This window comes from Nelumbo nucifera, chromosome 2 (assembly GCF_055504915.1).
Source record: "Nelumbo nucifera cultivar China Antique chromosome 2, China Antique-T2T, whole genome shotgun sequence".
Lineage (NCBI taxonomy): Eukaryota > Viridiplantae > Streptophyta > Magnoliopsida > Proteales > Nelumbonaceae > Nelumbo > Nelumbo nucifera.
The window spans coordinates 82892987-82965075 of NC_142650.1; the positions used below are offsets into that span (position 1 = coordinate 82892987).

The following is a 72089-nucleotide window of genomic DNA, read 5'->3' on the forward strand; positions in this document are numbered from 1 at the left end:
AGTTTACTCCTGATCTTATCAGGAGGTTACCAGATTCAAATCTAATTTGAATTTGGTCTCCTGGAGTGGATAAGGTCAAAGGCCCAATCCTTTTACTAACATTAATCTCAGATTCGCCCCATAGATGGGTGATCATATCAGCCCAGCTCGAAATGGGCTTTTGGCCCATTAGATGTTCAGTGTTCAACTAGCTTCCAATCTGCTGCCCAGTTGGGCTTCATTGTATGGCGTGGGACCCAAGCATTGATCTACACACCAGCCACATGGGTTTGGCCCAGCCTTTAATACAAGGCCCAGCCGAATTCACTGAAAGACTCAGTAAACCCCTGAGCCCTTCATATGGACCCTATGGGCCAACACTTACATTAAGTGGTCCCTGGGCCAAGCCATCTTATAAAAACCTAGAGACTGTGGGCAGGTGCAAGATTAGCTCATCAGGCACTACCCTAAATGGTCTTACACTTAACCTCTCAGCCCTTAATGATCAAGCACTGCCCGACAAGAGAGGACCTCTCCCTCGGCTGCAAGGAACAGTGCCGCACTCTCCACTCACATGGATCCCGGGAATTAAAACCATGTGCAAACAATTTGAAACCGTACATATATATATAAATATATTAATTTTGCAAAACAAAAATTCCAACGATTGAAATCAACTGCCGGCAGTTTGGTTTCCATCAGAGAGAGTGCATTCCCGGTCATTACCCTTTGTCCGACAAAGGGGCTGATCCTGTCACTATGATCACCCAATCAGATGAATTCTCAGACTGTCCCAACATACCCAGGTTTTGATCCCGATCTAAGGATCTCACTGATTGGCATATCAAAGACAGTCCGATCCGACACCTAGTGAAATGTCATAATCGAGTCTAGGGGTCAGGTGTAACTTTTCAATTTTGCCCATCTGTCTCCATAGTCCCGGGCAACATTGGAAATCTGGTCCGGTTCAAGGATTCAAGTAATCCCATACTGCATGTGCCTCGAGTCTTACCCTGGTGGCTGAGACAGGCCATCCCAACACTTGGTGGCACACCAGTATCAGCCTTGGCAGGATAAATCTCCCCAGACTTATCCAACGGCTATGAATATTTAAAACTAACACGAGTCTCTATAAGTGTCCAGTTTTAGGGTCTTACACAGAATTAAACCAAACAACATGAATCAAACATGCACTTTATTTATTTCCACTAAATAACAAAAGTACATCAAATTGGATTGAAGCTAAGGGCATACAAGACTGTCTAAAGTGGACTACTGTGAAAAACATACTTAAGTACCTTCGAAGGACAAAAGAGTTTTGTCTGGTATTCGATGGTAGCTCACTACAGATCCAAGGGTATACTGATGTCGATTTTAGTCAGATCCAGATGATAGGAAGTCTACATCTGGGTATGTTTTCACGATAGGATCGTCTGCTGTTTGCTGAAAAAGCAGCAAACAGGGGTGAATGTTGAATTCAGTCATGTGTTGGCTAATTCCTAATTGTATGAGCAGCCTCTTTCGAGCACAACCCACTCTTTCTATGAGCAACAATTCTTATATTTCTATCAAGAATTTAATCGCCATAGAGGCATTAAGGACAAAGAATTCGAAGGAAATCAATTCTTGCTAAATGAATGTCAAACGAATCATGCATATTATCTCTAAGATACATTCAGTCCAATTTTTTGAGTTGATCTGATCACCTAAACCCTTTCTCAAGCAATTTAAATAATCCAAGAAACAAGAACAGTTCGGCCAAGACTACTCTTATAATCGAAAATCCTAATCAAGAAATCCCAAGACTAAATCACTATTAATCGGATTAGCTTAAAAGATTAATTACAAATCTGAATTAACATCCATCATAGTTTGCATAATAAAAAGAAAGAAAGAAAGATTCAACAAGAAAAACCCTAATTGAATCTAGGTTATCGAATTTGCAGAATCAAAGAAAGAAGACAACTTAGGAATTTTGCATCAATCTTCGATCTCCTCTCCAATTCGCCTTCAACAACCTTGTGATCCTTCTCCTAGCACTTCTCTTCGTTCTTGTGTCAAGGGGTCGAACCCTAATTTCCTCTCTTTCTTTTTCTTTTATACTTTTCTTTGCAGCCTTTGGATTAGAGTCCTCCTCCTTTCTAATTCTGCTAAAGTCAGCCGCCTTTTGGTGCCTCCCATAGGGCTGCGGTTGGACCTTTCTCCTTGGTGGGCTGAAGTCCTCCTCTTGGTGGGCCAAAGTCCTCCCCTTGGTGCCTTATCACCATGTATTATGTTCTCTTAACCCTAAATTGTCCCAAATTCCCAATTTCTTGAAATTCAGCTCAATTAGGGTAAAAACCATTAAGAATCATCATCAAAACCATGTATAAAGTAATAAAAATAATGTGTAGCATACGCACACATCAAAAACCACCACACTTAAACTTTTTCTTGTCCTCAAGCAAAGATAATACTCATAAACTCATCATTCCCCAGATTATGTCCATCTATCACATGAATTTTAGGATGAGAATGTGTTAAGTGATAGGAAATCCTACATAAGCATTCTGATTCATCCCCACGATTGGCCACTCTTACCACATACATAAGTGCAAAGGAAGGGGAGAACATGAGATTCTTCATGCTCTATCACTCAATTCTGTTCAATATATATAGCAACTCCTTGACCACCATAACTAGCCATCACCTCGAGCTTGGCCTCCAATCCTGTCAATGCACTAAATTACATATCAAACCATATTTTTGTCCCCTTGAGCCTTAGCCATCACCGACTTCTCTATTTTTTTTGGTGTGAGTGCATTTTATGCTCCATCTCACACAGGTTATAGGGTAGAGGCAGATGACAATACTCATATTCTAAGTTGCTAGTTTTACTATTCAACTTGGAATAGCGGAGTTGGGATTGAACTCATATCATAAACCGCTTGTTTTACTATTCAGTTGATGATAGCGGAGTAATTCGGACTTCGTCCTTTCTTCTTCTCTTTTCTTTTTTTTTTTTTTTGAATCAATTCTGAAGTTCATGATGTTCACTGATAGCTCAAATGTTCATTAAAACTTCAACCAAGTACACTATACACATGAATAGAGTTAGTGCTGGCCATAATGAAAGTCCTATTCGACTTCCTCATCCTCATGTATTGTGATAAAATTGGATAAATCACAGGAACAAATTCTAGCACTTCATCGTATTCTCTCTTGGAATTCACCTTATAGACATCAATAATATTTAGGAGATTACCAGTTTATGCAGCCTATCAATGCATTTATGTATTGGGGTGATTGAGGTGCATAGCTATAGCCTCCCCCACACTTATCATGAGCATTGCCCTCAATGTTCGTATGGATAAACTGCAAATATGATTTCAGCAATGTGGGTAGTGCGACTTCAAGCATCTGAGGGGATTTAGAGAACTTCCCTGAAGAGCATTCTGAAATCTGAAGTGGCTCCTTTGTTTGGACCCTCTAGCTGCTAAGGATCAAAAGAAACTAGGAGGAGAGAATGAGAAATACTAGGGGTGATCAGCAATCTACGAAATTAAGACCCTAAAGAAAACTTGAATGATATGAAAAAAAGGAAAGCATAAAAACAAACAAATAAAAAAACTACTTATCAACATTGGGTTGCCTCCCAATAAGCGCTTGTTTTCTGTTTGAAGCTCGACATTCCAGTGGGATCAATGCTCGTCTAGGTATACAGTTGATGGGGTAGGCAATGTTCCATCCGCTATATATGATTTTAGGCACTGACCATTGACCTTAAATGTGCCTTGTGTCGAGTGAGTGACCTCTACAGCTCCATGAGAGAAAACTTGTGATATGGTGAAAGGTCCAGACCACCGCGATTTTAGCTTACCCGGAAACAACCGGAGGCGTGAGTTATATAATAGTACTTGCTGTCCTACCTGAAAGTCACGCCTCAATAAATATTTGTCATGCCATCATTTGGTTCTTTGCTTATAGATCTTGGCATTCTCATAGGCTGCAAGTCTAAATTCATCCATCTCATTGAGTTGCATTCGTCTCTGTGCACCTGTGGCCTGCAAATCAAAATTTAAGAGTTTTAGGGACCAATACGCTTTATGCTTAAGTTCAACCGGTAAATGACATGGTTTGCCAAAGACCAACCTATATGGGGACATGCCAATAGGTGTTTTGTATGCAGTCCTTATGCCCACAATGCATCCTCCAACTTGACGGACCAGTCCTTTCTTGAAGAGTCTACCGTCTTCTCCAAAATTCTTTTTAATTCCCTGTTAGCTAATTCGACTTGGCCACTAGTTTGAGGGTGATATGGGGTTGCTGTTAGACAGTTTTGTATGCCCTTAGCTTCAATCATTTTGATGTACTTTTGTTATTTAGTGGAAATAAATAAAGTACATGTTTGATTCATGTTGTTTGGTTTAATTCTGTGTAAAACCCTAAAACTGGACATTTGTAGAGACTCATGTTAGTTTTAAATGTTCACAGCCGCTGGATAAGTCTAGGGAGATTTATCCTGCCAAGGCTGATACTGGTGTGCCACCAAGTGTTGGGATGGCCTGTCTCAGCCATCAGGGTAAGACCCGAGGCACATACAGCATGGGATTACTTGAATCCTTGAACCGGACCAGATTTCCAGTCTTGCCCTGGACCTTGGAGATAGATGGGCAAAACTGGAAAGTTACACCTGACCCCTAGACTCGATTATGACACTTCACTAGGTGTTGGATCAGGCTACCTTTGATATGCCAATCAGTGAGATCCTTAGTGGGGATCAAAACCTGGGTATGTTGGGGCAGTTTGAGAATTCATCTGAGTGGGTGGTCATAGTGACAGAATCAGCCACTTTGTCGGACAAAGGGTAATGATCGGGAATGCACTCTCTCTGATGGAAACCAAACTGCCGGCAATTGATTTCAATCGTTGGAATTTTGTTTTTGCAAAATTAATATATTTACATATATATGTACGGTTTCAAAATGTTTGCAAATGGTTTTAATTCCCGGGATCCATGTGAGAGGAGAGTGCGGCACTGTTCCTTGCAGCCGAGGGAGAGGTCCTCTCTTGTCGGGCAGTGCTTGATCATTAAGGGCTGAGAGGTTAAGTGTAAGACCATTTAGGATAATACCTGATGGGCTAATCTTGCACCTGCCCACAGTCCCTGGGTTTTTATAAGATGGCTTGGCCCAGGGACCACTTAATGTAAGTGTTGGGCCCATAGGGTTCATACGATGGACTCAAGGGGTTCATTGAGATTTTCAGTGAATTTGGCTGGGCCTTGTATTAAAGGCTGGGCCGAACCCATGTGGCTGGTGTGTAGATCAATGCTTGGGTCCCACGCCATACAAAGAAGCCCAACTGGGCAGCAGATTGGAAACTAATTAAACACTGAATACTTAATGGGCCAAAAGCCCATTTCGAGGTGGGCTGATATGATCACCCATCAATGGGGCGAATTTGAGATTGAAGTTAGCAAAAAGGATTGGGCTCTTAGCCTTATCCACTCTTAGAGACCAAATTCAAATCAGATTTGAATCTGGTAACCTCCTGATAAGATCAGGAGTAAGCTAACTCTATCTGGGAAAGGGATTAAGATTATCCCCTATCCAAATACTGATTTGGATTGGGATAACTCCTAATTAGGAGATTTCTTAATCAAGAAGAAAAGAGAGGAGATATCTTCGAATGAACCAAGAGAGGGAAATCAGATTTCGATCCAAGAGGTTCTGGTAAGCAAGAAAGGTTCCTGCGAATTGAGATTAGATCTCATTCTCTCCAGAAAAGAAAACAATTCAGCTTTTTCGTTTCTGGAAATCTCCTCCTGCCGCCGCCATCTGCATTGTTGCAAGATTTGATCTTTGCAGAAAAGAAAGTCAAGAAACCAGTTCTTGACATCAGTCTTGCAAGAAAGACTGAAAGAATTCAGTGTTCAGTACATCCAGGGGATTCTTGTGAAGGATCCAGTGTGTAGGACGCACCCTGCTGGTTCTGTTCCATCCACAGCTGTGTCATCTTCAGCAGGGACAGATCTTGGAGCATTCTTTGGGCGTGAACACCAACTTTGGGAGATACTGCTTCTCCGGATCAGGTATAATCCTCCCATTTATCTTTTGGTACAGATCTGGTTTGATTAGGGTTCAAGTAGATCCTTGAATATTGTATTCTAAATTCAGGGAATATGATTCCCAGTTGGGAGAAGGTAGGAAATTTTTGAAATTCGCCCCACCCATTCCGCAACCTTTATGGCGTCCATTAGATGGATCCTACCATTCTTTCAGTTGCTAATTTATGTGTAACACCATATTTTTGCATTAGCCGCTCAAATTGGGTGTTGCAGAAATGAGTTCCCCTATCACTAATTATGGCGCGGGGTGTGCCGAATCGGGTGAATAGTTTCTTAAGGAATTGGGCTACTCTCCTAGAGTCATTTGTGGGTAAAGCCATGGCTTCCACCCATTTGGACACATAGTCAACAACAACTAGGATGTATTTATTTCCAAAAGAATTTGGGAAAGGTCCCATAAAGTCAATACCCCATACGTCAAAGATTTCACATATTCATATGTTAGTGAGAGGCATTTCATTTTGTTGAGAGATGTTACATGTCCTTTGGCATTGGTCACATGTGGACACATACCTGTGAGTATCCTTGAACAAGGTAGGCCAATAGAAACCTGATTGTAACACCTTGGCTATTCCATGGTTGGCTCCAAAATGGCCTCCTGCTTCTCAGTCATGGCAGTATTGGAGTACCGACTCCATCTCCTCGTCGGGGACACACCTCCGAATGATCTGATCTGCACAAAGCTTATACAAAAAGGGGTCCTCCCACAAATACTATTTCACATCAGAGAAGAATTTCTTCCTCTGCTGATATGAAAAATTAGGAAGGAGGACGTTTCCTATGAGATAGTTTGCAAAATCAGCATACCAAGGGGATGTATCTACCTGAACTGAATAGAGTTGTTCGTCCGGAAACTCATCTCGGAGGGTGCTGGTCATCTTCCCTCCCAAATCTGAATCCTCTAACCAGGAGAGATGGTCCGCGGCCAGGTTCTCGGTGCTTTTCTTATCACGGATTTTGACATCAAATTCTTGCAACAACAGAGTTCACCTGATCAGCCTTGGCTTTGCATCCTTCTTTGCAAGTAGATGTCTGAGTGCCGAGTGATCTGTATACACAATAACCTTGGACAAGATTAGATATGAATGAAATTTATCAAAAGCAAAAATTACCGCTAGTAGTTCCTTTTCCGTCGTGGTGTAATTCTGTTGAGCTCCATTCAAGGTCCTGCTAGCATAGTAAATTGGTTGGAAATGTTTGTTCACTCTTTGTTCTAGAACGGATCCAACTACTGAATCACTCGCATCGCACATCAACTCAAAATGGAGTGTCCAATCCGATGCTATTATGATTGGGGCATTAATCAGTTTGTCCTTCAAGATGTTGTACGCTTCCAGGCATTCCTTTGTGAAAAAATCAAAGGGCACATCTTTCTGCAGCAAATTGGACAATGGCTTAGCTATCTTGTACAAATCCTTGATGAACCTTCTATAGAATCCTGCGTGTCCCAAGAAGATTCTCACAGACCAGACGGATGTTGGTGGTGGCAACTTCTCAATTGTCTCCACCTTGGCTCTATCAACCTCTATCCCTCTCTGTGAAACCTTGTGTCCAAGCACAATACCTTCTTGCACCATGAAGTGGCATTTTTCCCAGTTCAGCATTAAATGGGTCCTTGCAACACTTGAGTACCTTTTCCAAGTTATGTAGATATGCATCGAAGGAAGAGCCAAAGACCGAAAAGTCATCCATGAAAATCTCCATGAAGTTCTCCACCATATCAAAAAATATAGCCATCATGCACCTCTGAAATGTTGTTGGAGAATTGCATAAACTGAATGGCATCCTCCTGTAAGCAAAGGTGTCGTAAGGACATGTGAAGGTGGTCTTCTCCTGATCTTCGGGTGAAATTGGTATCTGATTGTACCCCGAGTACTCATCTAGGAAACAATAGAACTCATGACCAGCTAGCCTCTCTAGCATTTGATCGATGAAGGGTAGAGGGAAATGATCCTTGTGTGTGGCTTCGTTTAGTCTTTTGTAATCAATGCACACACACCACCCGGTAACCATCCTAGTCGGTATGAGTTTATTCTTCGCATTCGGTACCACAGTCATGCCTCCTTTCTTCAGCACTACTTGGACGGGGCTCACCCATGAACTGTCAGAGATCGGATAGATAATGCCTGCGTCTAACAGCTTGATGACTTCTGCCTTCACCACATCCTTCATGTTCAGGTTCAGGCGTCTTTGGGGATGAACCATGGGCTTGCTTCCATCCTCCATCAGAATTTTGTGAGTGCATATGGGCGGGTTGATACCCTTGATATCTACTACCTTCCAAGCTAGAGCTGTCTTGTGTTCCCGTAGCACCCGTAACAGTTTTTCCTTCTGCAAAGGGGTCAAGGCTGCTGATATGATCACTGGTAGGGCTGATGGTGCTTCTAAGAAGGCATACTCTAGAAGTGGTGAGAGTTGCTTCAGCTCAAGGGTGGGCGGCTCTTCGATTGAAGACTTGCTTTCTGGCATCGAGGGTCTGTCCAAGCTCTCCAACTTGATGAACCCCTTTCCTTGAAACTGAGGATTGGCATTCAGGTATGCCAACATGCTTTGAATTTCTTCCTTTTCTCCCATTAAGGCTTCTCCTTCTTGTATGCATAGCTCAAGGAGATCGGCCAACCTGTTAACCTGAAAACACCCACCAACCACATAATCAATGACATCTATCATATAACATGAATCATCACTAGAAGGTGCATGTTTCATAGCATCAGACATTTTAAAAATTACTTCCTCATCTTGAATCCTAAGGCTGAGTTGCCCTTGTTGGGCATCAATCATTGCCTTTCCTGTAGCTGGGAAGGGTCGCCCTAGGATAAGTGGGACGTCAACGTCCTCTTCCATGTCTAACACTATGAAGTTAACGGGAAAAATAAATTTGTCAACCTTAACAAGTGCATCTTCTTCTATGATTCCCCTAGGATGCTTGATGGACCTATCAACTAATTGCAATGCAATTCTAGTGGGTTAGGGTTCACCCAACCCTAATTTCTTAAAAATAGAATAGGGCATCAGATTTATACTAGCTCCTAAATCACACAATGCCTTATTAATCCTTAAACTACCTATAGTGCAAGGAATAGTGAAATTGCCTAAATCTTTCAGTTTCTGAGGCAGCTTGTTGAGGAGGATTGCTAAGCATTCTTCATTCAGTGCAACTATAGCCACGTCTCCCAATTTCCTTTTGTTCGCCAAGATTTCCTTAAGGAACTTTGCATAATGCGGCATCTGGGCTAAGGCATCTGCAAAAGGAATGTTAATATGCAAACTCTTGAAAATTTCAAGAAACTCATCGAATTCCTTTTCCATTTTGTGTTGCTTAAGCCTATTAGGAAATGGCAGTTGTGGCTTTTGGCTTGTCTCTTTCCTTGAATCAGCCTGCTCTTCCTCCTTTTCTCCAGTTTCTAGGGTTGCACCCGTCTTACCTTCTTCCTTTGTTTTCTTCTCCACCTCTTGCAGCTCCTTACCACTCCTCAAGGTAATGGCTTGCACTTGTTCCCTTGGATTTGCTTCTGTATTGCTGGGCAAGGTACCTTGGACTCTAGAAGATATCATCTGTGCCAACTGCCCCACTTGAGTCTCCAAATTCTTGATCGATGCCTCTTGATTTTGAAATCTTGTTTCTGCACATGATATGAACTTTGTCATTAGCTCCTCTAGATTAGATTTCTTTTCTGGCTGAGTGAAATTTTGAGGGAGGGGTTTCACCGCATTTTGATTTGACCAAGACAGATTGGGGTGATTCCTCCATCCGGGGTTAAAGGCACGAGGATAGTGATTGCCTTGTTGCCTTTGCAAATTCCCTACGAAATCTACTTGCTTGGGGGACTACATGAACTGATTTCCAACTTGGCATTTGGTGCTGATATGACCTCCCCCACACCATTGACAGGCTACGGCCTGAACATGTATGGCTGCCAACTACATTTCATCGATCTTCTTGCTGAGGGCACCGATTTGTGCAGATAGTGCTGTATAGGTGTCTACATTGTGATGGCCGGGTTGTCTCCTAACTTGGGCTCTCTCGGAATGCCACTGATAATTATTTGCAGCCATTTCCTCAATAAGTGCATGGGCAACTTCAGGGGTCTTGTTGTTAATGGATCCCCCAGCTGCAGCGTCCATAATGGTTTTGTTTGCTTTAGTCAATCCATTGTAGAACGTTTGAACTTGGAGCCATACGAGAAGTCCATGATGAGGGACCTTCCTCTGTAATTCTTTGTAATGCTCCCATGACTCATACAATGATTCCCCATCCTGCTGAGAGAAAGTGGTGATATCATCCCATTGTGCTTGAATGTGTCACATATCTCCAAGAAGTGGCGATGTGAGTGTTCAGATCTTCATTAGCCAAGCCGTAGAACTGAACTGTGTTCTGGATCATCTGAATGATTGTTGGTTTGATCTCAAAGTTGTTAGCAGCTATTGCTGGTCTCACAATGCTCGAGGCTGCCCCGGTGAGGGTTGGTTTGGCATAGTCCATCATAGTCCTTTGCTCGGCCATGTTTGTACTTTAAGCTTTCCCTTGCTTAGAAGCTCTAAGGCGACGGTGGAGAGTTTGTTCAATCTCTGAATCGTAGATGATGCTCTCCTTTTCACTTCTGCGTGTCATAAACTGAACAAGTCAAAGTCATAAAGATACTAATACACACATATCATGAACATATTGTACAAAATCATATTAACAACAGTAGATGGTTCCTAATATTGTTGTGATAATCCGCGGCAACGGCACCAAAAACTTGATGCGTTTAGATTACACTAGCAAGTGCACAAGCCGATCAAGTAATATACTGATGAGTAGAGTATCGTTCCCATAGGGATTAATCCAACAATTACTAGTACTGAATCAACCTTTTGTTCTCTGACAATCCGAAAGGTTAAACAAAGAAAAACTTAACTCCTAATTAGCAAATTATCCTAAGTATTCTTGGATCAAACCGCCTTAAATGATGAGAGGAAGTGCTTCATGAAAATAATAGCAGAACCGGTTCAGCAATTACACCATTAAGCTATCCAACTGAAGTTGAATTCAGTCATGGGTTGGCTAATTCCTAATTGTATGAGCAGCCTCTTTCGAGCACAGCCCACTCTATCTATGAGCAACAACTCTTATATTTCTATCAAGAATTTAATCGCCATAGATGCATTAAGGACAAATAATTCAAAGGAAATCAATTCTTGCTGAATGAATGCCAAATGAATCATGCATATTATCTCTAAGATACATTCAATCCGTTTTCTTGATCAGTTGATCTTATTACCTAAACCCATTCTCAAGAAATTTAAATAATCCAAGAAACAATAATAGTTCAGCCAAAACTACTCTTATAATCGAAAACCCTAATCAAGAAATCCCACGACTGAATTGCTCTAAATCGGATTAGCTTAAAATATTAATTACAAATCTGAATTAACACCCATCATAGTTCGCATAATAGAAAGAAAGAAAGAAATATTCAACAAGAAAAACCCTAATTGAATCTAGGTTACCAAATTCGTAGAATCAAAGAAGAAGACAACTTAGGAATTCTGCATCAATCTTCAATCTCCTCTCCAATTCGCCTTCAGCAACCTTGTGATCCTTCTCCCAGCACTTCTCCTCTTCATTCTTGTGTCAAGGGGTCAAACCCTAACTTCCTCTCTTTCTTTTTCTTTTATACTTTTCTTTGCAGCCTTTGGATTAGAGTCCTCCTCCTTTCTAATTCTGCTAAAGTCAGCCGCCTTTTGAAGCCTCCCATAGGGCTGCGGTTGGGCCTTTCTCCTTGGTGGCCGAAGTCCTCCTCTTGGTGGGTCGAAGTCCTCCCCTTGGTGCCATATCACCATGTATTATGTTCTCTTAATCCTAAATTGTCCCAAATTCCCAATTTTCTGAAATTCAGCTCAATTAGGGTAAAAATCATTAAGAATCATCATCAAAACCATGTATAAAGCAATAAAAATAATGTGTAGCATGCGCACACATCAAGTGCTCACCCATCATATTTGTGAACGCCAAGGTACCGTGAGAGAGTCTTCCATTTTATTATAGGCCTCTCCCACATCGGTCTATGATGCCCCTTTCATCTTATGAAACAATCCAACAGATCCAACAACAAATGGATAACCCAATTTTATGGTGCATTTCCTCATTACTGAATGCCAAGGTACCATGAGAGAGTCTTCCATTTTATATCATCATTCATGAACGCCAAGGTACCGTGAGAGAGTCTTCCATGTTAATGATTGAAAGCCTTTAGAGAGTTCATTATATGAATCTCCCTATCACATGCACTCATATTTCAGTGGAGGGAACGAAATATTACGCCCTAATTTTATTTAGGTTAAACCAAAGTGGCTCCACTGGCTTTTATAAAGCTAGATTTAGATGGGCTCTAAACGGCTTGGGTTCCGCACGGTTCCTCTTGGGGAGGAAGCTGGTGTGGGGCCCACCATGAAGGGAGACCATCCAATGATCTTAAGGACACCATGGCAATGATGTGCATTCAGCCATGGTGTGCGTAAGAGCCACTATCGAATCAGCATAGGCCAAGTACTTATGGCCCATGAACGTTGCACACCACACATCCATACATCACATGCATGAACAACATAATTGATCCAATCAATTAAATAACTGTAATGCCCATAAGTTTTTAAAATATTACTGATTAATATTATCTAGGTATATGGGCTGAATTGCAAAGAGCAGTTCGGCCCATATAGCTTTTATGCTGAAATGGGCTAAAGCAGTTTTAACGCTGAATTGCATCTTGCAATTAACCATCAACTCTTGGACCCATATGTAAAAAATTAGGGCTGAGAACAGCCCCCATCGAACCACAGATTCGGTCCAACCAGTTTGGTCCAATCTGGTTCGAATGGGTCTAGGGTTTGATTTTTAATTTGAGATTTAATTCAAGAATGATGATATAAAATTAAATAACTGATACAAGACAATCAAGAATCAATAGGAGGGCTGTTTGTAGGACTGCTACCCTGCAAAACAAAAATTATATCGCAACATGCAATTTCCAAAACTGCAAATCGCAGATGGCTGAACCCAAATCTGCCAAAATTTATCCTCTGCACAATCTGCTTCATCTTCGAATGAAATAAAATAGAAAACCTATTTTCTATTAACATTACATCAGAATTAAATTCCTATACATTCCGTCTAAAAATTAAAAATAATTAATTACGGACCAAGAATGAAAAGAACAACAGGTGCGGAGATTTCTTGCGCCATTAAAGAATTCGATCTCCCTCGTACGAACAGCCCAAAAATCAAGAAAAATATATAGAACAATTCTAAATATAAATATGATTTAAAAAGATTTAATTTCAGATCAATCACCCAAAAACTGGGAACCAATTTCCCAGAAAACGCTAACTGCGCAAATCGGGTAGAACGCCTTCTGCCCATTTGCGTAGATCAAGATCTGATTTAATTTGGTTCAATATTTGAATCTGGTTCTGATATCACTGGAGGGATGAGAGATCCATCATATGTATGACCGAACCCTACAGGAAGGTTGGGTGAAATCTCAAAAATTTCTCTCTCTCCCATGTGGGAATGCGATTCCCACATCTGAAACAAAACTGGACCAGATCTAAAACCAAAAGGGAGTAGAGGGATATACCTGCTATGGAGTAATAGTAAACCCCCAATGAAGGTGTTCACGCCCAAGGAGAAGACGAAAGACTTTCCACCGAAGATGACATGGTGCGAGGTGAAGTAGAATCAGCAGGACGGTTCTTCAGCAAGAACCAAATTCTTCAGCAAGAATATGATGGAGGACTGGTGAGCACGACTTCAGATTGCCTTTTCTAACAAAGGGCAATATCAAGAACTATTCTTGATCACTCCCACTGGTGGAGATCGAACTGGGTAGGGCGGCAAGAGCAGGAACAAGAGCAGAAGATAGAAGCAGTCGAACTGTATATTGTCTTCCCTCTTAATTCAGCAGACTATCTGTGATTTTTGTTGTATGCCTGTGGGTTCGCCCTGCTCTCCTATTTATAGTTTTAAAGAGAGGTTCTCCTAATCTCATTAGAAGTTTCCTAATCCAAATCTTTTATTTGGATATAGACTCTCTTTAAGAGATAAGGATAATCTCTTATCTTATTTGTAGATAAAGATCAACCTTCCTAATCTAATTAGGAGTTTCCTGATCCAAATCTTTATTTGGATATGGACTCTTTAAGTGGATAGGGATAATCCCTTATCCTATCTGCTGATCTAAATCCCAGAACCGCTCTCTTTTAATTAATCTTATTAAGTCAGTTTGAATTGGGCTTTAGGCTCATTAAGTCCATGTGCTCACTAGCCCTCTTAATCTGCTACCCAGTTGGCTATCCTTGTATGGCATGGGACCCAAACATTGATCTACACATCAACCACATGGGTTCAGCCCAGCCTTTGTTACAAGGCCTGGCCGAATTCACTGTAGGAGACAATGAACCCTTGTGTCCAACACCATGGACTCTTAATGGGCCCAACATTTACACTAAAATGGTCCTTGGGTCAAGCCACCTTATAAAAACCCAAGGACTGTGGGTAGATTGAAGATTATCCCATCAGGTATTACCCTCAATGGTTTTACACTTAACCTCTCAGCCCATAATGATCAAACACTGGTCGACAAGAGATGACCTCTCCCTTGGCTGCAAGGTACAATGTTGCACTCTCTACTCACATGGATCCCGGGAATTAAAACCTTTTGCAAACATTTTGAAACCATAATATATATATGTATATCTTTATATAAATATATTTTGCAAAACAAATTTCAATGGTTGAAATCAACTGCTGTCAGTTTAGGTTTCCATCAAAGAGAGTGCATCCCTGATCATTCACTTTGTTCGACAAAGGGGCTGATCCTGTCACTATGATCACCCACTCAGATGAATTCTCAGACTATCCCAACATACACAGGTTTTGACCCCCTCTAAGGATCTCACTGATTGGCATATCAAAGACAACACAATCCAACACCTAGTGTAGTATCATAATCGAATCTAGGGGTCAAGTGTAACATTCTAGTTTTGCCCATCTATCTCCAAGGTCCAGGGCAATACTGGAATTCTGGTCCGGTTCAGGGTTTCAAGAAAACCCACACCGCATGTACCTCATGTCTCACCCTGGCAGGTGAGACAAGCCACCCCAACCAACTTGGCCACACATCAGTGTCAACCTTGGCAAGATAAATCTCCCCAGCTCTATCCAATGGCTATCAAGATTCTAAACTAACACGAGTCTCATATGTATCCAGTTTAAGGGTATTACATAGAAACACACCATAATAACATGAATCAAATATGTACTTTATTCATTTACATTAAATGTCATAATGTACATCATTTTGATTGAAACTAAGGGCATACACTGTCTAACAAGTAGCGGGACTCGAATCCACATTTCTGATGGGACCAGCCAGTTTAACGTACCAACTGAGCCACCACTAATTAGTTGGTCATTCTTGATCAAGATTCCTTGTGCCATTCATCTATTAGCCCGCACATCGCACGGGCCCCATTAGTACATAAAAATAAATAAATAACTACTTGAACTATTTATGATTCTAAATTATTGATCGTAAGATGAATCTACTAGAACTTATCCCCTTCTCTTTTTTATTCAAAGGGATCTTATACAAGTAACATCTATTTTGGAACACCTAGAAAGAAGCAAAGTAATTAGGGGATCTCCTCCTGTTTCTTCTTATTATTTCATAGATTCCTATTAGTAGATGCGTTTTTAGAATTAATCCTCAATTCCTCCACTCCACCAGTTTAGGAAACACAAAACTTATCCCAATAAACAAATTCAATCTAATACAAGGTCAAGAACACATGTTCATACTAGAAAAAAGAGACAATGAAAAAGCCCTAGTAAGCACTGTAGATATGAAGCAATTAAACCATCATGAACACTAATCCAAGGCTGAAATCATGTATTTAAGAAAATCAGTCCTACCCTTACTCCCTACAATGAACTAATTAACAAGAAAGAAAAAAGAAGACAAAGAGAAACTAATAAATCCAACAAAACCAAAATCCTACAAACCCATCTTCCTGTATCCTTAAAAAATAGATGATCAATAAAAGACACAATACACATAAGTTCAGTCTAGATTATTTTACTACACCAATACACAAAGAAAATAGCAAAAGCATGATAAGCAAAAACACGCCTCTATGTAGCTTTCTTCCAAACAGTTAAAGGGCTACGTGGGAGTGTTTTGAAGATCAAACGGACTGATAATGCTAGAGGAGCTTCTCACGTCTTTGACACCAAAGAGAATACGAAAATGTGATGACAAACTTGGGAAGTTGGCACTCCAACCTTTGTGCCGAACTGAAGGGGATCCTCCTAATTTCTTCTTCCTCTAGTTTCTCTCTTCTTCTTGCTACCACTGAACTGAGAACAATGAAGGCTTCTTTATTTTTCTTTCTTATTTTCTCTCTTGTAACAGTTTTTGGAAGAGTGGATGGAGTGGGGGATGAGAAGGGAGAAAGGGATTTCGGTTGAGAACCTTGCAATGCAAAGAAGAAGAGGGGAGAGAGAGAGAGAGAGAGAGAGAGAGGGAGAGATTTTCATTTTCAGCTCTTTGGGACATTGGGGAGGGTCAAGAATAAAGGTTTGTTCAAAATTTTAGTGGAGAAGTGAGAGAGATTTGTCTAGGTTCGAAATTTGGTCTTTCTTGGAGTTAAAAAGGTTGTATTCCATTCTAGCGTATGTCCCTTAAAAGAAACAAACTTTGCATTTCTTTAGAAAGGGGTGGGGAGTGTTTTGAGACTTCTAAAAAAGGATAGGGGAACCTAGGGTTTCTAAAAAGTGAGGGCTTATCCTAGGGCCAAAAATTAATGGGGAAAGGTGTGGGAAATCCTAGGGCTATGGAGAGTAGACCTATTCATGGGTTGGGTCAGGCTAGGTTTAGGTCGGGCTTTGCCTATGTATCAATAGAATATATTCAGGCCCGAGCCCGAGCCCGACCCGACTATCGGGCCTAGGTCTTAAGCCAAGTAGGGCCGGATTCAGGATGGGCTTTACCTATCTATCAACAAAATACATTCAAGCCCAAGCTCGAGCCCAACTCACCATTGGGCCTAGGTCTTGAGCCTGAGCCTAACCCTCATATAAAGCCCTAAGCCTAGGCTCGATCACAATTTTGAAAATAGAATTTTTTTCTTTTTTATTTAATAAAAAAGTGTTTTGTTTATATTAAAATCCCTCAAAACTCAAAAATAATAAAAGATCTCACTATTACATGAAAAAATAGAAGAAAAACACAGAAAAATATTATATATAATTTTTATTAAATAAAATATGTTTTTATTATATAATATATGTTATCAAGTCGGGCCTAGGCTTAGGTCAGGCCATAGGGCCTAAAATAATGTCCAAGCTCGACTAAGATTTGGTCGGGCCGGGCTGGCCCGTCGGGCTACCCGACTCATGAATATGTCTATTGAAGAGTATCAGATAATAAGGGTAGTTTATTTGCAATCTTTTTAAATGAAGGGTAAAATAGTCATTTTGTGGTCTAAAATTTGACAGATCATCAATTGGAAGGCTTTGATGGGCTTTAGAGGAATCAGATGATGCGCTACAATGGTGATCTCCAATTTGGAGAGTACCGGGTAACGAGAGTGGTCTATTTAAAATCTTTTTAAACAAAGGGTAACACAATCATTTTAAGGTTTGAAATTTGACAGATCGTCAATTGAGAGGCTTTGATGGGTTTTGGAGGCATCAGATGATGCATTCGAATTTCAAGAGTATTAGGCAATGAATGTAGTTTATTTGGAATCTTTTTAAATGAGGGGTAAAATAATCATTTTAAGGTCTGAAATTTAGTGGATGAGCATCTTGGGATGTTTGGATCCAATGGGAGTGGATGGTGGCTTTAGAGGTGGTGGAATCATGGGAATGTGGGTTGGGGGTATTTTGACCAATCAAAATAGAATCTCTGCTTAATGGATGGGTAAACGTGGAAGTCTTTGGCTGAAATTAGATGAAGAGTCATGGAATTGAATTAAGAGGCTGTAGGAAGGGTTTGATTGTGTTAGGGTTATATGGATCGTAGGTTTTAGGCTAAGGAAGTATCGTAGTGTCAAATTCGTTGAAGTGAAATCTTTGATGGATAAATAGTGGAATCAAGGAATTTAAAGCCAAAACATGGTGTGATTGGTTTCTTAAATTTTGCTTCATGTAATGGAGTCTGATCGTGTAATAGGTGTGGTGCTATGGCACAACCATACCATCGAAAGGGAATCTCATGGATTTAACTATGGATTTAAGTGTATTTGAGTTGAGATTTTGTTTACTATGGCTTTAAACATGTTCTAAAAAGAGTTGTGTGGTCTGATCGAGCATCAAGTAGCGTGAGAAGTGGGTTGGAGAGGGGACTAAGCAAAAAATCGGGTGCTGACAAGCACCCAACCTCTACTTGCAACATCCACAAGCTAAGGGTCCGATAGACATTAGCATTGAAGTTTGTGATCTCCATGCTCATGCTTTTGCCTTCGGTGTCCTCAATAACGATGGCCCACAAGGTATAAATTGACACCACATTCATCGAATTTCCTGCATTTATTAGCATCCTCTTCGCCTAGTAGTTGTTGAGGCATTCGATCACATATAGGGGCTTATTGTAGTGGGGATCATCGGCCATCATGTCCTTAGGACCGACTGAGATGACCCCAATCCTTTGTCTAGTTCCTTTTATCAACACTTCTGTTAAGGCATTAGCCTGAAGGAATGGTAGAATCCATCTAATGGACGCCAAAGAGGTTGCGGAATGGGTGGGCAAATTTCAAAAATTTTTCTACCTTCCTCCAACTAGGAATCGTATTCCCTAAATTTAGAATACCATATTCAAGGATCTTATCTGAACCAAATCGAACCAGATCTGAACCAAAAGGAAAAAGGGAGGATTATACCTGATCCGGAGAAGCAATATCTCCCAAAGTTGGTGTTCACGCCCAAAGAAGAAACCAAGATCCGCTCCTGCTGAAGATGACACAGCTGTGGATGGAACGGAACCAGCAGGGTGTGTCCTACACACTGGATCCTTCGCAAGGATCCTATGGAAACTCTGAACACCGAATCTTCTTTAGTCTTTCTTGCAAGACTGATGTCAAGAACTAATTTCTTGACTTCCTATTTCTGCAAAGATCGAATCTTGCAAAAGTAGATGGCGGCGGCAGGAGGAGAACTCCAAGGGCGAAGATGGCTGAACTGCTTTTCTTTTGGCTGGAGTATGAATGAGATCTAATCTCAATTCGCAGGGAGTTTTCTTTCCACCAAAACCCTTGTTCGAATTCTGATGTGTTTTCTTTCTTGTTTTTCTCCTCTTTTCTTCTTGATTAAGAAAACCTCCTAATTAGGAGTTATCCCAATCCAAATCTGTATTTGGATAGGGGATTATCTTAATCCTATCTGTAGATTAAGTTAGTTTACTCCTGATCTTATCAGGAGGTTACCAGATTCAAATCTAATTTGAATTTGGTCTCCTAGAGTGGATAAGGTCAAAGGCCCAATCCTTTTACTAACATTAATCTCAGATTCGCCCCACAGATGGGTGATCATATCAGCCCAGCCCGAAATGGGCTTTTGGCCCATTAGATGTTCAGTGTTCAACTAGCTTCCAATCTGCTGCCCAGTTGGGCTTCTTTGTATGGCGTGGGACCCAAGCATTGATCTACACACCAGCCACATGGGTTCGGCCTAGCCTTTAATACAAGGCCCAGCCAAATTCACTGAAAGACTCAGTAAACCCCTGAGCCCATCATATGGACCCTATGGGCCCAACACTTACATTAAGTGGTCCCTGGGCCAAGCCATCTTATAAAAAACCCAGAGACTGTGGGCAGGTGCAAGATTAGCCCATCAGGTACTACCCTAAATGAAGGGATGAGAGATCCATCCTATGGACGCCCAAAGATTGCGGAATAAGGGGCGAATTTCAAAAATTTTTCTCTCCCTTCAACTGGGAATCGTATTCCCTATTTAGAAAATCATATTTTCAAGGATCAATCTTGAACCATAAACTGAACCAGATCTGAACCAAAAGGAGTGGGAGAGGATTATACCTGATACGGAGAAATACTTTCTCCCAATGGAGGTGTTCACGCCCAAGGAAGGATCCAAAATCTGCTCCCACTGAAGATGGCGCAGTGAAGGATGGAGCAGAATCAGCAATGTTCTTCAAAAGAACTTGACCCTTCACAAGAATCAACTGGACGACTTGAGTACAGCTCCAATCAATCTTTTCCCTAAAAGATTGAAATCAAGATCCAATCTTGATTGCTCCCAAGAACTGGAGATCGAACTGAAGGAATGGCAAAAACAGGAAGGTGGCGGCAGGAGAGAATTCGCAGTATGCAGGAAATCTCTCAATCTCTCTTTCTTCAAAGAGAAGAATGCTATGGATGTTGTTGTGTAGTAGGCTGCCGCCCCCTTCCCCTTTTATAATCTCAAAAGGGATCAGCTCCTAATCAGATTAGGAGCTGCTAATCCAAATCATATTTGGGTTAGAAGTCCCTTAGTGATAAGGGATAACCCTTATCTTATCTGCAGATAAGATCAGCTGTCTCCTAATCTAATTAGGAGGTTTCCAGATCTAAATCTTATTTAGATCATGGACTCTCTGAGTGGATAGGGTCTAAGCCCAATCCTTTTAGCTGACCCACTTCAGACTTCGCCCCCTTTAAATGACTGATCAAATCAGCCCAGTTCGAAATGGGCTTAAGGCCCATTTAAGGTTATGTACTCAAAAGGCTTCCAAATTGCTGCCCAGTTGGGCTTCCTTGTATGGCGTGGGACCCAAGCATTGATCTACACATCAGCCACATGGGTTCGGCCCAGCCTTTGTTACAAGGCCTGGCCGAATACACTGTTAATGACAGTGCACCCCTTGAAACCCATCAAATGGGCTCTATGGGCCCAACACTTACACTAAGTGGTCTCTGGGCCAAGCCACCTTGTAACACCCAGGGAGTGTGGGCAGATGCAAGATTAGCCCATCAGGTATTATCCTCAATGGTCTTACACTTAACCTCTCAGCCCATAATAATCATACACTACCCGACAAGAGAGGACCTCTCCCTCGGCTGCAAGGAACAGTGTTGCACTCTCCACTTCTATGGATCCCGGGAATTAAAACCTTTTGCAAACATTTTAGAAACCATAATATATGTATTTTTATATCTTATATAAAATATATTTTGCAAAACAAATCTCAACGGTTGAAATCGGCTGCCGGCAGTCTTGCTTTCCATCAGTGAGAGTGCATCCCCGATCATTACCTTTGTCCGACAAAGGGGCTGATCCTGTCACTATGATCACCCACTCAGATGAATTCTCGGACAGTCCCAACATACCCAGGTTTTGACCCCTTCTAAGGATCTCACTGATTGGTACATCAAAGACAGCCCAATCTGACACCTAGTGTAGTATCATAATCGAGTCTAGGGGTCGGGTGTAACTTTCCAGTTTTGCCCATCAATCTCCAAGGTCCAGGGCAATACTGGAAATCTGGTCCAGTTCAAAGATTCAATTAATCCTACACTGTATGTGCCTAGGGTCTCACCCTGGCAGCTGAGACAAGCCACCCCAACCGACTTGGTGGCACTACAGTGTCAGCCTTGTCAGGATAGGTCTCCCCAGACCGACCCACTGGCTGTGAACATTCTAAACTAACACGAGTCTCATTAAGTGTCCAGTTTAAGGGTATTACACAGAAACATACCAAGGGAACATGAATCAAATATGTATCTTTATTCATTTACTATAAACTCATAAAGTACATCATTCTGATTGAAGCTAAGGGCATACAAAACTGTCTAACACTAAATGGTCTTACACTTAACCTCTCAGCCCTTAATGATCAAGCACTGCCCGACAAGAGAGGACCTCTCCCTCGGCTGCAAGGAACAGTGCCGCACTCTCCACTCACATGGATCCTGGGAATTAAAACCATTTCCAAACAATTTGAAACCGTATATATATATATATATATATATATATATATATATATATATATATATATATATATATATATATTAATTTTGCAAAACAAAAATTCCAACGATTGAAATCAACTGCCGGCAGTTTGGTTTCCATCAGAGAGAGTGCATTCCCGATCATTACCCTTTGTCCGACAAAGGGGCCGATCCTGTCACTATGATCACCCACTCAGATGAATTCTCAGACTGTCCCAACATACCCAAGTTTTGATCCCCATCTAAGGATCTCACTGATTGGCATATCAAAGACAGTCTGATCCGACACCTAGTGAAATGTCATAATCGAGTCTAGGGGTCAGGTGTAACTTTCCAATTTTGCCCATCTGTCTCCAAGGTCCATGGCAACACTGGAAATCTGGTCCGGTTCAAGGATTCAAGTAATTCCATACTGCATGTGCCTCGGGTCTTACCCTAGTGGCTGAGACAGGCCATCCCAACACTTGGTGGCACACCAGTATAAGCCTTGGCAGGATAAATCTCCCCAGACTTATCCAACGGCTGTGAATATTTAAAACTAACACGTGTCTCTATAAGTGTCCAGTTTTAGGGTCTTACACAGAATTAAACCAAACAACATGAATCAAACATGCACTTTATTTATTTCCACTAAATAACAAAAGTACATCAAATCGGATTGAAGCTAAGGGCATACAATTTGTTAGAGTTGTTTGTTTTTGAGAAACCTTTTCATAAGCACTGCAGGCGACACCATATTTAACACGATGCCACTTATTATGCTGATGCTCCCCATGGAATGGTGAGGTGGCAAAGGTTGGTCGTCTACTCTCCCAATGAGCATTTGGGAGGGGTCCTTCAGCTGCATAAACTCCTCAAAATACTTCCAAATCCTGTAGCAATCCATAATGTTAATGTTGTATGAGACTTACTGGTGAAACTCCTCTATAGGCAGTTGTGCCATTGTTGGTCGTTCAATCTTCCCATTCACGAGTAGCCTTTCTATAATGGTCAGTACCTCCTACTTATTGCAAGTAAATGGGTCAGGGTGGCTATCACAATGAGTTAAACCTTCATCTTCCTCCTCTCCTTCCTCTACGAACACTTGTACCTTTTGCTACGTAAACCTCCTCATGTTGTGGTCCCTATCTACGGTCATCTATTAGCCTCTTCAAGGTACAACAGGTTGTTCTCCTTGCGCACTGCCACAAACTAGTGAAGTTTGTAGGTTTAGGTTCTCCAGGTTGGCGCAGTCGTGTGGGTACATGTTTCTAATGCACTGCTTCACTAGATTGGATTCCCTCACCTATCATCATGGAGCTTGTGGGTATTAAGGAATCGACCAACCCTAGCTCTCCTCCTCTTACCAAAGATAGCTCTAGCCTTCCTGCTAAAGAGAGCTCTAGAACTCTTACCAAAGAAAGCTCTAAATCTCCTACCAAAGAAGGCTCTAGTCTTCCTGCTATAGAAGGACTAGCTACTATACAAAGAGTTCTTACTATAAAGAGACCAATCAAAGCAAAAAGGAAACTCTTCTCTTAGGAAGTTTCCTACTGAAGCTCCTTCCTTATTCTTCTGTTTCTATACTTATAATTATTTCCAATTTATTCTTTATTCTTTTTGTATATATTCAACCTTGTATAATCATTTAATAAATCATGAAGTTCGACCTATTCTTTGAAGACTACTCTCTTCATATTATTATCTAACTTGGTATCAGAGTCATGGCTTACAATACCTTCAATGCATCTGAAGCAATGAGCTCAAGCTCAACCCCTTCCCAAATTTCTTTTCTACCTATGAGCATCAACTCAATTCCCAATATCTCTCATTATCTAACAGTCAAACTTAATGGCGACAATTTTCTTCTCTAGAAAACTCAATTGCTTCTAGTACTTCGAGCTTACAAATAATGGGGCTAATTGATGGATTAGACAAGCCTCCTTTAGAAGAAATACCAGATCCTAATGATAATAGTAAGCGAATTCTGAATCCAAACTTCTCTACCTGGGTACAGTTAGACCAGCTGGTCCTAAGCTGGGTCGTTGCCTCTCTAACTGAGGGAGTCCTAGTACAAGTTGTTAGACTTTCTACAGCTGCCAAAATCTGGAGTGCTCTAGAAAGATCATTCCCCTCTCATTCTCGATCTAGGGTACTACAGCTTAGGCGCCAACTTCAAAACCTCAAGAAAGGAAATCTCTCCATCAATGATTATGTCCAAAAAGCCAAAACCATCATAGATAACCTTTCTGTAGTTTTGGAACTAGTAGAAAAAGAAGATCTGGTTCTATATATTTTATCTGGTTTGGGAAGTGAGTATGAATCTCTTATTACAGCCATCACAAATCGAACTAATGTAGATCAGCTCAACATTAATGATGTTCTTGGGTTACTTTTGAGTCATGAATCTTGGCTTTTACAACATAATTTTTCTAGTGAAAGTCCTAATGCGAATGCTTCTATGAATAATAAAATGTTACTACAATTTTAAGTCCTCTTAGAACTCATATAATCAAAGTAGGAGTGGCAAATATCGTGGCAGAGGCAGGGGGCATGGTGGTCAACCCTTAGGCCATGGACAAGGTCATAGAAAAGGAAATAGCATTATCTGTTAACTTTGTAACAAACCAGGACATGGTGCACTGAAGTGTTACAAATGGTTCGATCTCTCCTATCAAGGAGAGAGCAGCTCGCATCCAGTAGATCCTGCAACCTTTCACAGCGGCGTACCCCATAACGACTCTATGTCTGGATCTAGATTTGATTTGATCTGGTATGTGGACAATGGCACCACTCATCATATGACACCGGATGCTGATAACCTGCAAGTTCGAACCAAACATCAAGGTTCTGGTCAAATCAAGATTGGTAATGGCATAGGTTTGACTACAAATAATACAGGGCTGGCTTCTCTAGTTTGCATTCATAATCAGTTTTCCTTTAAGAATATTTTTCATGTTCCTTCTCTTACTAAGAATTTGCTCTCTGTAAGTAGATTTACCAAGGACAATAATCTAATCTTTGAATTTTTAGTTGGATTCTTTGTCTTGAAGGATCATGCTGAGAGAGCTTTACTCCTAGGACCCAGTAGAGATGGACTCTATCAGTTTCCTGGAGCAATTCAGCACAAGACAAAAAACTTGGTAGCTTTTGTTGGCGAGAAAACCTCCTTGGTAGAGTGGCATCAACGACTTGGGCATGCTTCTTTAAGAGTTGTGAAAAACATTATTTTTAAATTTGGTCTACCTTATTCTAGATCTATTAGTTGTCCTTTTGTGTGTGAAGCTTGCCAGATGGGAAAAGCCCATCGTTCAAGCTTATCATCTTCGAATACAACTTTTTCTTCTCCTCTTGAATTAGTATTTTCTGATGTATGGGGACCTGCCCCAGTTTTGTCCAATAAAGGATTTTGATATTATGTTTTATTTATGGATGCATATTCAAAATTTTCATGGATTTTTCCTCTTGAGAGGAAATCGTATGTGTTTAATACATTTCTTAAATTTAAGAATCATGTTGAGACTCTATTTTCTACAAAAATCAAGATGTTTTAGAGTGATTGGGGTGGTGAATTTCGCTCTCTTTCTCGCTATCTTGACGATGCTGGTATTACTCACTGTCTTAGCTATCCCCATACACATGAATAGAATGGCAATGCTGAACACAAACATCGGCATGTTATTGAGTCCACGTTATCTCTACTGGCATCCTCTTCTCTCCCCCAGTCCTTCTGGGCCAATGCTGCTGAAACTGTAGTCTTTCTTATCAATCGACTACCAACTCCGAGACTTGGTAATCTCTCTCCTCATGAGAAGTTGTTTGGCAAACCTCCTGATTATTTTATGTTAAAGGTGTTTGGTTGCAAATGTTATCCTCTTCTTTGGCCTTATAACTCACACAAAATGGACTTTCAATCTTCTCCTTGTATCTTCATTGGCTACAGCAATAGTCGCAAAGGGTATTGTTGTTACAACCCCACTACTGACAAAGAAATCATTGCTCGACATGTTGTTTTTGATGAACACTCCTTTCTCGAGATTGTACAGTCATCGCCATCTTCCAATCCTGCTACTCCCACTGGCATTATTCTCTCTTCTCTAGGTATCATTAATGCTAACACGTGTCTAGCTCCTACTGCTCTTGCCCTTGATCTTCCTTGCCGTCTATACTTGTTACTAATGAGGAATCTGCTACTTCTTCCTCTGGACCAGAATAGGAAGCATCCATCACTGGTGATTTCTTACCAATTCAGTGAACCAGACCTATTCAGGAACTGCTCGACACAACTCCTGTTGTAGGACCTCCTATGCACACTCATTCCACGGCAACAAGGTCTATGACATCCAGATCAGCTCAAGCTTTATCTGCTACTCGCCATCCTCTTCCATCTGCTCTACTTCATAATGTTACTACTCATGAAAAAGATCCCTCTTCTTACGGATAGGCTGCTAAGTCCCCTCATTGGCGCTCTACCATGCCTGCCAAATTTCATGCATTAATTCAAAATGGTACTTGGGAGTTAGCTCCCTATGATACTTCTATGAATGTCGTTGGGTCCAAGTGGGTTTTTAAAATCAAATGGAACCATGATGGTTCAATTGATCATTACAAGGCTCGTCTTGTCACCCAAGGTGTCACTCAAGTTCCAGGGGTTGACTTCACTAAGACTTTCAGCCCTGTGGTCAAACCTACAATTGTGTGCAATATTCTCTCACTGAAAGTTTCTCGTGGCTGAGGCATTCGACAATTGGACATCCATAATGCCTTTCTTAATGGTTTTATTACTAAAACTATCTATATGCGTCAACCAAAAGGTTTTGAGGATAGAAATTATCCCCATCATGTTTGCAAACTTCATAAAGCCCTCTATGGACTGAAACAAGCTCCTTGCGCTTGGTTCTCTCAACTGAGCAGTAGATTATATGACCTTGGTTTTCGTGGTTCACAATGCAACCCCTCCCTATTTATCTACAATCAAGATCAGATCACAATATATTCTTGTTTATGTTGATAATATTATTCTTATTGGCTCTTCTTCTACTCATGTGTCTTAACTTATTAGCAGTTTGTCTCAAACTTTTGCCCTAAAAGATTTAGGGTCATTGCACTACTTTCTTGGTGTTGAATTTCACTGTGATACCACAGGCTTATTTCTCTCTCAGCGTAAGTACATTTTGGATCTCTTACTAAAGACTAACCTTGTTGTGGCCACACCAGTTTCTAGTCCAATGGCCACCTCATTTTGCCTCTCACAGTTTGATGGCGAACCATTATTTGATCCCACTCAGTACCGGAGCATTGTAGGTGCTCTTTATTATGTCACTCTCACTCGGCCAGATGTTGCCTTTTTAGTTAATAAAGTCTGTCAATTTTTTTACATGCTCCTACTACTGAACATTGGAGTGCAGTTAAACATATCCTGTGGTATCTTAAAGGTACCATTGGCACCAGATTATTTTTCTTGGCTCACACAATGGATACATTGACTGCTTACTCTGATGTTAATTGGGCTGGCTGCCCTGATGACAGATGGTCTACTAGGGGATATGGCATTTTTCTTGGATCTCACTTAATCTCATGGAGTGCTAAGAAACAACCCACTATTGCTCGATCTAGCACGGAGGCTGAATTTTGAGCTCTAGCTAATGCCACCACGGAACTCTTATGGCTGAATTCTCTTCTCTCTGATATGGGAGTCAGAATCTAGTCATCACCGACTCTCTACTATGATAATATTGGGGCCACGTATCTTGCAGCTCATCCCATTTTTTGTGCCCGTACTAAACACATTGAGATCAATTTTCATTTTCTTCAATGTCTTATTATTAAGAAGTCTCTGGTGGTGTAGTTTCTTCCCACTCAGGACCAAATTGTTGATATTTTTACTAAGCATATTTTCTCTCACCGGTTCAAGTGACTTCGGTCCAAGCTTCGAGTGCTTCCAGCCCACTTTCACTTGAGGGGGCGTATTGAGGAGTCAACCAACCTTAGCTCTCCTCCTCTTACCAAAGATATCTTTAGCCTTCTTTCTAAAGAGAGCTCTAGAACTCTTACAAAAGAAAGCTCTAGATCTCCTACCAAAGAAGGCTCTAGCCTTCCTACTAAAGAAGGACCATCTACTATACAAAGAGTTCTTACTATAGAGAGGCCAATCAAAGAAAAAAGGAAACTCTCCTCTTAGGAAGTTTCCTACTGAAGCTCCTTCCTTATTCTTCCTTTTCTATACTTGTAATTATTCAGCCTTGTATAATCATTTAATAAATCAATGAAGTTTGACCTATTCTTTGAAGACTACTATCTTCATATTATTATCTAACAGTGGGAGACAACACAAAACCTCTCCAGGTAAACCATCAACTCCTTGTTGGTGTATTGCCTCACCCCTCAAATCAGCCATGGTGAACCTGGTCTCCACTACGAACCACTTGGATAGAAAACCTTTTAGCCAAATCCTCCCAATATTGAATGCTCCCAGTGACAAGTTGGTGAACCATGTGTAGGCTAAATGCATCTTCAAACTTACTGATGTACCTCCTAGCATTGCTATTGATGTCATCATACTACTGCTAGGAAGATGGGGGATAGTACCCTTGGGGGTAAGGTTTCTGCACAATGTGCGGGCTATAAGGCTTCTAGTATAAGAACTGGTAGATCTTGCTGTTGGAACTGCCTTCGACAACCAATTGAAGGCATTCTAACAGCTCCTCCCTAGATAACTTGTGCAAGTAGTCCCTCTAGTCGTTGCTTGCTAACAGGGACCTCGGGTCTGATATTTTAGAGACTCGGGATGTTGGTGATGGTGGCCAAGGGCATTCTTGATGAAGCTCCCGATGAGGGTGAATTATGTTAGTGTTGCTCTATTAGTCGAGATGGATCAATGGTGGGATCTTGATCCTAGTGCTTGTAAATCTGGTGCAAGATCCTTTGATATAGGTTGCTGAGCGTGCTGCTCTTCTCATGAGATGGCAACGACATTCTTTCTTGGTGGCATCCTGGTACACTCCTATGGAACTAAAACCAGATATCCTATTGTAAGGTGAACATTGTAACGATGGTGTTAGTTAGTTCTGGAGGTAGTGAGTAGGATGCAGAGGAAGAATAATTAGAAAGAGAGAATCTTTTTTTTTGACAAGTAAAATCACAATATATTAACAAAAGGAGCAGCTTAAAGTTTTGGACATCATCCACAGTAGGAGGATAAGTAGGTAATAAAAAAATGTTCTTGTATAACATATTTACTCCATTTTGCTAATTGATGTCCAAGAACATTATACCTCCTATTAATATATAACTAAAAAGATCTAAAAGCAAAAAGCAGATTTCGAGTTTCTAGTAACAATCCTAAGGATCACCAATGCAACGATGTTTGATTCTGAAGAGCTTGAACAACAATCTGGGAGTCTAGACAAATCATCGGATGAAATTTTCCAAGTTGTTGGGCCAAAATACTTCCTTGATAGATAGCAAGAAGTTCAGTTTCTTCTACAGATTTTAATTTTTACTTTCCTCCTGCAATTTGGATACAATGTAATTGAACATTTAGGATGATAATTCTGTTGGAAAATAAAGAGTGGTTAACTTTCCCTGCATCAGTCAAAATAATACAATCAGTATACAATTTGACCTGTAAACATAGTTGGGGGGACTTGTTTACCTGCTTGACTAATGGTGGATGCTTTCCATTTATTAAGTTTATTCTTAAGGTTTTCCAAAATGAAATAGAATTGGGAATGCTTGTTATGTCCCCAAATTAAAGGGAGACCTAAATATTTTGAATTTACAGGGAGAGCTTTCATTTGGAGTTGTTTCTGAATCTTTTGTTGATGTTTTGAGTGAGTATTTTTACTAAAATAGATACCATATTTGTACAGAATAATGAACTGACCTGAAAGATTCCGAAACTAGTGGAGAAAGGTTTTAAGAGAATCTAATTCATCTCCGTGACTTCTCAAGAATAGAAGAATGTCATCAGCAAATAATAAGTGAGAGATGGCTAGGGCTCGAGGTGAGATTTTTAAACCTTGGATTTGGTTATCATTTTCAGCTTTGGAGATCATGCGAGTTAAGTATTCCATGAAAATAATAAAAAGGTAAGGAGATACAGGGTCTCCTTGCCTGAGGCCCCTAGTAGGTAGGATTCATCACTCTACAGAATCAATGAATAGAATGGAATGAGAAACTAAGGAAATACATTCATGAATGATTTGGCAAAAGCTTGGTGCAAATCCTACTCGATGTAGCGTTATCTGACTACTTCCTGTTGGAGGATGATCTAGCTTCCAGTCGAGCAGCGAGCTAGGTGAATCTACAAGATAGCGGATCAGAGAACCCGGGGTGGCTAACCCAGCGAGGTCGCTCTGATGCTTAAGTTAGTATACTGTGATGCAAGCCGAAAGCTTTGAGAGCTAAAGAGCTAGAGAGTAGAAAAATCACGTGTACCTTGTGTCATTGGGGTTGGCCTTTATATAGTTGAGCCCTTGCGGGTTTTGTGGTCGGTTCTAGGATCTTCATCCTGAGCCAAGCCATCTTATAAAAACCCAGGGACTATGGGCAGGTGCAAGATTAGCTCATCAGGTATTATCCTAAATGGTCTTACACTTAACCTCTCAGCCCTTAATGATCAAGCACTGCCCGACAAGAGAGGACCTCTCCCTCGGCTGCAAGGAATAGTGCCGCACTCTCCACTCACATGGATCCCGGGAATTAAAACCATTTGCAAACATTTTGAAACCGTACATATATATATAAATATATTAATTTTGCATAACAAAATTCCAACGATTGAAATCAACTGCCGGTAGTTTGGTTTCCATCAAAGAGAGTGCATTCCCGATCATTACCTTTGTCCGACAAAGGGGCTGATCCTATCACTATGATCACCCACTCAGATGAATTCTCAGACTGTCCCAACATACCCAGGTTTTGATCCCCATCTAAGGATCTCACTGATTGGCATATCAAAGACAGCCCGATCCGACACATAGTGAAGTGTCATAATCAAGTCTAGGGGTCAGGTGTAACTTTCCAGTTTTTCCCATCTATCTCCAAGGTCCAGGGCAATACAGGAAATCTGGTCCGGTTCAAGGATTCGAGTAATCCCATACTGCATGTGCCTTGGGTCTTACCCTGGTGGCCGAGACAGGCCATCCCAACACTTGGTGGCACACCAGTATCAGCCTTGGCAGGATAAATCTCCCCAGACTTATCCAATGGCTGTGAACATTTAAAACTAACACGAGTCTCTATAAGTGTCCAGTTTTAGGGTCTTACACAGAATTAAACCAAACAACATGAATCAAACATGCACTTTATTTATTTCCACTAAATAACAAAAGTACATCAAATCGGATTGAAGCTAAGGGCATACAAAACTGTCTAACAGCGAACTAAGCTTTCCAGGCTGAGTTGTTATCTTTTAGTCAGGTCATGTCCACGTGTCCCCTTTTCGCAAGGTCGGGCCAAGTCACCCTTTATCAATTGCCTCCCACTCCCCGAGAAAGGGGTCTCAACCCAGTACGGGGAGTTCATGGCGAGTCCAAGTGGATTTGGTATGAGGTCTAGGCGGCTTGATGAACGAATCATTGGTCGGACCTATTTGGCCACCCGGCTCAACCCAAAATAACCCAGGTCGCGTCTAATGTACGCGCAGACGTCACACCATTTTATAAACTTTGTGGACGTCAAAACACGCGCTAAACCAATTTCAACCTCGGGGGTCATGCAACCGGTTTTCCTAGGAGTCGTCGGATCGTGGTGATCTCGACCGTTGATCCCCGGACACACCAGCTATAAATAGGAGGCAAGGGGCTCACTTTCTTCGCCACAAGTCCGCTAATCCACAATCTGAGGTCGCGCTCGAGTCCTTCAGTTCGGTGTCTTTCCGAGGTCGTCTTCCATTCTCTGGTCTTTCTTTTGGTGAGTCTCCCCTAACTCTCTTTTTTGATTCCGCGTCTTTCCATTATGTCTAGCTTTAGTTTCGATAGCCTCTTAGACGGGAGTGGCGAATCCACTGGAGCCGAGGTGGGTACCTCGGCTCAGGCCGTAGATCTTCGTCCTATCAAGGAGGTTACTTCGGGTCGGGATGCAGTCCACAGTCCTCCCGATGAGGACTCACTTCGAGGGGAGCGAGAGGCCTCTGGTGACTTGGCTTCCACCTCGCATCGAGGTCGGCTACTAGATAACTTTGGCCCATCGACAATGATGGCAAACAAGCTCCTATCCTTAGTAGCCCCGTACAGACTTCCCAATGACCTCATCTACAGTATCCCCTTAGGTTATTCCTTGGGAGCATGGTCACGACGAGATCGTGATCTTCAAGGAACAGCTCGCAGCTGGTCTCCGTCTTCTACTTCAACCTCTGATAGTCGAAATCATAAAATTATTCAACATCACCATAGACTAGTTGCACCCAAACTCCATCTGCAACGTCGTAGGAACCATTTCTCTTTTCCACGACTACAACCTTCCTCTCGACCTCGACATCTTTTCTTCTATTCTTTCCATAAAAAAGAACTCGTCCTATGTTCTGCCCGAGCATAGGTGAACTTATTACCTGTCACCTCGTCCTGGCTTCAAACTCTTGCACGAGCTCCCGAACAAGGTCCCAACCTGGAAGAGAAGCTATTTCGTGGTCCACAACACTAAGGGGTGGCCATTCCCGACCCATTGGAGAGCAGCCATACAGAACCCCGGTGTCAGGTTGGACCTAAAGACGAGGGAGGCGTTTCGATATTGGGTGGAGCTCAACCTGAAGTTCAAAGACTTCGTGACCAAGGAGAAGCTTGTGCAGGTGATGCGTTTAGAACTACACTAGCAAGTGCACTAGCCGATCAAGTAATGTACTGAAGAGTAAAGTATCGTTCCCACGAGGATTAATCCAACAACTACTAGTACTTAATCTGCCTTATGTTATCTGATAATCCAAAAATTAATGAATTACTTCCTAATTAGCTACCTATCCTAGGTGCTCTCGAATTAAACCACCCTAACTGAATGGAGACGGCAATTCATTAAAACTCAATTGATCGCAGAATCAGTTCATTAATTATCTCATTAAACTATCCAACTGAAGTTTATTTCAGTTATGGGTTGGCGATTTCCTTACTATTATGAATAGTCTCTTTCGAGCACATGCCAATCTAACAACAAGTACTAACCCTTATATCTCTATCAAGAGTTTAATTACTGTAGATGCATTAAAGACAAGAAAATCGAATGATATCAGGTTCTTGCTAAATGAATGCCAAACGAATCATGTAAATTATCTCTAAGATACATTCAATTCGTTCCCTTGATCAGCTAGTCCGATTACCTAAACCCTTTCTCAAGCAATATAAATAATCTCAAGAAATAAGAGCAAATCAGCCAAAATTACTCTTAATATTGAAAACCCTAATCAAGAAATCCCAATAACTGAATAACTATCAATCAAATTAGCTTAAAAGATTAATCACAAAATTGAAATAACATCAGTCATGGTTCACATGGTAGAAAGAATAAAAGATTCAAACAAAAGAAAAGCCTAGTTGAACCTAGGTTACCGAAATCGTTGAATTAAACAAGAAGACAACCTAAAACTTCTGCATGAAATCTTGATCTCCTCTCTAATTCTCCTTCGGCAGCCTTGTGATCTTTCTCCCAGCACTTCTCCTTTTGTTCTTGTGACAAGAAGTCGAACCCTAATTTCTTCATTTTCTTTTTCTTTTATACTCTTTCTTGCAGCTTTAGAGTCCTACTCCTCTTCGAACTCTGCTAAAATTAATAGGCTCCTGGAGCCTCCCAGATAACATGTGGCTGTGCCTCTATTCTCCCTAGGCCGAAGTGCTTCTTTGCAGCAATATCACCATGTCTTCATGCTCTATCAACCCCAAACTGTTCCAAACTCCTGTTTTCCTAAAATTCAGCTCAATTAGGGCAAGAACCATTAAAATTTATCATAAAAACTGTATATGAGACAGTGAAAGCAATGTGTACACACACACACATCAAATACCCCCACACTTAAGATTTTGCTTGTCCTCAAGCAAAGATAATAATCATAAACTAGCCATTCCCCCAAATCACTCCTATCTATCACATGAATTATGGGATGAGAATGTGTTAAGTGATTAGAAATCATACATAAGTATTCTAATTCATTCCCATGACAAGCCACTCTTACCACATACACAAGAACGAAGGAAGAGAAGAACATGAGATTCTTCATGCTCCAGCACTCAATTCCATTTAGTATATAGTAGCTCCTTGACCGCCATGACTAGCCATCACATCAAGCTTGATCTTAACTCCTGTCAATGCACTAACTTGAATATCCAACTACATTCTTGCCCCCTGGAACCTCAGCCACCACCGTGACAATTTATTATTATAAATTTCTTTTTCTTTCACTGTGATTGCATTTTAAGCTCCATCTCACAAGGGTCATAGGCTAGAGGCAGATAGAACATTTCTCATATTCCAAGTTGCTAGTTTTACTATTCAATTCATGACAGCGGAGTAGTTCGGACTTTGTCTAGGGACAATTTTTTTTTATTATTATTGTCCTCTTTTTCTCAACTGCCAAAATTTATTCATGCAATGACAGCTCATGATGTTCACCAAATGCTCGAGTGTCCATTAAAACTTCAATCAGGTACAACTATACACACAAATAGAATTAGTGTTGGCCATGATGAAAATCCTATTCGACTTCCTAATTCTCATATATTATGATAAAATTGAATAAGTAACAGAAACAATTTATAACACTTACGAGTGATTTTCCTCAAACTTCATCATATTCTCTCTTGTGAATTCACTTTATAGACAGCAATTAATTTTGAGGAGCTTACCAGTTTATGCAGCCTATCAATGCGTCTATGTATGCAAGTGCATAACTATAGCCTCTCCCACACTTATTATGAACATTGTCCTCAATGTTCATATTGATAAAGCACGAAGACGGTTTATAGCAGTGTAGAAAGAAGGAACTCAAGAATCTGAGGGAATTGAGAGAACTTCCTTGAACAGCTTTCGGAAATATGAAGTGGCTCCTTTGTCATGGACCATCTAGCTGCTAAGGATCAAAAAGAAAGAGGAGCAGAGAATTAAAGGCAAATAGGAGTTTTTTTTTTTTTTTGAAAAAGGGAGTAATCAATGAAAGTAAAAACCATAAATCATAAAAAAGAACTCTAGTGATACGAAAAAAAAGAGAAACTACTTATCGACATTGGGTTGCCTCCCAATAAGTGCTTGCTTTCTGTCTGAAGCTCGACATCCCAGTGTGATCAATGATCATCTAGGTATACAGTTGATGGGGTAGGCAATGCTCCATCCACTATATATGGTTTAAGGCGCTGACCATTGAGTTTAAACGTGCCTTGTGTTGGGTGTGTTACCTCTACAGCTCCATGAGGGAAAATTTGTGATATGGTGAAAGGTCCTGACCACCTCGATTTTAGCTTACCTGGGAACAACCGAAGGCATGAATTATATAACAATACTTTCTGTCCTACATGAAAGTCACGCCTCCATCCGGGGTTAAAGGCACGAGGATAGTGGTTACCTTGTTGCCTTTGAAGATTCCCTACGAAATCCACTTGCTCAGGGGACTGCATGAATTGATTTCCAACTTGGCATTCAGTACTGATGTGACCTCCCCCACACCATTCACATGCTACAGCTTGAACTTGCATGGCTATCAGTTGCAAGTCATCGATCTTCTTGCTGAGGGCTCTGATTTGTGCAGATAATGCTATATAAGTATCTACATTGTGAATACTGGGTTGCTTCCTAACTTGAGCCCTCTCGGAATGCCACTGATAGTTATTTGCAGCCATCTCTTCAATAAGTGCATGAACAACCTCAGGTGTCTTGTTGTTAATGGACCCTCCAACTATAGTGTCCATGATGGTCTTGTTTGCTTCAGTCAATCCATTGTAGAATGTCTGAACCTGGAGCCAAACAGGAAGTCCATGATGAGGGACCTTCCTCAATAATTCCTTGTAGTGCTCCCATGACTCATATAATGATTCCCCGTCCTACTAAGTGAAAATTGTGATGTCATTCCGCATCTTTGCAGTCTTGGATGGAGGGAAATACTTGGATAGGAAGCGGCTGGCCATTTCGTCCCAAGTTGAGATCGTTCCAACTGGTAGAGAGTTGAGCCAAGTCTTAGCCTTGTCCTTCAAAGAGAAAAGAAATAATCTGAGTCTCACAATATCATCACTAACTCCGTTGTGTTTGAATGTGTCACATATTTCCAGGAAGTTAGCGATGTGCATGTTAGGGTCCTCATTAGCCAATCCACAAAACTTAACCATGTTCTAAATCATCTGGATGATTTCCGGTTTGATCTCAAAGTTGTTGGCAGCTATAGCTGGTCTCACTATGCTCGAGGCTGCCCCGGTGAGGGTTGGCTTGGCATAGTCCACCATGGTCCTTGCTTCAAAGCTCTAAGGCGATAGTGAAGAGTTCGGTTAATCTCTGGATCGAAGATGATGCTCTCCTTCCCACTGTTGTATGTCATATACTAAACAAGTCAAAGTCGTAAAGATACTATAACACACACAACATGGATATATTATACAAAATCAGATTAGCAATAGTACATGATTCCCAATATTGTTGTGATAATCCCCGACAATAGCGCCAAAAACTTGATGTGTTTAGAACTACACTAGCAAGTGCACTAGCCGATCAAGTAATATACTGATGAGTAAAGTATCGTTCCCACAAGGATTAATCCAACAACTACTAGTACTTAATCTGCCTTATGTTATCTGATAATCTGAAAATTAATGAATTACTTCCTAATTAGCTAACTATCCTAGGTGCTCTCGAATTAAACCACCCTAACTGAATGGAGACAGAAATTCACGAAAACTCAATTGATCGCAGAATCAGTTCATTAATTATCTCATTAAACTATCCAACTGAAGTTAATATCAGTTATGGGTTTGACAATTTCCTTATTGTTATGAATAGTCTCCTTCGAGCACATGCCAATCTAACTACAAGTACTAACCCTTATATCTCTATCAAGAGTTTAATTATTGTAGATGCATTAAAGACAAGAAAATTGAATGATATCAGTTCTTGCTGAATGAATGCCAAACGAATCATGTAAATTATCTCTAAGATACATTCAATTTGTTCCCTTGATCAGCTAGTCTGATTACCTAAACCCTTTCTCAAGCAATATAAGTAATCTTAAGAAATAAGAGCAAATCGGTCGAAATTACTCTTAATATTGAAAACCCTAATCAAGAAATCCCAATAACTGAATAACTATCAATTGGATTAGCTTAAAAGATTAATCACAAAATTGAAATAACATCAATCATGGTTCGCATGGTAGAAAGAATAAAAGATTCAAACAAAAGAAAATTGAACCTAGGTTACCAAAATTGTTGAATTAAAGAAGAAGACAACCTAAAACTTCTGCATAAAATCTTGATCTCCTCTCCAATTCTCCTTCGGCAGCCTTGTGATCTTTCTCCCAGCACTTCTCCTTTTGTTCTTGTGACAAGAAGTCGAACCCTAATTTCTTCATTTTCTTTTTCTTTTATACTCTTTCTTGCAGCTTTAGAGTCCTACTACTCTTCGAACTCTACTAAAATTAATCGCCTCCTGGAGCCTCCAAGATAACATGTGGATGTGCCTCTATTCTCCCTAGGCCGAAGTGCTTCTTTGCAGCAATATCACCATGTCTTCATGCTCTATCAACCCCAAACTGTTCCAAACTCCTATTTTCCTAAAATTCAGCTCAATAGGGCAAGAACCATTAAAATTTATCATAAAAACCATATATGAGATAGTAAAAACAATGTGTACACACACACACACACATCAGCAGGCCGGCCTGAGTCCTGGTAGGTCACTGTTTGTTGTATTTCCTTTGTCTTATTTTGGTACTATTTCTGACAGTTCATTTTTGTTGCAGCTATCATGGACATCCCTGCCAACGAACTCTTCGGGAGTATGAAGAAGGGGAAAAAGAAGAGAGCTTCAAAAAGAGCTCGTGTTGAGTCCTTGCCAGCTGCCATTCCAGAGCCCGAGCAGCCTCCAGTGTTAGACCTGGTCGAGGAGGAATCGGGCAAGCTCTCTCCGCCCCACGTGCCCGAGGAGGCTACGTCTTCAAACCCTGCCCCGGCAGCTTCCGCTTCTTCAGGCAGCGATAACGCAGCTCGAAGCATTTTGACTCCGAAATTCGGCCCCCTCAAGAGCAAAGGTGCAGTGTTTGCCGAGGAGGTTGCTAGCTAGGCTGAACTGCCGATTGCTCAGCTTGGAGCCCAAGCGGCTACTCACTGGATGGTGGTAAGTTTTCGGACTTGTCTTCTTCAATTTGTTTAGTACTTGACTTTTTATATGCTGACACTTGTTTTCTTCTCTTGGCAGGTGAATTCCACCATCCACGCCTTGGCTTATCAATCCGAGGTGAACTTGAAGCGGGCCCTCGCAGCTGAGGAGTCTTCTCGCAAGACCCACGCCAAGCTGAACTTAGCCCGCAATGAAAATACCCAACTGAAGAAGGACGCGCGGGCTAAGAAGGAGTTGATCACATTGCTGATGTCGGAGAAGAAGGAGCTCGAAGAGCGTGAGGCGGCCTTGAAGAGGGAGCTCGAAGAGTGAGAGGCGGCACTAAAGAGGGAGGTGGAAAACCTCGGGGCTCACGTGAAGGAGCAAACTAAGCTACTTCAAGGAATGGAGAAGGCCAAGGTTAAGGCCGTCGAGGAGTACAAGACTTCGGCGGAGTACCAGAAGGAGATGGTCGAGGTGGGGACGGCGAGCTACTGCAAATGTTTCAAGCTTAGCAAGTGGCAGACCCAACGTGATTTCCCCCAGCTTGACCTCAGTGTCATAACCACTTCGAGGATCACTGAGGAGATGGCCATCGAAGCTGCTCAAGATCCGGACTCCAAAGAAGAAAGTGACGGCGACCTACTCGATGAGGGTGAGGAAATTGGTGCTAGTGAGAGCCGTATGGAGATGGATCTTCCTGTCGAAGCCTCTAACAAGGATGAGAAGCCTCGAAGTGACTAGAAGCCTCTTTTCTTGGTCCTTTATGATTTACACCCCGAGCCTCCGAGCTCGGTTCATAGTGAAAGTTTCTCTATTTTTTTTTTGTACTCAAAACTTCACATTAATGGAATACAAGTATTTTGGCTATCTCAGTGCAAAGATTTTCTAAGTGTAAATAACTCCTGAACTAGCGAACTAAACCAAAAATAGGAGTAGATTTTTTCCAAGTGTTGGTTATCCCGAGCTGTCGAGCTAACGAGCTGGACTACTGATAGGGATAACTTCGCATCATTGTGCGCCGACCCCAAATAGGAGTAGACTTTTTTCTAAGTGCCGGTTACCCCAAACTGTCAAGCTAACAAGCTAGACTACAAGTAGGGATAACTTCACAGCATTGTACGCCGAGGTGGGTGGACACTGTAGGGTATACACCCAACTTGTCTGCACGCGGGCTACTTGCTTAGGTGTCAGTTATCCCTTAGTGTCAAGCCATCGGGCGTGAACTCAAGTGGGATCAACCTGTTGTTGTATGCCAAGGTGGGTTAGACATAGTAGGGTTTGTACCCGAACTGTCTATGCCTCAGGCATGAGAACTAGTTTGCCTAAGCTGAAGAGGCGACTAGGATTTGTCTGCCTATGCCGAAGAGGCGACTAGGACTTGTCCGCCCATGCCGAAGAGGCGACTAGGTCTTATCTGCCTATGCCGAGGAGGCGACTGGGTCAGCTCGGCATCATAGCCCTTGGGTTTCTGGGAGTGACTCATAGTCCTCTCTCCAGTTCGGTGATTACAAGTTGTACCTTCTTAGGTTGTCGATGTTCCATGCTCGAGGTACTTGCTTCCCTTCCAGAGTCTTTAGCTCGTACGTACCTTCCCCGAATACCTATCTTACTCGGTACGGACCTTCCCAATTTGGTCCAAGCTTACCAACACTGGGCACAGGTACCATAACCTTTCGAAGAACCAGGTTGCTAACGCGAAAGTGTCACTTTTTGACACGGGCGTTATAGTACCGAGCTACTCTCTGTTGGTAAACTATAGTCCGGATGTACCCGAGGTAGCCTGAAGCGACATACTATGTTCTTCCAGTTATCAGAGATGAGTACCTGAGGTAGCCTGAAGCGACATACTATGTTCTTCCAAAAGAAATTTTGTATGTGGCGGGTTGTAATTGTTGCTAGAGGTTCAGCTTCCACCAACTTTGTAAAATAGTCTACTACTATAACCAAAAACTTCCTCTGTCCTATCGCTAACGGGAATGGGCCAAGGATGTCGATTCCCCACTGTGCGAAGGGCCATGGGCTAGTGAGGTATTTCAGATCGACAGTAAGTCGGTGGTGGATGTTGGCGTGCCTCTGACACTTGTCACACTTCGTGATGAGCTCGAGTGCATATGCCTTCATCATGGGCCAGTAGTAGCCTTGCTGTAATGCCTTCTGTGTGAGAGCCCTGCCACCCAATTGTCCGCCGCACAAGCCTTCATGGGTGTCGTGGAGTACGTACTCAGCCTCTGAGGGTTGCAAGCAATGCAAGTAGGGGAGCATGAAGAATCTTCTGTACAGTTGTCCATCTATAAGGACGTACTTAGCCGACTGGAGCTCTACCCTTCGGGCCGCATTGTGTTCTACAAGGAGGGTCCCGTGAAGCAGGTAACTCACGAGTGGGTCGATCCAGCTCGGTTCTGCTTGTGCTACAGGAGCGACCTCTCCTACCCCCCCGAGAATGCTAGGCCAAGGTAAGTCCTCTACATACACGGTCCCCGCATGGTGTTACAGCTTGTGTTGGCTAATCGGGATAAGGCATTGGCCTCAGCGTTCTCAGACCTCGGGATCTGTCTGATGAAGTAGGAAATGAAGCCGCATAGGATCTCCCTAACCTTAGCCAAGTAAGCAGCCCTGGTGGGGTCACGGGCTGCATACTCACCGCTGACTTGGTTGACTACGAGCTGAGAGTCGCTGCATATGATGAGGTTTTTTGCATTCATTTCCCTTGCTAGGGTGAGCCCAGACCAATGCTTTGTACTCTACTTCATTGTTTGATGTTGCGAACCCAAACCGGAGTGTGTATTCCAGCTCTACCTCACTTGGGCCATACAGAATTATTCTTGTATTGCTTCCCTATTGGTTGGATGAGCCATCAACATGGAGAATATAGGGCTCCCTGTCCTAGGTTGGACCTGTTCTGACCGAGATCAGTGCCACACTAGTTGAAGCTTCCATCGTGTCTTCATGCTCGATCAGCTTGGGAGTTGTGGTACTGAATGTACATTCTGCCACAAAATCGGCCAAGGCTTGAGCTTTGATTGTCGTCTGAGCTTCATACCGGATGTCATACTCACTTATTTCGACAACCCACTGAAGGGATGAGAGATCCATCCTATGGACGCCCAAAGATTGCGGAATAAGGGGCGAATTTCAAAAATTTTATCTCTCCCTTCAACTGGGAATCGTATTCCCTATTTAGAAAATCATATTTTCAATGATCAATCTTGAACCATAAACTGAACCAGATCTGAACCAAAAGGAGTGGGAGAGGATTATACCTGATACGGAGAAATACTATCTCCCAATGGAGGTGTTCACGCCCAAGGAAGGATCCAAAATCTGCTCCCACTGAAGATGGCGCAGTGAAGGATGGAGCAGAATCAGCAATGTTCCTCAAAAGAACTTGACCATTCGCAAGAATCAACTGGACGGCTACAGTTCCAATCAATCTTTTCCCAAAAGAATGAAATCAAGATCCAATCTTGATTGCTCCCAAGAACTGGAGATCGAACTGAAGGAATGGCAATGGCAGGAAGGTGGCGGAGGAGAGAATTCGCAGTATGCAGGAAATCTCTCAATCTCTCTTTGTTTAAGAGAAGAATGCTGTTGATGATCTAAAAGGCTGCCACCCCCTTCCCCTTTTATAATCTCAAAGGGATCAGCTCCTAATCAGATTAGGAGTTGCTAATCCAAATCATATTTGGGTTAGAAGTTCCTTAGTGATAAGGGATAATCCTTATCTTATCTGCAAATCAGATCAGCTGTCTCCTAATCTAATTAGGAGGTTTCCAGATCTAAATCTTATTTAGATCTTGGACTCTCTGAGTGGATAGGGTCTAAGCCCAATCCTTTTAGCTGACCCACTTCAGAATTCGCCCCCTTTAAATGACTGATCAAATCAGCCCAGTTCGAAATGGGCTTAAGGCCCATTAAGGTTATGTACTCAAAAACCTTCCAAATTGTTGCCCAGTTGGGCTTCCTTGTATGGCGTGGGACCCAAGCATTGATCTACACATCAGCCACATGGGTTCAGCCCAGCCTTTGTCACAAGGCCTAGCCGAATGCACTGCTGAAGACAGTGTACCCTCTGAAACCCATCAAATGAGCTCTATGGGCCCAACACTTAAACTAAGTGGTCCCTGGGCCAAGCCACCTTGTAACACCCAGGGACTGTGGGCAGATGCAAGATTAGACCATCAGGTGTTATCCTCAATGGTCTTACACTTAACCTCTCAGCCCATAATGATCATACACTGCCCGACAAGAGAGGACCTCTCCCTCAGCTGCAAGGAACAGTGTTGCACTCTCCACTTACATGGATCCCGGGAATTAAAACCATCTTGCAAACATTTTAGAAACCATATATATATACTAGTATATCTTATATAAAATATATTTTGCAAAACAAATCTCAACGGTTGAAATCGGCTGCCGGCAGTCTTGGTTTCCATCAGTGAGAGTGCATCCCCGATCATTACCTTTGTCCGACAAAGGGGCTGATCCTGTCACTATGATCACCCACTCAGATGAATTCTCGGACTGTCCCAACATACCCAGGTTTTGACCCCCGCTAAGGATCTCACTGATTGGTACATCAAAGATAGCCCAATCCGACACCTAGTGCAGTATCATAATCGAGTCTAGGGGTCGGGTGTAACTTTCCAGTTTTGCCCATCAATCTCCAAGGTCCAGGGCAATACTGGAAATCTGGTCCAGTTCAAAGATTCAATTAATCCTACACTGTATGTGCCTAGGGTCTCACCCTGGCAGCTGAGACAGGCCACCCCAACTGACTTGGTGGCACCACAGTGTCAGCCTTGTCAGGATAGGTCTCCCCAGACCGACCCACTGGCTGTGAACATTCTAAACTAACACGAGTCTCATTAAGTGTCCAGTTTAAGGGTGTTACACATAAACATACCAAGGGAACATGAATCAAATATGTATCTTTATTCATTTACAATAAACTCATAAAGTACATCATTCTGATTGAAGCTAAGGGCATACAAAACTGTCTAACACCCACTTCATCAATCTGCTAGACACCTCAGGCTTGAGCAGAATCTATCTCAATGGTTTGTAGGTGAGGATGACGATGGTGTGGGCTTGAAAGTATGGACGAAGCTTGTGAGCTGCTATGATTAGTGTGTATGCTAGTAGATGGGTCGTTGGACCCGATCTACCTCTTTGATTAGTATCGAGCTGACCACCTCGTCACTCGCAGAGAGGTACAACTTTAATACATCCCCTTCCTCAGGTTGGGTTAGAACTGTGGTGCTAGCTAAGTATCCTTTCAGCTCGTCGAAGGTGAGTTGACATTCTACAGTCCACTCAAAGTCTTTACTCTTTTTTATGGCTTTAAAAAAGGGTACGTAGCGATCTGCCGATTTGGACATAAAACGGCTCAGGGCGGCTATCCGACCATTCAACCTCTGAACCTCTTTTAGTTTGCAGGGTGGCCTCATATCTAAGATGGCCTTTATTTTTTCCGGGTTGGCTTTGATGCCACGTCGGTTGACTATATAACCCAAAAATTTACACAACGTGACCCCGAAGACACACTTGTTGTGATTTAATTTCATATTATATTTTCGTAAAATTTGAAAAACACTTTGTAAATCATCTAGCAAAAAATTTGAATACTGGATCTTCACGACCATGTCATCAACATAGCATTCGATTTTATTGCCGATTAACGGCTCAAAAACTTTATTTACAAGGCGTTGAAAGGTTGCCCTGGCATTTTTTAGTCCGAAGGGCATGACCTTGTACTAATACAACCCAAGCTCAGTTATAAAGGTAGTTTTTTCTTCATCGGCGGGGTCCATCCTAATCTGGTTGTAACCGGAATAGGCATGAATCTCAGCAACTCATGCCCTGAGGTCGCGTCCACTAGGCGGTCGATCTTGGGCAGCGGGAAGTAGTCTTTCGGGCAGGCTCTATTCAGGTTGGTGTAATCGACACACATGCACCACTTGTCGTTGGCCTTTTTTACCAGAACTGGGTTAGCTACCCAGCTCAGGTAATGGACTTCTCTGATGAAGTCTGCCGTTAGGAGCTTCCCGAACTCTTCATCAACTACCTTCCAGCGTTCTGGGGCGAGGTTGCGCTTTTTCTGTCTAACTTGCCTGACTAAGGGATCGGTATTTAATTTATGAGTTAGAATCTTGGAATCTATTCTGGGCATCTCTACTGCGAACCAGGAAAATATATCTAAATTTTTTTAGTAAGAAGGTTTCCAACTGAGAGCGAAGTGGCTCATCGATCAAAGCGCCAATCTGGAGAGTCTTGGTCGATTCATCGGTTGTGATAACAATAAAAATTATCATATTTTTATCCCTAAATATTCATTATTTTACACTTAATTGGACTCATTACTCTTGTATTTCGATTCAGGGCAAGCAAGAAGGCGACAGGAGGAAAACAAGGCTAATCGGATGATTTTGCACAGTTTCGGCACTGTTCAGTAATCTGGGCATAACTCTCACTTCTGGACTCCGATTGGGATGATTCAAGATTCACTGGGAAGATAAGGGAGAACTCCACAACTTTAATGTCTGCTGGCTTTAAGTCACTTTTCTGGAGCTACAGCCTACCGAAGGTGTCCTTGAACAGTATGTCTGCCGAGCTACCCGAGTCCACCAGGATGCGCTTGACTTCGAACTTGTTGAGCCTCAGTTTTATCACCAGAGCGTCGTCATGAGGATACTGGATTCCGCGCGCATCGTCCTCCGTGAAGTAAATTGGTTCTTCAAGTCGAGGTCGCTTTGGCGGGTTCTCCTCTTCATTTTCTAGTTCACAGACTGAGGTTCGTCCGGCTGCTGAAGTACACCCTGCGATGATGGACCTGTCATTAATCATATTGATTACCCCATAGATCGGTCTCTCCTCGGGCAACTGCCATGGCGGCTGCTCATAATGCCTGTTGTTGGTCTCGGAGGCATTCCTTCTCTGGTCCCCCTACTGGTCTGTGTGCCGATCTATCTGGCTTCTTTCTTCTTGCTGAACAAAATTTTTAAGTACCCACGGCGGATGAGCTCCTCGATCTCGTCGCGGAGGTTCCTACAGTTCTCCGTGCTATGCCCATGGTCTCTATGGAAATGATAGTAGACGTTCTATTTTCTTGTTGTAGGATCTCCCCTCAACCTAGGAGACCACTTGAAAAAGGAGGAGTCTTTGGTGGCCATTAGGATTTCTCCTCGCTTAGCATTGAGAGGTGTGCCGTTCGTCCTTTCAACAGGTGGGGTCCTGGAGCGCCGACCTGACTTGCGAGATTGCGAAGGAGATCAATTTCCAAATGTTTCCTCCCCTGCTCGGGGACTTGCTCTTTCTTCTTTTGTGCCCGTCACTACTTGTGTTGTCACTGTCGGGTTGTCAGTCTTCTAGTTTATTTCCTCTTCAGTTCCGATGAACTAGTCAGCTAGCTTGAGGAATTCAGTGATGTCTTTTGGTTTATTGGCCACCACATGCCATTTAAACTCTCTATGAGTTATTTCTTTCTTAGTTGTCATGAGTCTTACCGCTGGGTCTAAGTCGGGGATCTGCAGGCATGTGTCGTTGAAGTGCTTGATGTAGCTTCTAATCGACTCTCCTTCTAACCACGTTGAGGAGGCTCTCCTACGACCTCAGGCACTTCTTGCTGGTGATGAAGTGTGAGGTAAACAAATCTGCGAACTACGCCCAGCTCTTGATTGACCCCAGTGCGAGGTTCCGGTACCAGGTCCGAACCACCCCCTTAGAAGTGGTGGAGAAGGCCATGCACATACAAGACTCGTCAGCCCCAACTAGGTGCATCTAGGACTGGAAGGAGTCCACATGATCATTAGGATCAAAAGACCCGTCATACTTGTCCAAGGGAGGCATCTTGAAATCTTTGGGCATCGGGGTTGCCAAGAGTTCGGGAGACAGGGGAGACGACCTGGAAAGTAGGGGAGGAGCACCCTTTGTAGCTACTAAGCTCGCCTCCTCCTTACCATTAGCCTGTCCTTGTTGGTTCAGTCTTTCTGGTTGGCTGTTCTGAGCTAAAGTACGGCGTGCCTTGCGACGCCTCCGTTAAGTGGTCCCTGGGCCCAACACTGGAAATCTGCCTCCAAGGTCCAGGGCAACACTGGAAATCTGGTCCGGTTCAAGGATTCAAGCAATCCCATACTGCATGTGCCTCGGGTCTTACCCTGGTGGCTGAGACAGGCCATCCCAACACTTGGTGGCACACCAGCATCAGCCTTGGCAAGATAAATCTCCCCAGATTTATCCAACGGCTGTGAATATTTAAAACTAACACGAGTCTCTAGAATTGTCCAGTTTTAGGGTCTTACACAGAATTAAACCAAACAACATGAATCAAACATGTACTTTATTTATTTCCACTAAATAACAAAAGTACATCAAATCGGATTGAAGCTAAGGGCATACAAAAACTGTCTAACATGGGGCGCTCACCTGTGTGGTGCTCAGAGGCATGGCCAGCGTTGGAACCCCAGCCGTAGTAAGCGAGATGGTGAACTGGCCGATACACACTGAAGGGAGTTGGGGTTGTCCCCCAGAGACATTCATCTTGGAGCTTTGTCCGGTGTGACTAGAAGATGCCATTGATTCAGAAGAAGGTTGATGACTGTAAAAAAGAAGACTTTTTGATCGATTTCCCACAGACGACGCCAATTGATGTAGCACAATCTGACTACTCCCTGTTGGAGGATGATCTGGCTTCCAGTCACAGCGAGCTAGGTGAATCTGCAAGATAGCGGATCAGAGAACACAGGGTGGCTAACCTGGCGAGGTCGCTCTGATGGTTAAGTTAGTATACTGTGATGCGAGCTGAAAGCTTTGAGAGCTAAAGAGCTAAAGAGCTAGAGAGTAGAAAAATCACGCGTACCATGTGTCATTGGGGTTGGTGCCTTTATATAGTTTAGCCCTCGTGGGTTTTGCAGTTCAATTCTGGGATCTTCATCCTGCCATTACGTGGCGTGATCCCATGAGGTTCGGAGTCTGTTGGAGAGACTTCCGGGATCATTACATGGCAATCCGGGTCGGTAGCCCCAAGCTGATACTTCAATCTTTTAGTTTTGAACTGGATTGAATGCTGAGGTGACTCTGCGCCAAGGTGACCCTGCACCGAGGTGACCCTGTGCCGAGGTGATCCTGTGTCGAGGTGATTGAATACCCAAGCTCAATTTTTGCAAACTAAGCTTGTCATGTTGAGCTGTCATCTCTTAGTCAAGTCGTGTCCACGTGTCCCCTTTTTGCTAGGTCGGGCCAAATCACCCTTCATCACTAATGCTTTGAGAACTTCAATAAGAAAAGACCACTCGAGGTGATCATAGGCTTTCGCCATGTCTAGTTTAATGGCTACATAGCTTGTACCTTTTTATGATGTTTCAGGTAGTGAAACATCTCATGAGCAATATTGGTATTATCCACCATATGTCGGCCTGGAACAAAAGCTGATTGGTTATGAGAGATACATTTGTCCAAGATAGTATCAATCATTTCCAATTTTGGAAAAATTCTCTAGCAAAGTCTATGATATCAGCACCCATCAAGTCCCAGAACTCTTTATACATCAGGGCAGGCATTCCATCTGGTCCAGGAGATTTAAGACTCCCTATACTGAACAATGCTGATTTGATCTCTTCTTCAGAAAGGATAGCAATTAGCATCTGATTGTCTTCCTCAGTGATGATGGGGTTGAAAAGATCAATGACAGAGGTCAGATCAGGAGAGGAATGGTGAGTAAAAAGATTTGAAAAATAGTTGATAAAGGTTCCAACTATATCCTTATGATTAGTCACCCAAGTCCCTTGATCATTTTTAATTCCTTGAATTTCATTTCTTCTTTGGTGACACATTGTACTTTTAATTAGTATTTTTGTCTCCCAAATTTAGCCAAAGTTGTCAGGATCGTTGTCTCCAAAAACTTTCAATTTGTAACTGTGCTTCATCATATTTCTTGTATAGAAACCTTATTTCCATATGATTACAAGGGGTATTTTGTTCTGATTGAAGTATCTGTGATTCCAACTGATTCAAGTGATGGTAGGGATCAGTGAATTTGGTTTTCTTACAATGAATAAGATTTTGCTTGATTTGGTCCATCTTTGATGAGATTCGAAATGCCGCATAACCAGTCACAGGAGAATTCCACCCATTTAGTAATTCAGATTTACAAGTTTCATCCAAAAGCCACATTTCAAAGAATTTGAAAGGTTTAGGATGTTGATCCCTTTTTGGGGAAATATCAAGAATTAGAGGATGATGATCAGATCCCAAACGAGAAGAAATATTGAGTGTTGCATGAGGAAAGGCTGAGATCCAATTAAGGGTAGCTAAGGCTCTATCTAGTGTCCTATTAAGTAGACCTATAGATCTCTTATTAGACCAACTCATTTTACCGCCTTGGATATAAATTTCAATAAGATTATGGTCAAGGATCAAGGTATGGTATTGAGTAGAGGAAAGTCTAGTTGTTCTGTGAGAGGGGGATGGATCTTGGATTGTGATATGATCTGCCTCATTAAGGTCTCTAACAAGTAAAAAAGGTAGATTAATGTTTTGAAGCCGTTGATTTAATTGAAACCAGAAATTATTTCTATGGGCTTTTACCGAAGGTCCATATATAAATCCAAGCAACCATTTGTCTAAAAAGGGAGGTGAACATATGTTCAGAAAAACAGACCTCGGGTGACACAAAAAGAAAGAAACATTTAAACAATTCTTCCAAAAGATAGTTAATCTTCCTATTCATCCTTCAAGAGGAAGTAAGCAAGAGTTAGAGTAATGAAAACGGTTAGATAGAGATTGCATTTTTTCAATAGAAATTTTGATTTCACAAAGAAATATAAAATTAGAATTAAAATTTTTGACCAAAACTCTTAATCCTTGAACTGCCTTAGGGCGTTCAACTCATAATTAACATTAGCAGTAATGTGGCTGTTGGAGGCCAGCCACCACTGCCCTATGAAATCAGGGCTCTTAGAGAATGACCAGAGCATTGATATGTGTAGCTATTGATGGATTTGTCTCCCCCTTTCTCACGTTGATGTGGTGACATGGGTTGAGCTGCAAAATTCATGGACTAGATTTTCTTTTCTTCTATGCGCGTAGATGCCTACTATGTGTCATTTTGAGGGGACATGCTCTATCGTACTTATTGAATACAATATTTGTAGTTGCATATCCGCTTTGTCTTTATTGAATACATTCGCATATTTGTAGTTCCACAACAGTTATCTCTAACTAAGGCTTTATTCTCTTGTTCAAAGGTACGTTGGTTCTATCGTAGTTGTTGGTCCGTAGTGTTACTTTACACCCTTTATATTTGCCATGATATTCTGTTTGAACATCCAAATCTCCCATTCTCAAGCTTTTCCTAATTAATTATGCCCCTTTATTTATATTCTTATTGCACAATATTCCTAACTCTACAATTAATTAATCAGCCTGACATCTTTTTTGTAATTTATTAATAACATTTAACGAATCTGAAATTTCCTCTTTAGAAGCTTTTAGAAAAAGGAAAACATCAGATTGAGAGACACTAGGAGCGGTTGTAGAAATTTTAACACCATGATCTTATTTAAATTTTAAGCTTTGAAAATAAGTCTAGACCTTCCATAGCCAAAATAAATAAGGCAAAAAAGTGATTATCTTGCCTAAAGGCTTGAAGGGAGGAGAGATCCATCGTATGGACGTCCAAATCTTGCGGAATAAGGTGGTAGAATTTCAAAAAAAATTTCTCTCCCTTCAACTAGGAATCGCATTCCCTATTTTAGAAAATCATATTTTCAATGATCAATCTTGAACCATAAACTGAACCAGATCTGAATAAAAGCAGTAGGAGAGGATTATACCTGATACGGAGAAATAATATCTCCCAATGAAGGTCATCACGCCCAAGGAAGGATCCAAAGACTGCTCCCACTGAAGATGGCGCAGTGCAGGATGGAGCAGAATCAGCAGTGTTCTCTCCAAGAACCTAATCCTTCGCAAGAATTAGCAAGATGAAACGTGAGCACAGCTTCTTATCAGTCCCTTAATAAGGAACTGATGTTAAGATCGAATCTTGATTTCTCCCACTGATCTGGAGATCGAACTGGCAGGTGAGGCGGCAAGAAAGAATTTCATAGGGTTGCTTAATTCTTTCTTCTGTGATTTCAGCTCTGAAGAGGATGTGAATATGTGTCTTCTAAAGGTTGCCGCCCCCTCCTTCTTTTGTAACCTTAAAGGGATCAGCTCCTAATCCCATTAGGAGTTGCTGATCCAAATCATATTTGGATCAGACGTCCCTTTAAGTGATAAGGGTAAACCCTTATCTTATCTACAGATTAGATCAACCTTCTCCTAATCTCATTAGGAGGTTTCCAGATCTGAATCACATTCAAATCTGGACTCTCTGAGTGGATAGGGTTAAGACCTTATCCTATTTGCTAATCCAATACCAGAATTCACCCCTTATTTAACAGATTAAGTTAGCCCAGTTCGAAATGGGCTTTAGGCCCATTAAGGTTATGTGCTCACTTAGCCTTTCTAACTGTTGCCCAGTTGGCCTTCCTTGTATGAAGTGGGACCCAAACATTGATCTACACATCAGCCACATGGGTTCAACCCAGCCTTTGTTACAAGGCCTGGCCGAATACACTGTTATGGACAGTGCACCCCCTGAAACCCATCGCATGGGCTCTATGGGCCCAACACTTACCCTAAGTGGTCCCTGGGCCAAGCCACCTTGTAACACCCAGGGACTGTGGGCAGATGCAAGATTAGCCCATCAGGTATTACCCTCAATGGTCTTACACTTGACCTCTCAGCCCATAATGATCAAACACTGCCCGTCAAGAGAGGACCTCTCCCTCGGCTGCAAGGAACAGTGTTGCACTCTCTGCTTATATGGATCTCGGGAATTAAAACCTTTTTGCAAACACTTTAGAAACCGTAATATATATATACTTTTATATCTCATATAAAATATATTTTGCAAAACAAATCTCAACGGTTGAAATCAGCTGCCGGCAGTCTTGGTTTCCATCAGAGAGAGTGCATCCCCGATCATTACCTTTGTCCAACAAAAGGGCTGATCCTGTCACTATGATCACCCACTCAGATGAATTCTCAAACTGTCCCAACATACCCAGGTTTTGACCCCTGCTAAGGATCTCACTGATTGGTACATCAAAGACAGTCCAATCCGATACCTAGTGCAATATCATAATCGAGTTTATGGGTTGGGTGTAACTTTCCAGTTTTGCCCATTAATCTCCAAGGTCCAAGGCAATACTGGAAATTTGGTTTGGTTCAAAGATTCAATTAATCCTACACTGCATGTGCCTAGGGTCTCACCCTGGCGGCTAAGACAGGCCACCCCAACCGACTTGGTGGCATATCAGTGTCAGCCTTATCAGGATAGGTCTCCCCAGACCGACCCACTGGCTGTGAACATTCTAAACTAACATGAGTCTCATTAAGTGTTCATTTTAAGGGTATTGCACAGAAACACACCACAAGAACATGAATCAAATATGTACTTTATTCATTTACAATAAACTCATAATGTACATCATTCTGATTGAAGCTAAGGGCATACAAAAATTGTCTAACAAGGCTAAAACCCTAGTTGGATTGAAATGGCCTTCTATTTAACTATTTACCAAATCAAAATAACTAATAGAAGAAATACAGAAGTAAATAAGATCATACCAAAATTTATGAAATCCTAGCACCTTTAAATAATCCCATTCAAGACAATCATCTTTAAATAATCCTATTCAAGACGATTATAGGATTTTTGTCATATTATCCATAATAGCAACCACTCTAGCACCTCTCTTTTTCTTCTCTATAAATATATGATTTTTTTTTTTGTATGTCTATAACATGATCCAATAACCATATTTCTCGCACAAAAGCATTTTGATAAAGAGAAATACATTTATTTAATAAAATATTTATTCTACAAACTAAAATTTTTTATATAATCTTATAACCCACATTACACGGTCTAAAACTCTAAACATATGAACAAGTTTGTTTTTTCAAAACCAGAATGATAAAAGTATGACAAACCTCTTAGTATTTTTTTATTCACAGAAAATCCCTCACATATTCACAATATCTTCTTTCGTATCCTCTCAAAATTTACCAAAGTAGGCTTCCATAAGGACTAGACACCTTCAAGCTACCTATACTCAACAAAGTTTGTTGAATTTCTTCTTAAAATGGGACCTGAATCAAATTATAATTCTTTGATTAGATCAACATCTATAAGGTTTTATGGGTTTTTGTACACTGAGCATGTTGAAATAGCTTGTTTGTTCTGGTTATCTTATTCAATTTAATTTCTCCTGTTCTGTTTAGAATAACTTAGTTTTTCATTCTATTTATGTATTGTAAGTGTTGCAGGGGCATAAGAGTCCTTCCCCATATTTTAATTGTCGCCCTAGATAATATAATATATTTTGGCGCTGCCAAAACTGATTTCACTCCCAATCACTTTCTCTTCTCTTCTCTATCTCCTCTCTTCTTCTCCCTCATTTCTTTTGTATTTTTCTGCTAATGTGGTATCAAATGCTACTGGGTTTAAGAACAAATCGAACAAGTGTTTTTTATTCTTCACCTTACTGTATTTTTTTCCAAACTGAGGTCAAAAAAAGATAACCTACAACTGATACATCTTTTTTTACTTCATTATTCCTTCTCTTGGTTGTGTACCAAAAAAAATCATATAGATTAAGAATGATGCTTGCTGTTAGAGTGGTTGTGAGATTCAAACCTCTTTTTTGTGGACCGTGTGATCTTGTATCTAAGAATTCTACAACTTCTGGAGTTTCTAAAGGTCAAAACAGAATGAGTGGGAGGTTGGATATGAATTTCCCCATGGCTATAATTCCCTTTAACAGGCTAAATTACCTTGAATGGTTTAAGGGAATTAAACTCTACATTACTGATAGGGAAAATAGGGTATATTAATAGTAGAGTGAAGGAACCAAAGACTGGAAGTGCTGAACATGACAGGTGGAACCAAAAAAATAGTATGGTGATGTCGTGGCTCTTGGTTTCTATGTTGCCACAAGTAAGGAAGACATTCATATAGGCTAAAATAGCTTGTGAAATTTGGGAGAAAGCAAAATCTACATATTTGGAGAAGAGGCACTATTCAAAGATATACCAATTGCAAGTTGAATCCTCCACTTGCAAGTAGGGGGAGAAAAGTCTTTCATTGTATTACCCATATTTAAAATCAATTTAGAAGGAACTAGATCATTATCAAAATGTGAATTGGAAATGTGATGAAGATGCAAAGGCCTACAAATCACTCATCTCTCAGCAACGAGTATTTGCTTTTCTTTTGGGGCTAAACCCTATGTATGAGTCTACTAGGGTACAAATCTTGAGAAATAAGGACTTACCTTCATCGTAGGAGGTTTATGCATTAGTTTAGTCTAAATAGAGTAGAAGTAAGATGAATTTTACAGAGGGGGAGTCAATTGCATTAGCAGTCCAGGGAGGTACTAGGCATACTAGAGATTGTAGAAGCAAATGGATGACAAAAACAAACTTTGGTGCACCCACTATCAGAAGTTTAGGCATACTAGAGACACATGTTGGGACCTCCATTGGAAGCCTAAGTGGGCTTAGGATTTAAGTAAGAAATCAGCATTTGGTTAGTGTAAAAAGCTAGCTCAGCAGATTTAGAATAAATATAACTCAGGAAATGTAGCATCTCAAGAGACTAGTCCCATGATACCTCAAGAGCGGCCCCCTAGTTTTGATCCCAAGGAAGAGATTATCAATTCTTTTTGTGACCATTTGGAATTATATGGTAGGACACTTCGCTAGATGGATTCTGGCCCTACTCCTACCTCCTTTGTGTCTATATCAGGCAACTCTACCACCACTTTCCATGTGTCATCTCATACATCTGATTCCCTCTAGATAATTAACTCTGGAGCTTTAAATCACATGACCGGTAAATCAAATTTATTTCAGACATATAACCACCTCTCTAGGAGAGATAAGGTGAGACTAGCTGATAGTTCATTCTCTACCATAGCCGGTCAAGGAACAATCTCCCTTTCCCTCGGTCTGAGACTGGATATAAGCATTTCATTAATTCGATTGATGACTAATCTAGATATACTTGGATTTACTCTATGTGATCTAGAGATGAAGTGTTGATGATTGTGAAAGATTTTCAGCATATGATTTTTACTCAATTCTAGACTGAGATTCATATTTTCTAGTCAGACAATGCAAAGGAGTAATTTCATAGTGATCTCATGAAGTTCTTCACTTTGTGTGGATCTCTTTATCAGAGTTCTTGTGCTAAGGCACCTCAACAAAATGGTGTTGCTAAGAGAAAAAATCATCATCTTCTTGAAGTTGCTCGTGGATTACTACTCCATATGCATGTTCCAAAACGTTTTTGGGTGGATGTCATTATGAGTGTTGCATATATTATCAATCATATATCATCTTGGTTGCTAGAATACAAGGCCCCACATCAACTATTGTTTCCCAAGGATCCTTTCTCCCCTATTCTAATGAATGTCTTTGGAAGTCATTTCTTTGTTCATGACTTGTCCCCTACTCGTGGTAAGCTTGATCCTCATGATATCCCCTGTGTTTTTTTTTTTCTATTACCCTTTATCCTAATGCTGTGATCCTATTTCATGCAAGTACTATATCTTCATGGATGTACCCTTCTTTGAGAGTCGACCTTTTTTTTTCTTATTCTCCTTAGTGAGAGAGTAAGGTTAAGGAGAAACACACCTAGGTTCAATTGCCTCTTCTTACTGATCCTCCTCCATTTCATTTCTTCCTCCGCCACCACAAGAGCTAGTAGAGTTCAAGAGCCATGGAACCTGACACTATGTGGCCAACATCATCAGACTCTCTAGAGGAAAATCCCCATCAACCAGGTATACATGTTCTCATTGATATGCCTGATCTACTTGATGTTGATCATCTTGTTATTGATGATCTTGATGTTCTTATTGCTAAGAGAAAGGGTGTTAGATCTTATACTACTAATCATCCTATCTCCCACTTTGTATCTTTTGATTATATCTTACCTTCATACCATGCATTTCTTTCCTCCATTGATAGCATTTCTATTCCTAAGATTGTGATAGAATCATTATCCATACATGAACGGATAGATGCAATGAAGGAAGAAATTAATGCGTTGCACAAAAATGACACTTGGGAGTTGGTGAATCTTCTTGAAGAAAAAGAACCAACGGGATGTAAGTGGGTGTTCACAATGAAGCATAGGGTTGATGTTACGGTAGAAAGGTACAAAGCTAGATTGTATAGAGTAGATTATGTAGAGACCTTTGCTTCCGTAGCCAAGATGAACTTTATTAGAATCCTCCTTGCATTGGCAGTTAATCATAACTAGTAACTTCACCAATTGGATATTAAAATGCATTCTTGATTGGTGACATAGAGGAGGAAGTGTACATGATTCAGATCTAGGTTTTTTTGCCAAAAGTAGTGAGGAGAAGGTGTGCATATTAAAAAAATCATTATATGGGTTGAAACAATCACCCCGGGCCTAGTTTAGTAAGTTTCACTTAGCTGTATAACAAATGGGGTTCAAACAATGTTAGTCAGATCATACTCTGATTGTGAAGAAAAGCGAAGGGAAAATTGCAACTCTAATTGTGTATGTTGATGACATAGTAGTCATAGGGATTGGAAAATTAAAATATAGGAATTAAAGAAATTCTTAGTCACTTAGTTCGAAGTGAAAGATCTAGGCCCCTTATGTTATTTCCTTGGGATTGAAGTTACTCATTCTCAAAAGGAATCTTTATGGCATCTTTATATCTCAAAGGAAATGCATACTAGATCTTTTAGAGGACATAGGCAAGTTAGGAGTGAAGCCAATTGATTCACCCATTGAACCTAATCATCAGTTAGATCACAATCAGGGGGAGGCTATGAAAGATGTGAAAAAGTTCCAGAGACTTGTAGGGAGACTCTTATATTTGTCTATGACCAGACCTAACATTGCCTATGCAATGGGTGTCTTTAGTTAGTTCATGCATAATCCTAAGACTTCCCACTTTGAAGTTATAGAAAGAATCCTTAGATACCTCAACAGATTCCCAGGGGCTGGTTTGTTGTTCTAGAAACTTGGGCATTTAAAAGTTGAAGTATATACAAATGTTGATTGGGCAGGAGTAGTCGATGATAGAAAGTCTACTAATGAGTATTGTACCTTTGTGGGTGGAAAACTATGGTGGCAAGGTCTAGTGTTGAAATAGAATACAAAGCTATGTCTCATGGAGTTGCTGAAATCATGTGGATAAGGAACCTATTAGGTGAACTGAGCTTTACAGTTAACAACCCCATGTTACTTTATTGTGACAATAAAGTTTCTATCAATATTGTTGCAAACCTAGTCCTCCATGATAGGACAAAACATATTGAAGTGGACAAGCATTTTATTAGGGAAACACTTGTGAGTGGAGAAGTATGCACTCCCTATGTCAGTTTGGAAGAACAAATTGTAAATATTTTCACAAAGGGTTTTCATCCTGTGTGGCACAATGATTTGTGTGACAAGTTGGGCATGTGTCCCAACTTAAGGAGGAGTGTTGAAATAGCTTGTTTATCTTGGTTATTTTATTTAGTTTATTTTCTCCTATTCTATTTAGAATAACTTAGCTTTTTATTTTGTTTACGTATTGTAAGTGCTACAATGGCATAAGAGTCCTTTCCCCATCTTTTAAGTGTCACCCTATATAATATAATATATTCTAGCACCTCCAGAACTGATTTGACTCCCAATCACTTTCTCTTCTCTTCTCCCATCTCTCTTCTCTTCTTCTCCCTTATTTCTTTTGTATTTTTATGCTAATAGAGCATAATGCTTAAACCTTGATAATGGAAATAGGGAAGAGACAAAATCAAAATTCATATACAACCCAATTCATGTTCCTTGTTAGGTTGCCTTTTTGGGCAACAATTGGTATTAGAGGCAAGCCCTCTAGATTTAGCTTAACCTCTCTAAGGGAAAGATCTCAATACTTTCAAGATGAGGCATAGGTGTTGAAGGATCATAGTAAAGGTCTTTTTAGTATAATAGGATTAAATCAAGTTGGGATAGCAAAAGGAGAATCACCTCTATTGTGAATGTTAGTGTCTAGCAGCAAGATTAAGGTGCTCCCAATTCATGGTAGTCATTAAAGAGTCTGGATCTCCTACCCATCTACCCACACAACATCACAACCACACATGAAGAACATCTCATCCTTCTACATAGTATTATGTAGGGGGAGATGTTCCCAATTCACGGGGGTAGTGTGTTGTGGGTAGATGTAGGCAGGAGATCCGAAGTCGTCATTAAAATCTAGTTTATGATTAGTCTGCCTTGATTACTGTATATATGATCGAGCTAGAAACAATGTCAGTCTTGTCCTATGTCTTTGAGAAGATTGTCTGAATTAGAACATTGAAAACCTAGGTCTGAATTCACACCCATTAGGTGGAAACTAAGTGCATCAAAATAGTTGTTTCATAGATAGATCAGAATCAATTAGAACCCTAAGTTTCTCAATATGCATCACAGTTTAGTACGGTCAAAACAAGTCCCTAAGAACTAGGCAAGAAAGCTTAAAAAGATTTTATTAGATAAAGGCCATGTTTGGCAAATCTTTTTGAAAGATTTGATGGGCATTTAGAAGCTCAGCAGACCAAAAATGGTCTTTTTCTGTTTGGCTAGTAAAAGACCGCTAGACTTGAAGACAAAACTCCAAAAAGACCATAAAAGCCCAAAGTGTTCTAGATTTGATAAGCTACAAATGAAGCTTATAGTCTTTTTCGACTTCCGAGCTTTCCGCAAAAAATTCCAGAATCGATGATTGAAACTCCTAATACTTCTGTGACACTGGTACGTTCTTCTCATTTTCTTCTTTCTTCTTCTACTAATTGAAAAGAGTTACAGCTATAGGAGGGAGAAAAGGAATGAAATAGTTCGGAGGAGGTGATTTCTACCCAATCCGCCGCTGTAATGAGTTGCAGTAGCAATGACAAAACAGGGGAGGGAATGTCAAACGAAGAAGAAAAAGAAGAAGAAGAAGAAAAAGAGAAAAAAATATAGAGAGAGCGAGAGATTGGCGGAAGAGTCTAAGCCGGGTTCAGATCTATCGCCACTGCAAATTGCAGCGGCGGTGACCAAACAAAGGGAGAGAGAGAAATGGGGGAGATGGGAAGAAGAAGAAAAAGAAGAGAATATATATATATATATAAAGAGAGAGAGAGAGAGCGAGCGAGAGATTGGTGGAAGAGTAGGAGCCGAGTTCAAATCTACCACTGTTGCAATTTGCAATGACGGTGACGAAACGAAGGGAGAGAGAGAAATGGGGGAGAGGGAAAGAAGAAGAAGAGAGTGGGGGAGGGAGGCCAAAGGTGGAGATTGATTTGTGCTCCCCGCCACTTGTGCTCTGTTTTTCGTTCGAAGGAGGCAAGTAATGAATAGTGATAATGAAAATCTAGGGGTACTTTTGTAATTTTGAAAAATGGTGTCAAAATGGGTCCAAGGGTTGAAATGAGTTTCTGGTCCAATAATGAGTGGTTTTTGCTCAAAAAATGGAGGGCTGGGATAGATCTAACCACAGAGAGTGGGTTTGTGTGTCAACCCATGATATTGGTCGAAATAGAATCTTTTTAGATGGAATGGTAAATGAGGGTATTTTTTATTAAAATTTCACAAGGTGTTGTTTTCGGACATTCTGAATTGATTGGTAGGGTCAGATTGGCCTAACTAGGCCTGGATTGGGCAGATCCGGAAAGAGCTTGATTTAGCTAATCTAGAGCTTCAAAACGGAATTTGTGTGTGATAGAGGGGCAAACAAAGGTGTTTGGGCTGAAATTTTATAGGTGGGTATTTAAAGGTGTCTGGGATCTGATGGTGATGTCTGATTAGTCTTAGGGGGTCAAGTTCATAGGAACTTGGGTCAACGGGATGTTTCAGAATGGAATCTTAGATTGATGGAAGGGCAAATGAGGAATCTGGGGTTGAAACCTTATGGGAAGGTGTTTTAAAGTATCTGAAGTTTAATGGTGCAATCTGATCGGTTCAGATGTGCTAAGATGAAGGGGATCTAGGTTCTGAGTGTTTAGGCTAATGAGAGGCGTTGAAATGAAATTTTCGTTTAATGAGTGGGCAAACGGGGGAATCTTGTGTTGAAAGTTTACGAGTAGGTGTTTGGGGAGGTTTTGGGTCTGATGGTTGTGTCTGATCTAATGGTTGAGGTGTAAGTGGGGGTCGATCGGGGTCATCTGATAGGTATCGGGTAGGTTTAACGATGAATTTGAGGGTTTTCAATGTGAAATTCAGGTTTCTTGGGTTTTTAAGTGTTTCAAAGAGATCGAGAGTGTTTGATTGGGAATCTGGGGTGAATTGGGGTTCAGGCGGTGAACCAAGCAAAAATCAGGTGCTAACACCTGTTGGCGTGGAACACTAGTTGTTGTGAACTACATTAATTCTTCCTTCTCTTTCAGATGACCGAATAGTGATGTAAGATACTATTCAATGCAATAGTTCCCTAATCAGTAAAGCAGTAGCTCAGTTCTTAAACTTTGACATGTATGTTAGGGGAGTCTAGATCTGCTATCGGGTTAATGCAAGCATGTGCAATCCTCTTAATCACATTCCTCTGTACTGCTATGTTCCCAAAGGATATACCTTCCAAGAGAGATGCCATAACAATGATGGGGGATACAAAGCTTTGGAGGAAAAGTAGCATTAGCAATGGTGGCAACAATGCTATCAAAGACCCTCAAACAAGGATTCTGTAGGAACAAATATGAGTTCCTTAAGGCCAATCTATTTTTTCTTTAATAAATTCTCCTTTTCTATGTAATTTTTTCATGCCAAATTCTGTATCATGGTCCAAGATAGATCATGTTTAGAGAATGATGCATATAGGGAAAAAGAGTTTTAATATTTCAATGATTATCAGTAAATCTTTCTTTTATGGTTTTGAGTTCTTAGAAATTAAAAGATAAACTTGAGGTATAAATCAATTATTTTGCATAGGTGAATATGTAAATAGGACCTACAATTGTTATTTTGCACAAATAAAAGTGTACGTGGGGCCCATAAGTGCTAAATGTACATTTGGATGTATAAATGGGTCCACCCATGACATTTCATAGGTGCATTTCATTTAGATGTTCAACACTTGTTTGTTATGTATGTATGCTTATCAAACAATTTTTTTGTCTTTTTAGCTTTTAAGAAGATCTATTAAAAAATTGTAACCAAACGGTCTTTGGTCTTTAAAGATCTACTCATGAAAGCTTGTCAATCTTTTAAGGTCTTGAGCTTTTGAAAGATCTTTTTAGAAAGACTTGCCAAACGCCTCCAAAGTTTTTCTTTTAAGAGACAAAGTTGATATTACCTTGTTCATCAAAAAAATGTAAGAACGACTTTCTTGTTGTACAAATTCAAGTGGATGATATTATGAGGTTGTTTGGTGAGTCTTTCTAAGTAGATCTTTCAACAGCCCAATAGACAAGAAGACACACTGAACTTTTGGGGTGTTGTCTTTAAAGACCAAGACTATTTGGTTCGTGCCATGGTCTATCGGGCTGTTAAAAACAGCTGGAAAGGCTATTTTCAGCATGGAAAGACCTAAGTATCAATTGAAGCTTCCTAGTTTTTGGCTTTTTTGGTCTTTTCACACGCTCATCTTCAGGCCTTTCAGTCTACACAATAGCAAATGAAAGAAGACTATTTTTGGTCTTTTCATCTTCCCACAAGCTGAAAGACGCACCAAAACCACCTATATTTTATGCTACTAATTAATAAGGCTTTGTGCAAGGGATTTTTTAAACTTATAAACCAAGTTTGAAATGAGTAGGATGGGAGAGCTCAGTTTCTTCCTTGGTCTTCAAATCAAGCAAAGTGATGAAGGTACAATTATAATTCAAATGAAGCATACAAAGGAGCTACTTAAAAAGCATTTAATGGACAATGATAAGTCATCCAATATTACTCTCATGAGCACTTCCCCCAAACTTGTCAGGGATGGAGAAGGTTGACCTATTGAAGAAAAACTATATTAAGGTATGATAGGAAGATTGTAATACTTCACTGCAAATAGACCTGAATATGGATAACTTTGGCTGTTGGGGGCCAACAGCCTATGCTGTTAAGAGCGTTTTTGGGCTGGGCATGTTCACCTATTCCTAAAAACACTCTCAACGGCATAGGCTGTTGGCCCTCAACAGCCAATGTTTTTCCAAATAAAAGACTTTGAAAGACCTAGAGCCAAAGTACAACCACATTTGCCTTAGGTGTGATAACAAAAGTACCATAAAATTGTCCAAAAATCCTACCTATCATTCAAGAACCAAGCACATAAAAGGTAAGGCATTAGTGTATTAGAGATCATGTGCAAAAAGAGAATATAGAACTTGAGTCTGTAAAAAAAAATAAAAATCACCCTGCAAATATTCACAAATTTTCAGCAAAGTTTAGAAATTAGGAAGGAACTAGGAATTACTAATCCAAACAGATAAATATTAAAAAAAAAAAGAGAGGGTAATGTGAAATTTAAGCTTTGAAGTGCTAAATATTGCATATGTGAATTTTGTTAATTGGTTGTTATTGTATTGATCTAAATAGAATATTTAAGTGAAATAGTGATCAAAATGTGAAAATCTCATATTAGAAATACAATGAGGTATATATCTGAAAAGGATAATACTATTATATTTGGTCAAGAGACATCTCATCAGGCTACACATATGGCTGTTAATGGGTCGGGTCTAGTTTGCAACATCGTAGATCCATCCTGAGCTGACTACAAATATATACAGGCCCGGATGGTATACTGACCCAAATCCTATTGGGTCTATGACTTGAGACAATGGGTCTAACTTGATAGTTGGAAATACCCTAGCTTTAATTAATTGCCATCCACAAGTCAGGACCATTATATGCCACTACTAAGCTGTATGCCAATTGATACACCAAATAGATCTCAGTCATTCATTTTTTTCATTTTGTCCTTGACGAAATAAAATAAACCATTTATGGTGATAAGTCATTTTGATTGCATCTACATGCCAAAGAACTATCTAAGTTCAAAGGTCTAATAGTCTATGAAAATACCGAGATTATGAGAGAACGATATCAACCAAAGTTTTTTTAGATTAAAACTTAAATATATCCTGAATTTTTAGAAAATGACTTAAATATAACTTGTGTTTTTTAAATGGACTTGAACATACCTTTCCACTAGGGGTGTAAACGGATTAAATTCGAATTGAAGTAAGTAATATCCGAATTCAAATCTAATTAGAAAATCTGATATCTGAATTTGATTTGATATTTGACAGATATTGAAAATTAATTTTTGAATTTTAATTTGATTAAATTTCACTACAAAAATAACGTTTTTTGGCAATGTTACCTAAACATCGCCAAAAACTTTCAGCAACATATGTGCAAACATCGTAGTCATATACGTTGCGAAAAGTTTCGATCACGTTTACGAAAAAATTGGTGACGTTTGACAAATGTCGCCAATTAAACCGTTTTGACAACGTTTATAAACGTCGCCGAATCTGAGAAGTTTCGTGACGTTTATAAACGTTGTCAAATCAAAGAGTTTTGACAATGTTTACAGACATCGTCAAATCTGAGAGTTTTGGTGACGTCAACAAATGTGATACATTTTATTGAGACTTTTGCTTTTGACGACTATTAATTAAATTTCGCTAAAAGTTTTATAGATGCTTTAATAAGCATCCATCACCTGTTTGTGCAATTTGCCCAATAAGGCGTTTATCAACCTATAGGTTCAATAATTCTTTTATCAACCTGTAATTTGATTTCACATTCATACACAATGAAAAAATTAAAAATAAACTTAAATATTAAACTTTAAATAATCTTTTAAGTCCAACAATCTTTTTTACAATAAAATATTTGATAGTTGTATGCTCAAAACCAAAAAATGAAAGATATATACATCATCTAAAAAGGACTTTCTTCTTCCCCTTCACATTCCCCCTCTCCCTCTCTCGACTTGTTTGACTTGCATGAGGTGCTCCTTCCCTTTCCTGACTTATTTGAAGTGCATGAGACACTCTTTCCCTCTCCTAACTTGTTTCACGTGCATGAGATGCCCCTAATCCAAGTTGTTGGGTGTCGTGTAAAAGACAATGAAAATAGAATATTATTTTCATGCCAAAAAATTATAAATGCATGAAAAATAAAAATAAAGTTGGGATGACTTACAGGGTTTGCTGGCAAACCATCATGAGAGGCATAGAGATTGTTTTCTGATCCATGACTCTACACAAAATATATATTTATTTTAAAATTCAAACAATAACTCATCAATGTTTTTAAGTGATTAGTCCCATAACCAGTAAAACAGTTATTAAATTAAGTCAATCCTTTCTTTTTAATTGATATATAAATTCAGTTAATTCAAACTATAATCACCAGAAAGGCATTTTCTAGACTCCATAAGTTACTTTACAAAAAGGTTGGATTTTTCACAATTGAAGTTGTAGTCTTACAAGGGTTCAACATTAAGCATGGAAATCTTTCAATACCAACATATTTATAAGAATCACCAAGGACCATGACTTTTTACATATGACAGAATTATTTACCATGAAAACTGTCTAGAACCTATGCCAGATTTAACCTTCCCCTAGAAGTTGAATGGCATCAAGTCCATTTCCCAGTAAAGAGAAAAAAATATAGGAAAAAAATGATTCAGCAATGTTGCTCAGTACTAAAACAAGAAAAATTAAAAGCAACATATATGCAGATCCAAGACAAATCAAAAGTTTGAAAGGGGAAAACACAGTAACAACATATTTCAGTACTGCACAACATAATTAGATAATCATGCATGAGAGTCAATAAAATTGGACATGCAAACTACGATATATACTTGGACCCTGCACATCCATCGGCATTAGCAGCAATAGGGGCAGTGACAACCCCTTCTAAAACTCCCTGGAAAAAACATCCCACACCAAAACATAAAGTCAAGATAACTCAACAGCACAGAAAGAATCACAACTATCATCAAGAGGCATATGTTGTTTTTATATAAAATATAGAGACATATGGTTTATGATTAAAGGAATAACTTTTATACTCACACTTCTTAAATGACCAGTATCCAGTAAGTGTCAAAAGGTGGCAAATAGGAATCCATATTTGAGTGATTGGTTGGAATTTCTCTTTTTTTTTTTTTTAAATACCAATAGAAAATTTTCATTAAACTGAAAAAGAGGTACACTTCCCACTTTCTCTCAACCCCCCAGCTTACCAACCAAGGACAATTACCCTTGGGTATTAAAGTCCTCCATGCCAGTCTCCCCCTCAATAATTGCACTTTGAGTTCGAAGAATGTTGAGAAGGTTTCTAATGTCATTGGACATTTCAAATGACTGAATTCTAAAGAATCATCATCCTATTTGGATTACAATGGTTTTTGCAGATTTCTGAGGTGGATGCCAATCTCAGGAATTAGTTTCACCTCCCATACTCATCAAGGTGCATTCTTATCAACTATATATTTAACCATAGTAGAGGGATCAATTTTCAACATTTTACCAGAACCGAAGCGGGAGTGGGAAAGTTCTGCTCTTGTCAAAATATTTCTTCTTCACATGACATCAAATTTGGATATCCTATTTATATTGAATAGTTAATTAGATTCAAATTCATATATGATCTGATTCGATTCGAAAAATATCCGAATTCGACCGATTGTTTAATTCTTATATATAATATATAAAATATCCAAAATTTTTAGGTTCGACGACGTTTGTAAACATTGTCAAAACTCTCAGATTCAACGACGTTTATAAAAGTCGCGAAACCTCTCAGATTCGGCGACGTTTATAAACGTCATCACAACGCTTTAATTGGCGACATTTGTCAAACATCATCAATTTTTTTGTAAACGTTGCTGAAAGTTTTCACAGCGTATAAGACTACGACGTTTGCACATATGTCACCAAAAGCTTTGGTAACATTTGGGTGGCCTTCGGCGACATTTAGGTAACGTCACCATAAAATGTTTTTTCTGTAGTGTTTCTAGAGACTAATTAATTAGTTTTTCTATTTAATGCAGAAGATTAGTGTTGTTGGGTTTTGAAATCCAATTGCCTTGATCTATCAACCTCCAAAGATTTTTCACAGTTTCAAGTGAACATTCATTACTTTTATTTTACATTTTTATTGAAGCAGCATTTGGTTTTGTTGTAAAAATAGTAAAGAAGGCAGAATGGAACTTATCAATATTCGCTTTCCAAACCAAACTTGCAGAGATGTGATGATGTAGAATCTCGAAACTAGGAATTGCAGGAAGGAGAGCTGAGTCGTGCCACTTAGTCACTCTCCTTAAAACCGCATTTGCCCCCTATGGTGTAGCCGGGTGATCGCAAATTGATTGCCAAGATAAAACAGCCCATAGGCTTTTGGTAGGCATACACTCGCTTACCAGACCCCCACGAACCATAGCAAGGATGATGCTCAGATTACAGAGAAGAAGACTGTCAAAAGAGAATGTTGTTTGTAGACTAGGTTGGCCAACACTCTTCTTATAGAGTGTTCTCAGACCTGAATGGACACAGATGTGTCCTTTCAGACAGGAGCCTCTTCAGAACAGTGCACCTATTCGAAGAGGCACAAGGAGGAAAAAGAGACACAAAAAAAATGTTTTAATTTAAAATTAAATTCAAAAATTAAAGAGACACATTTTAAATTAAAAAGTTGTAATTCGGTCAAACCAAAAAGATCTAGTGCATCGCGCGTACACGTACGCGTACACGTACACGCACCCACCCACTCACCCACATCCTCACCCACACCTTGACCCGGCCCGACTCAACGCGTGCATGTGCCCCCCCGGCCCGGCCCGACTCAGCGCGTGCATGTGAACCCACCCACATGTATGGAATATCTATAGTGCCCTCCTCCTAGGGGTCCCTACCCATAGAGAGAGCAAAGCTACAAATATACTCAACTTCACTCCTTTTCCAAGCAATGTGGGACAAGGAGTCTTCCCATACACTTAAGGTGGGAAGAGAAAAAGACAAAAAACAAGAGGGAGGAGAGAGATTCTTGAAAATTTGAATCTCCCTCCAACAATCCCCCACAAGATTCAAAATTACAAGAAAATTGAACAATCTGAGCATCGCAGTAAGAAAAGTATTCATAGTGATGTCTTTTGGACTTCAATCAACACTTAGGAATGACAAGCTATGTTATAGAGTATGGGTGGAGTCAGACTCCTTCAACCTTTCCTCTTTATCGTAAATAGCTAACCGGCCAACCAACTCAACTCACCAGTTCTTTAATGGTTCTTTTGTTTTGGAACATTTTGGTCTTGTTCCCCTCTTGGAATCATGAGTGTTTTAGAGAGTCAGCCCTAGTCTCTCTTAGAAGCGGTCACACTTCACACTCACTTAGGTCAGTTATTAGTGTGCATTGCTCACACTATTCCTAACTGATTAAGAACCTCGTGCTCAACCTCCTCAAATTGTAGGTGGCACTATCTTACCTCGGCATCTGAAATGGGACACAAATTGATAGTGCTTTTCCCAAGTCATCTAGCGACTCATTTTTACCCATTCAACCTAATTCCAGGGATCTCCTTTCACATACGTTGGGTATCCATCACTAATGATTTTGTAATGAGCTTCAGCCCCATTCCTACCGATGCCTCATAAACTACCTTAAAAGTCTATGGTTTGGTTAACGAATCTGCAAGGTTCTTTTCAGACCTTACAAAATCCAGAGCGATTGTACCACCTAACTTCATTCTTTTAGGTTCAAGTATTCCAACCTCTTCTAGGCAGCCCCAAACTTTTAGATAGTTCAAATTAGGTTTTCTGTTATGCCAAAGTTCAAAGGGTATTTGTCCTTTCTTCTTGGGTGGTATTCTATTATATAGGTGGTCAGCCATTAAGATTGCTTCCCCCCACAAATTCAGAAGTGCACCTGAACTAATTGCCATTGCATTCATCATTTCCTTTAATGTTCTATTCAGTCTTTCTGCAACTCCATTAGATTCAAGTTGATAGGGAGTTGTGGTTTCATGTATGATTCCATTTTCTTCAAAGAACTTTGTAATGGTTTGTCCATCATACCCAATTCCTCTATCTGTTCTAAGTCTTTTTATTTTCTTTCGTATTTGTATATCTAGAGAAGTCATCTATAAAAGTTATATAGTATCTTTTTCCTCCTCTAGCTTCATGACATTTAAGGTCTCCTAGATCACTGTGAATAAGTTGTAACAATTCAGTTTCTCTTTGTACACTTTTATGAGGTTTCTTAGTAAATTTTGCTTCTACACATACTTGGCATTTTTCATTTGTAAAATTAATAGAGATATTCAAAACTCCTAATTTACATAATCATTTTAAATAAGCAATACTATGATGTCCTAGCCTAACATGCCAAGTATCAAAAGATTCAACAATATAAGCAGAAGAAGAAGTATTTTTATTCATAACAATATCAGAAATATTCAGTACAAACAATCCTCCAGCATTGTATCCTTTTCCAATAAATACATTATTCTTAGTTAACACAATCTTGTCTGCTTCAAATGTGAGCTTCAATCTCACTTTGTTGAGGAGTGCTCCCAATACCAAGTTCTGTTGAATCTTCGACACATGCAGTACATCATTCAGCATTAGGATTTTTCCTGAAGTCAGTTTCCGGAGCACCTTTCCTTTGCCGATGACCTTTGAAGTTTGTGAGTTTCCCATGAAGACTTGCTCTCCTTCAGATTGAATTGTATACTCATAGAAGGAATTGCAGTCCCCACATATGTGCTTGGTAGCACCAGTGTCCAGTACCCACTCCTTCGGCTTATCAACTAAGTTTACCTCAGTTACCACTGTTGTGATAACATCCTCAATCAAATTGACTTTCGGTTTCCTAGTGTCCTTTCGGTACCGGCAGTCCTTCTTGTAATGTCCGGGTTTGCCACATACATAGCAGTTTCCTTTCTTTTGTTGCTTCTTGAATTTCTTATCAATTTTCACATTCAAGTTCTTTTTTAATTTTGCAATATTTTCCTCCACCAAATTGGTTTTGGAAAACTAGTCCTCATATTTCTTTCTATTCTTTTCTTCTATCTTAATTCAGACCACTACTTGGTCCAAAGTAGTGTCATTTCTCTTATGCTTCATACTATTCTTGAAATCATTCAATGTATGTGGCAGTTCCTCTATGAGAGAATTGGCAATGAATTCGTCTGGCAATACCATGCCTTCCTTTGCCAATTCCCCCACAAGAACCTGGAACTCATCTATTTGGGAAGACACGTCTATGTCTTCTTTCATGGTGAAGTGTAGGAAGTTGGCAATGACATATTTCTTGTTTCCAGCAGTTTCTAGAGCATACTTGGTGTCCAATGCATTCTAGATTTCATAGGCATAATTATAGGAAGAATAAACATTGTATAGTTTATTGGACAAGAAGTTTAAGATATGGTTGGTTCAGAGGTGATCGGCTATAGTCCAGTGTTCTGCAACAACAGAACGGGCTAGTTCTTCCATGTTTAGTGGGTTCGGTTCGGTCAAGGCAAAAGCTACCCCTAATTGCTCTAAGCCAAATAGCAGGCGTTGTTTCCAATGCTTGTAATTGGTTCAATCTTATAGAAATCAGGTACTGCAAACAGTATTCAGTTCCTCATGAAAGGATTAGCAGAGATAGGTTCCATAAATTCGGCTTTAAAATTATTGTAAAAATAGTAAAGAAGGTAGAATGGAACTTATCGGTATTCACTTTCCAAATCAAACTTGCAAAGATGTGATGATGCAGAACCTCGAAACCAGGAATTGCAGGAAGAAGGAGGACTGAGTCGTGCCACTTGGTCACTCTCCTTAAAACCGCATTTGCCCCCTATGATGCAACCAGGTGATCACAAATCGGTCGCCAAGATAAAATAGCCCACAGGCTTTTGGTAGGCGTGCACTCGCTTACCAGACCTCTGTGAACCACAGAAAGGATGATGCTTAGATTACAGAGAAATAGAGAAGAAGACTGTCGAAAGAGAATGTTGTGTGTAGACTGGGTCGGCCAACACTCTTCTTATAGAGTGCTCTCAAACCCAAATGGACACAGATGTGTCCTTTCAAACAAGAGTCTCTTCAAAACAGTGCACCTGTTTGAAGAGGCACAAGGAGGAAGAAGAGACACAAAAAAGAAAATGTTTTAACTTAAAATTAAATTCAAAAATTGAAGAGACACATTTTAAATTAAAAAGTTGTAATTTGGTTAAACCAAAAAGATCCAATGCATCGCATGTACACATTCACGTACACGCACCTACACCCGCACCCGTGCCCTCGCCCTCGCCCTCACCTCGACTCGGCCCGACTCGACGTGCGCATGTGAAAAGCACTCCCAACCCCCCCCCCCCCCCCCTCACATGCATGGAATACGTATAGTGCTCTCCTCCTATATTTGTGCAAAGCTACAAATATACTCAACTTCACTCCTTTCCCAAGCAATGTGGGACAAGGACTCTTTCCATGCACTCAAGGGTGGGAAGAGGAAAAGACAAAAAACAAGAAAGAGGAGAGAGATTCTTGAAATTTTAAATCTCCCTCCAATAGGTTTTCCAAATTCAAAAAATGGAAAATCCAAGAGGGATTGTGGGACCAGTTAAAAATGTTTTTTTTTTTCATACAAAAGAGCACTCATCTTCTTGCTTCTCCATATCTGTTTATAGTCAGTTCACGCAAATACAAAAACAAAAAATGAATGGAATTAGCAAAAGGGACACAAACCCAACACTACTGAACTACTTTGACTTCTAGTTTTCAATAGTTTGTGTAATGAAATATGAAAAAAAAAATCTTTAGAATCCATTAGAATGGATACATGAATCATTTACCATAGGCAGGGAGGGAGAAGATGGAGATGAAAAGAAAAAAGCAATAGTCTAAAGGTGCCCTTAACTTGTTGCTGAAATATCTATTGACTGCTATCAACGAGGTAAATCACAGTTATGAGTGAACATACACTAATGTGCCAAAGGCTATGTTTGGAAACGATGCAAATAAGTGTGAATGCAAATATGTAGAGTGTAAAATGGTTCATATAAATTGTAAAATTGGGTTAGTTTTGCACTGACAAACTTACCTTCTTACCAAATAGGCTTTTAGCTATAATGGATGCAAACATGAATTTCAATAAGGCATATGTTTTTTTTAATCAAAAACCCACTTGAATGCAAATTTACTTCTTTTTTATTGATGTTCTTTTACATCTTATTATCAATGCAAATATGCATTGGTTTGTCATTTGTCAATGTATAAATGTAATGTTACCAAACACAGGCAAAAGTGAACCAGAGTGCAAATTTACACTGAACCGGGATTTACACTCCATTTACATCGTTTCCAAACACAACCAAACTTGCAATGCAGATGAATTAAAATACAAAGATGAACAAATAAATTAAAAAGAGACCAGACAATGAAAATAAAACCAGTTAGGCTTAATAAAACAAAAAAGAAAATCATTTAGAAAATAGAGAAGGCACTGATGGATATGATTTAACTGGAAGGCACACATTAAAGAAATGTTAAAAAATGTTTAAAACTCAAAAAAGTAACTATAATACTAACAATCTCCCACTTGGTTCGTTGCTTTAAATGTTATAATACATACGTATTTTTAAATAAGGAAAACATTTTCCACGAATATAGTAAAACTCTTCCAATGAGTAGTCACTCTAATTTGACAATAAAACAAGAGTTGTGATTGTTAATTGAAGCAAATATAAAGGATATTAACAAACTTGATTTTAGTGATTCTAATAAATACTTAAGCATGAAGGATTCCCTGCTGGATTAATGCAAGCAAACATTTTCCATGGTCAAAGTACTTAAAATCACACCATTTCCAAGTATCAAAGTGCAAATTGGTCATAATACAATGAGCTATATAAAAAAAACCCAGTAATAGTCAACAAACCATAATAATATGGGATAAGTGGACTGCAATCCACCTCAGAAATCCACTTAAATGCACCATCTAGATGACTGTAATAAAATTAGTGTCAATTTAGCAAAATCACAAATTGGCAAGACAAGCTCCCACTAATTAAATAAATCCATTTAAGTTATGGACTCCCATATAACTAACATGTTATTTGAATATTTTAATTGGAAATCCTTTAGACATTGGGTATGCTAAATTAAATGACCTTTTGAGGCAATATAAGATACAATTATTCACCCATTATGCACTTTTTCACAAACAAAATGATATTGGGCACTAATATGTTTAGCTTTGTGATGTCTTGAGACCTTCAAAAGTGTAATTACAGTGGAATTATCACAATAAAGTTGTAAGGGTCTAGATATAGAATCAACAACTAGTAATTCTCTTAGAAAGTTTTTCAGCTACATGACATACCTCGTAGCCTCAAAACAAGAGATGTATTTTGCCTCCATGGTAGACAGAACTATGCATGTCTATTTCTTGCTCCTTCGGGAAATAGCTCCCCCAGCCATCATAAAGACATATCTAGAAATAGATTTTTTGGAGTTTGTACATCTCTTGTAATCAAAGGCTATGTATCTAGTCACCTCTAGGTTCTCAACTTGGCTATATACAAGCATATAGTGCTTAGTTCGCTAAAGGTATTTAATTACCTTTTTAGCTATTTGCTAATGTTTCTATCTCGAATTGCTTTGGTATCTCCTTAGCATTCACACTACAAAACTCAAGTTTAGCTGGGTGCAAATTATGACA

The 72089-nt window shown here is 40.3% G+C and overlaps 2 protein-coding genes and 2 non-coding genes across 4 annotated transcripts; 2 read left to right on the plus strand and 2 right to left on the minus strand.

Annotated features, from left to right (window-relative positions):
* Window positions 1–3923: 3923 nt before the first annotated feature.
* On the minus strand, window positions 3924–9736 carry LOC104589245 (uncharacterized). The gene is made up of 4 exons (XM_019196307.2): window positions 9154–9736; window positions 7721–8751; window positions 7201–7623; window positions 3924–4022 (listed from the first exon to the last, which is right to left on the minus strand). The coding sequence occupies exons 1-4, from the start codon at window positions 9734–9736 to the stop codon at window positions 3924–3926; spliced, it is 2136 nt and encodes a 711-aa protein (XP_019051852.2).
* A 273-nt stretch (window positions 9737–10009) lies between these two features.
* On the minus strand, window positions 10010–10592 carry LOC148802383 (uncharacterized). Its single transcript, XM_088897886.1, has 2 exons — window positions 10395–10592; window positions 10010–10345 (listed from the first exon to the last, which is right to left on the minus strand). The coding sequence occupies exons 1-2, from the start codon at window positions 10590–10592 to the stop codon at window positions 10010–10012; spliced, it is 534 nt and encodes a 177-aa protein (XP_088754012.1).
* On the plus strand, window positions 10275–10383 carry LOC148802384 (small nucleolar RNA R71). Its single transcript, XR_016083243.1, has one exon. It is a non-coding gene; the product is annotated as a small nucleolar RNA R71 (small nucleolar RNA).
* A 25411-nt stretch (window positions 10593–36003) lies between the features above and the next one.
* LOC148802385 (small nucleolar RNA R71) lies at window positions 36004–36110 on the plus strand. The gene has a single exon (XR_016083266.1). It is a non-coding gene; the product is annotated as a small nucleolar RNA R71 (small nucleolar RNA).
* Window positions 36111–72089: the final 35979 nt, after the last annotated feature.

What these genes read in the sequence shown, in the direction of transcription:
- LOC104589245 (XM_019196307.2), bottom strand. Translation starts at nt 9,736, where the DNA reads ATGACAAAGTTCATATCATGTGCAGAAACAAGATTTCAAAATCAAGAG. An exon ending in CACTATTCCTTGCACTATAG is followed by an intron (nt 8,752 to 9,153) that starts GTAGTTTAAGGA and finishes GTTATATGATAG; the next exon opens with ATGTCATTGATTATGTGGTT. An exon ending in ATCTACATAACTTGGAAAAG is followed by an intron (nt 7,624 to 7,720) that starts GTACTCAAGTGT and finishes AAGGTTTCACAG; the next exon opens with AGAGGGATAGAGGTTGATAG.
- LOC148802383 (XM_088897886.1), bottom strand. Translation starts at nt 10,592, where the DNA reads ATGGCCGAGCAAAGGACTATGATGGACTATGCCAAACCAACCCTCACC. An exon ending in TCGCCACTTCTTGGAGATAT is followed by an intron (nt 10,346 to 10,394) that starts GTGACACATTCA and finishes TTCTCTCAGCAG; the next exon opens with GATGGGGAATCATTGTATGA.